Below are 72,089 nucleotides of genomic sequence, written 5' to 3' on the forward strand. Positions count from 1 at the left end.
GATTAATTATTCAACTCATCCTCATATTTTTCCTCTACATAAATAAGCTTCATGCCCTCTCTTTGGATAACATATTCTATCAATCTTTTGAGTTTCTTTTATATTTTTAAAACTTTTTTATCAAGTTGTAGTCATTTTTTGGCAATACAAAAACTAAATAAGTCGACGCTAAATCTGTGGCGAACTTCCCGCTGGACAACAAAGAAAGGAAAGAAGGGGGCGACAATATTAGAATAGAGAGATGGACATGAAATATCTTTATAGAGATTTCGTTGTTGGTTAGTTTAAATATTGATATGAGTTGCTTCTTTATGTTTCACTTTCATTTCAAAGGTGATTAACTAATATACAAGTTATGATTCAAAGTAACTTTTGTAAGTTTGTAGTCTTGATGTGTGAGAATTATGATTATGAGACTTTGCACTTTGTGGTGTGGATATATAAACGGTATTCTCAATTTGGTCGGATGAATTAGCTTCCTCGGATATTGCAGTTAAATGACTTTATTCATAATCTACCTTCTGAAGCAGGTACAACACCATTGAGTGGGTTAAGGAAAGATTCCAAGATACCAGAGATGAAATTCCGAGAATGAGGAAGGTGATGTGGCACCTCTCTTTGGCCAAGAAACGTAATTCTTTTTAATTTTTAAAAAGGCCTTTTTTTCCTTATTCCTCTAATTAGAAATGTCTAATACCAATCTCATGAGATTTTAGTTACAAATTCTTCATTTAAGTCTCTTGAGTTTCCTGTCTTTATTATGATCTTTAAAAGAAAATACAAGCTTTTAAATACTTACAATTTTTTTTACTTCTCTTCCATTCTTTATTATGATCTTTAAAAAAAAATACAAGCTTTTAAATACTTACAAATTTTTTACTTCTCTTCCGTTCATACAAATAATATTTATCAATTCATCAAATGTCTATCAATTATTTTTCTGCAACATTCTGTAATGAGATATGATGAAATGATCCCACAAATTCAAGGTTCTTGCAGGAATTCAAAGAAATCACGATTTTTTCCCATTCTTTCCAACTACTGATTTTCACACTCTCTTGATGTTAAATAAGGTGACTTCTATATCTTTCTTTTTTGTAGCTACTTCTTATTCTTCAAAAGGGTAATAATACCCAAAAGATTAGACGCTTTAAAATCATCCCTAAAGCAACTTTAATCGTCTTCCCTCAAACATTCAGGCATAAGAAATAGCCAACAATTCTCGATGTCTCTCAATTCTAAAGTTAAGATTTTGAATTGATGTCCTTTTATTGATTTCTCCTAAATTACATTGATCTATTCTGAAGATTTAATATAATTCGATTAATTTGCAGACGTTCCTATGAGAAATACTTATGATATTAGAATTCATGTCCTATCGAGCATCTTATTCCTTTTCCAAAATGGTTTATTTTGTAGCTTTGTAAGATTAATCCACTAAAAATTACTTCTGTGAAGTTTTCCTTACCGAATATTCCTTTTTAGAAGTATTAGTTCATCCTAGACGAATTTGTATTGCAATAAATTTGCAAAATTTAGTTTGCTTTGAAATGATTACTTTAACAAACGAAGAGAGTTTGAAAATTGTTTTTCTATAAAATTCATTTCTTTATTTAATATTTTTATGAATCTTTATTTATTTTTTCTTATCATATATATTGCATTAAAATTTTAATATTGTTACATTCAATATTTTTTTATCACATAATATTTTCTCATTTTATGTGAACTCCTCTTATTATGACGTGTTCTACTCCACTAAAATAATGTCGAATCTTTATTTATGATTTTCTCATTCAAACCTTTATTGAGTTAGATTGATTTTTCATACTTAACCTATAATATTTTTCACAATTTTTTTCTGTCAAATAATTTTATACATAATTTTATGATTTGAATCATATTTTTCAAAAATTATGACCGTGCGAAGCGCGGACAAGTATACTAGTTAAGTATATATAAACTTAGAGTTAATTAATCTTGATTCATTCCATTAATCCGAGTTCTAGCTTTGCACATCACACACAATATCTTGATCAAAACACAAAAGTTAACATAAGAGGGGAATAAAATGCATTTAAGGGTGTGGCCAACAGTCAACGAAGTAGGTGAAAATCTTGGAGATTATAGTTTAAATTTCAGCAGAGATAAAAAATGTGAAGTGATGTCTACCAAAACCTTGACGATCAACAGAGTTATTCAGGGACGAATCTAGATAATTGTATGGGGGTTCACGGAACACCCATACATTCATGCGGATCCGGTATTTATAGTGAAAAATTCAGTAAATATATAAGAACACAACATGGGAACCCATTAACAAAGTGTGTTGTTGGTGTAAGTGCAGAGAAAGGACCCTTTAAGCTTTCTTTCTTCTTGGTTTGGGGTTCGAATCCCTTTGGTCTCCATATATAGTAGGCCTTTGTTTTTGGCTCTTTTTATTTTTTAATTTGAGATAGATGGGAAACCCCAAACTTCAAATCTTGGATCCACCTTTGGAGTTATTCAATATTTGTATGTAAAAGAGCAGATATCCAGTAAAATAGTCGATGTGCCCAAAAGTTAGCTTAGACTGGTTATGGTGTGAAGGAGGGATAAATTGGATTATATTCTATGTTATTCGAACTCTTAAAGAATAATGCCGTGCTCATATCAGATTCTCCAAAAATTAATATTGTATATGGATGATCGGGCAGGCGTGCATCCATATTTTTAAAAAGTTTGAGCAACGTAACTTGTATTAATACATATGTGGTTATACTACGTCCATGGATATATCTGTAGCATTAATGGGGCATTGACAAAATAGCCACTATATACATTAGCCAGATATGATTCACTTATCAAGTAAAAATGTGACTGAGATTAGTGATATTGCTAACATATGTAAATTAGCTAACATATGTAAATTAGACTTCCTTTATGATTTGCATGGTTGAAAGTTGAAACATTAATGGAATTGGGAAGCGTGGCCACTTGATAGACAAATGATAAGGAAACCCCATATTCACGATTAGATTCCATATTGTTGGACATAAATTTTTATGTCAGACAAAATGAAATTTCAAACCTGACCAATATTATGCAGTTATATTATTCATGAAATAAATAAAACAGCTACTAGTAGATATGAATATTGGTCCTCTTTTCTTTAAAATATTTTTTTTTGCTTCATCTCTGAGTCTTCTGATTTTATCCCCACATTTTAGACTCAAACTTCTGGATTTTGTTCACACATACATCAGATCCTATGGTCCTCCATGTAAGCCTGTGCACAAATCGGTTCAACCCGAATTTTCGAACCGATTCGAAACAATTCGGATAATTCAATTTGGATAATACAATTCGATTTCGATTTACAAATGCAATTGTAAAATATTACGGTTTAACGGTTCGGATACGATTGGCTTCAATTATCAACCGAACCGACCCGAGCAAACCGAATATATATATGCCACTAATGACTAATATGACTAATACTCTAATAGTCTAACCATATATACGCTAAATACTTAATAGTGAAGTAATATTTATTTAAATTCAAAAGTGGTGCAAATGAATGTCTGCATGCACACCTTGCACTGGATATTCATGGCCTTCTTGTTGGCCTTAAGCTGACTTCCCTTTTGGTCTTTCATCTTTTCAGCGTTCTTCTCACGAGCCATCTTTTCCTTTTGGCCATTGCCTCCACCCATGACTTTGTTTGTTCTTTGATCTTAGCCTGTACAAATTAGAGTTTTTTTTTCGGTTTTTTTGAGGATGCAAACTAAGTTATTATGCTTGTTTGCTTGCAAGTTGCAAGATGCTAGATTATTAATTTGGTATATATAATGTGGTGTTGGCGGATTTGTATGTTTGCACAAGTTGTCAAGCTCTTGTTTTGCTATTTATATTCTATTATGCTTGCAAGGTTATGATTTTTTCTTGGTTAATGTCTTGGTTATAGGGCTGCAAATTTAGGATCTCGTTATTTTTGGTTATGTTTACTCTAAAACTAAAATGAAAATAGTTGCTTGTTTAAATTTCGAACAAACCGAACAAATCGATTTGTGTAACCGAACCGAAATAATAAAAAACGAATCAAATTGAACCTAGAATGTATCGAGTTTGGTTGAGAATTTTAGAAAGTCGAAATTCGAAATTTCAACTCGATGATGGCCAAAATCTAACTGAACCGATTCGTGCATAGGCCTACGCCATGTACTTAAATCCCTGTTATTTTTTCTATAAATCACATTTATTAGACTAAAAAGCTAGTAATTTCTTTGACTTGGCCTAGATCAATTTAGCCAGAGGTTAATAGCGAGTCTGTGTCCGTATTTTACTCTTATACACACACTAATTAAATTTGTACTCTTCATTGGAAATGATTAGTGAATATATATAGTGATACTGCATCCACCTATTCGGTGACCTTCTGAGTTACTATTTTTGAAATTTCATGCAGGGTTAGTCTTATAATATGTGCGCTTATATAAAATATTCACACTTTAACATTTTGACCAGCTAATTCTAGTCTTTATGATGCAGGAAGGACCGTAGGGGAATTGTTTATGTATTGAGTTTTAAGCATCGTTGATATAAAATTAAATTTTATACTATGATCAGGCAATCCAAAGGATATCGACATGTAGTCCTCTTAGAAATGCAGAATTTGTAATTTTGAAAATAAAACAAGTCACATGTTACAACATGTAAAAGTGTTGATTATATACAAAGTATTTACAATATCGACTGGCAGTACATATATCTTAAACTCGTATATATTCATACTTTGTTTGGCATTTTAAGTAAGCTCTAATCGACCCCGATGGTAAACAAACTTAATAAGACTAAATTAGCTTTACTATTATTAAACCTTGTAAATTTCCAACTATGAGCTAGCTGTTAGTCTCGTACTAATAATTAACTCCCCTTTGTTATTGCATTGAATTTCTTTCTTCATGCAGTTGATTTCCTCGTTTTTATTTTCAAAATATATATATCTATTCATGACGTGCGTTAGCCGTTCTAGAAAAAATAAAGTAGAATGAATTCTGAAGATTGAGAATATTTAATGTGGTATTATTTTCATTAGCAATTTTACTTTTTTTAGGATGGGGCATGGGAATTGGGATGATATAGTGAAATAGCAACTTGCTGGATCTTAATAAAGTAAAAGGTGCCAACGATGCACGCTGTCGTAAATCATTTCCAAAAGCTAAAGTTTATGAGCTTAATGTAAAGTTTGTTACTATATACGTATCCAGTGAATTTCTTAATAAATATGCAAAGTTTGGACATAAATTACTGGATTATATCGAATTGTACTATCCGTATGATCTTTTAATTTAGTTTACTTTAGTTTATTTCTCCCCCGTTAACCTTTTTCTTTCTCTCACAAATTAGAGTTCCCATAGTAGGGAAAAGGGGAAAGTAAAAATAGAAGGAAATGAAGAAAAGGAAAAGGAAAATTCTCGCATCATTCCATGGAGTAAATTTTTTATTACGTTTACGTAAGTAATTATCAAAACATATAAATAGACAAACTAAAAGAAGGAATAACAAGAAAAGCACAGATTTAAATTAAATCTTCTAATCTGGGAAAAAAGATTTGATCAAGGAATAACCTCAAACTTGCATGCATCATGGCCTGTCAATATAGAAAATGATTATCAGTAATCAAATCATTCGCAACATTTTATAGTGAGAAACGGTCCGAATTTGGTCAACATTGCTCAATTTTCTCCTCAGTTAGATTTTTGATTTATTTATACGCTTGTCATCAACAAAGTATCCCATATTCGTCCTTATCATTAATGGGGCTGTAGCGTGAAATGGGTGGACTCTACATGTTCAATTTTCTAAAGAAAAGATGTTCATATTTGGTCCTCGACTTTTGACTATAATTTTAAAATGGTTGGAATTTCCTTAAGGCTCAAGGAATTTCCTTAAGGCTCAAGCCGTTACCCTTTTATAGTCTTAACTTTGAGGCATATCATCTTAGAGCATTCAGTGTATATTATTCAAAATATGGTAAAAGACTTAATCATACTATGTGTTTAAACCAAATTAAATATTTTAACATTATTATTAATTAAAATTAAAGTGAGAGTACACATCACCTAATCATGATTAAGTGATTAAATATATGTACGAAAGACGCACATCTTGCATTCACGGGTTAGCTAGATAAATTTTTACCCCAAAATATAGCAGGTAGATTTCTTGGAAACTTACTTGGATCATGGGCAGTTAAAACAGCAGCAGAATTGAAGTAGCAACTAGCCCCTTTTTGTTTCAAGTTTTGGTAGTAACTATTGAATGCATAAGAGGCATGTTCCCTCGCAGTATTTGGGAGGTAGCATGGCTGGTTTTCTTGTATTTTAGTGCAGTCTGCCCCATTTTGACATGCCCAGTTGAGGGCTTGCACCAGCTCATCATCTGGTGTCTGCTCATCTGCTATGCACCAGTCATGAAACTGTCCCTCTACATAGACCAAAAGGACAAAATTTCATTAGCCAAGACTTTAACATTTAATCAGAGGCCTTGGGTTGAAGCCTAGGGAATGGAGAAATTCCTGGTAAGGACGCTCTCAAACTGCCTTTATACGGACTGATAAATTGGACCAGTAGATTTCGGATACGAGACCAGATGATTAAACGAAAAAAAGATAGGGACTTTATTTAAATGAGCTTTTGCAAAACGTAACGGATCCTAATGAAAGAGGATGGTTGTGATAGTTGAACGATGAGTAAATTAGTCTAACTATGATGAATCCTCTATACACTAAAGGGGGACGGCCCGATCAAAGCAGAAACAAAGGATCATATAGTCAAGTAGTCTAACTATGTGAATCCTTTATACCTTTGAGGGGCCCGGCCCGAATAAAATGAATGCAAAAGTTTCATATTGTCAATTAGTCCAGCTATAATGAATCCTCTATACACTGAAGAGGGCAGCTTGAATAAAGCATAGACAAAGGATTCATATAGTCAATTAGTCCACCTATGATCAATCATCCACACACTGAAGGGGCTGCCCCCCACCCACACCCACAAAAAAAAAAAAAAAAAAAAACGAATACACGATTCATATATAGTCCAGTTTTGATGAATATCCTATATACGTTGAAAGAACCGGCCAATAAAGCGAATCGAAAGATTGAGATAAATAACTCTAACTCACATTCCAATTAAGACGAAGTTGATTATTGATATTAAAGTGTGATTTGTTTCATTCTTGGGTGGAACTAGCTAGGCTATTAGATCCCATTGCCAAATCTTGGTAGGTAAAACAGGTCAGTAGATCTAAAAATTTGCAGCCAATTTATATTCAATTCTTGGCTAGATGTAGTCATTAACAAGTCAAGATAGAAAGCAAAATTCCTAGTTAAACAATTACATATTTCAAAATGGAAAGAAGAAAGACCAAATACTTACCAGATTTTAAGGGAACAATTGAGAAGAAGAGTAAAGCAACTAGAATCTTTATCAAATTAAATGACATTGACCTGCACATCAATGATCTCTTATGTAAATTTCTGTTGCATCTGGAACTTGACATGCTTATTACAATTTATGAAGTTTGAAGCTTCTTGTAAAGGGTATGATGGTGAAACTACCACATGCAAACTTTGAATCCTTTGATTGTGCGAATTATTCAAATCGTTCTATAGTGACTTAAAATGTATGCAATCATTATTCAAATTGTCTAGTTTGCCCTCATATTTATTATATACAGTACCATATTTCTGATATCAACACATGCTATAGGATTTGTATATTTAGTATATAAAGGGTCATAGTTGTCAATGGACTAAAAGATTGGGATTGTAGCATATAATCTTTACAGCATCAAGATCACCGACACGAGAGGAAAACATAAAGCGATAAAAGTGGAAAATTCCCCTCTCTTCCAGTTGTCTATTGACTATTGTAATGGGTTGATTCTCCTTAAGCATTTAACAGATTAATTACAATCATAAGTACAGTAGATATAGCACGTAAATGTATTGAAATTGCTTAATACTTTAATATCAAACATCGCCAGCCATGACGAGAAAACACCTCACAAGTTATAAGACGTATGGATTTAAATATTAAGATCAAGACATCTTAGCCTGAATACATATCGCAATATTGAGATATTATATTGAGAATTACTATTAAAGAATTAAGTTCATTTGTTTTCTCAACATCTGAATATATGAAATACATGAAAATTCAAAAAATAATACTAATACTAGGAAAAATGGTGGGTAATGGTGATGGTGGCTAATTGTGAGTGATTGTGGGTGCTGACCGGTGATGATATATAGTTGGTAGTAATTGTGGCTGATGATGATGGTTGTCGGTGAGCTAGTGGTGGTGATGTCTGATAGTAATTATATATTACAGGTGATGATAGTTGGTGGTTACAGATCATAATGGTGGATGATGGTGATAGATAGTGATTGTAGCGACTAATAGCGGTGTGTGACGCTATATAAATGTAGTTGATAGTGGTGGTTCTAGTAATGATAGTTGATGGTGATGATTGTAAATTGATGACTAGTGGCGGTGACTAACTGTGGGGATTGACAATAATGGTAGTCATAGTCACGTGGATGGTGGTAGTTGATAGCGGGTGCAAATGCAGCAAGTACCGATGGAAGCCGATGGAGTACAACAACAACATACCCAGTGAATATATAGTTGGTAGTGATTGTGGTTGATGATGATGGTTGTCGGTAAGCTAGTGGTGGTGATGTCTGATAGTAGTTATATATTACAGGTGATGATAGTTGGTGGTTACAGATCATAATGGTGGACGATGGTGATAGATAGTGATTGTAGCGACTAATAGCGGTGTGTGACGCTATATAAATGTAGTTGATAGTGGTGGTTCTAGTAATGATAGTTGATGGTGATGATTGTAAATTGATGACTAGTGGCGGTGACTAACTGTGGGGATTGACAATAATGGTAGTTATAGTCATGTGGATGGTGGTAGTTGATAGCGGGTGCAAATGCAGCAAATACCGGTGGAAGCCGATGGAGTACAACAACATACCCAGTGAAATTCACAATGTGGGGTTTGGAGAGGGTAAAGTGTACGCAGACCTTGCCCCTACCTCAGAAGATAGGGAGGTTGTTTCCGAAAGACCCTCGGCTCAAGAGAAAGCATGATGAGAAAAGATCATATAAGCACAAGCAGTTCAAAGCAATATGAAAATGAAACTAACGAAAGCGAAAAAGCCATGATAAAGCAGTCTGGAAAAAAAAAGTAGCTTCCACAGATAAATAAGATAATCGAAGTGCAAGAAACAACATATAGTAGCAAGAATCAAAGGACAATAAACTACAAGTCAAACTGTGACTACTAGTACGAAGGGATACGCGGGACTACCTACTAGCCTACTACCCTAATCTAAGTCCTCCATAACCTTTTTTTTAAGGTCATGTCCTTGGTAGGTTGGAAATGCGCCATGTCCCATCTATGCACCTCTCCCCAATACTTCTTCGGCCTAACTCTACCTCTTTTAAAACCGACCATAGCCAACCTCTCACATCTCCGCACTGGGGCATCTGTCCATAGCCTTATGGAGGCGGATGGAGTAGTGGTGGTAAAATGTATTATTTGCAGAAATCATTGAAAGAATATTATTTTAATAATAGTAAGACTTTGCTGTGAATTTTAATTATAAAGATATATTCACACTCATTAAATGGTTATTAAAAAAATACGCATCTAAAATTAAAATCTAAATAATTAAGTACAGATTTAAGAACTAAAATCTGAACGATTTTAATGCAGAGAAAATTAAAAAAAGCACTATTATTTGGACGCTTCTAAAACCCATAGCTATAGTTTAACTAATTATGACTCGCATCTACTAATTTCTTGCCGTAGGGTGTATTTCGTTGTATTCAATTAAATTGTATTCAATTCGGTAATATTCAATCAAAGCTACTTTTTACACTTCATTCAAACAACAAATATTCAACAAAAAAAAGGCAAAAATTCCCTTCAAAATACAGTAATATAGGAGAAAATATAAAAAAATACACTGTATTTACACTAAAAAATGGAGAATACAGTCAAACCCGGCCAGATCTCCGGCAAAAATATAAAACACCAAAAAATTGAGAATACATTCAAATCTGACAAGATTTGAGAAATACAACTATAAAATCCGGCGAATATTGCAAGCCCAAAATGAGGCTTTTAGACATTTTTTTGCACGGATTGCCTTGCGTTTGGGGTGGTCTTTAAATTTTGCCCCTCAAATTTGTGATCTTTAAATTTTGCCCTTCATATTTGTGGTCTTTAAATTTTGCCTTTTTGCTTGGAAAGATGAGCGAATACATGAGTTCGGTTCGAACCCCGCTCGCATAAAATAAAAAATAATTTCAAGGCAGATCGGGGGAGTGTATGCCTAGATCCAAAGATACAATCTTTAAGAAAAAGTTAAAGTTATGCGGATCCCAAGATAACTAAAATCGTCCTCAAGTACGCCTCGTGAGGCATGTTACTTTTTGGCTAAACATAACTACAAGTCGGAGGGGCATACAAAATTTAAACTTTGCCTTATAAGGCAAACTTTTTTTTTTTTTTTGGTTGAAAGTCTATTCTATTCCATCCAAAAAACTTGTACAGCACAAAGTTGAAGCTGACCTTCAACTGTACATGGTAAAATTCCTACTCACTAACTTGTATAAGTCAAACTAGGAGCAACTATTACATTAAAAAAACAACGACGTTTCAATCAACTACACTTAGCTAGGGGATAGCGATTCATAGCAAGCAAAGAAATCTTTGCCATTTAGAGTTGTTCTGCCTTGGATGTGAATATGTTGTGCAATCTCTCTTGCAGAGTCTATCGGAAGAACCGAGTGTTTTGAAATACGAGTAGGTTCCTTCTCTCTCAAACCAATGCCACTAGCATACCAAAAATGCAAAGAAGTAATGGAGCATGCGATTTGTGTCTAGCAATTGAGATCCATTTGATTTCATCTTGCACCCTATTCTTCTAGTGTGTGCCCATACCAATAATCGTACCACAAATTTTTGTGATGGAGCATTCAAAATAAAGATGGGAAAATATTGTTGGAATGCCTACACAGAAGATCTGTAACGTGCACTTGAATGCCAAATTTACGAAGTTTCATCAACAACAAGTTCTTCATCTACCTTGTATTGCACCAAAGTGTGACTTTGTATCTCAAGGACATTTGGTTGCAGCATAATACTTTTCCATGTAACTTTGGTATATATACTTGAAAAAATACATATATATGCTTCAAGGCAAAAGTTTGCGTAAGGCATAAGTATGCCCCATCGGCATAAGTTTGGTAAATCCTTGTAAGTTTTTGCGGGTAAGCATACTTTAATGGGGCAAACTTTTATCCGGATCCGCATAAACTTGTGAAGGGAATTATCAAAGTTATGGGAACCGCATATTTATGTAAGTCCGCATAAGGCATAAGTATCTTGATCCATGTTAACTAATTTCCGTTGTACGCTGTATGTTGGTATACAGCGAAATTTAAACTTTGCCTTGCTAATTTTTTTTTTAAATTTTGATGTAATAGGGTTGAACTCAAAACTGCACAATTTAATTGCTAAGAAAATTTAAAACATTTCAAATATGAAAGCTTGAAATTTAAAACCACTTCAAAAGAAGGGCAATTCTGCGAATTGGATACATTGGATCCATGAATCTGGGCCGTCAAAATTTAGCAAGCCCAAAACTAAAATATATCTCTTCAGAAAAATCCCCTGCCCTTCTTGTTCGTTTCGTTTTTGGTTCCTCCACCCTCCATTGATAAAGATTTCAACTTTCTTTGTAAACATCACTTTTTGGAGTTTTGGGTATTTATTTAAATCTTCCAATTATTAAATTTATCCAAAAACCATACTAAACAGTCATGTAATGGCAGAAAAATCAAAGCTTTCTTCAAATCTGAAACAAATATATATATGAATGGCATCAAGAATCTTGAGATTTCTTGATTCTTGTCAAAATTTAGCTCATTTATATCAAATCCAATCACATTTGATAATAACAGGTCTTTTACAAGTGCAAAACCCTTCATTTTCTTCAAGATTCTTGAAGTTATGTACTCAACATTGTGATATTGAATATACTGCATTGGTATTTAGATGTATTCATTTCCCTGATACATTTACAGTTAATACTGTTATTAAAGCTTATGCTTGTAGTTCTAAGCCAGATAATGCTGTTGTTTTTTATTTCCAAAGCCTTAAAAATGGCTTCTTTCCTAATAGTTTTACTTTTCCACCACTTATGAGTGCTTGTGCTAAAATGGGTCGGGTCGGTTCGGGTCAGAAATGTCATGGACAAGTTGTGAAAAATGGGGTTGATGGAATTTTGCATGTGCAGAATTCTTTAGTGCATTTTTATAGTTGTTGTGGGGTTATTGGTCTAGCTAGGAAGGTGTTTGATGAAATGCCGATGAGGGATGTTGTGTCTTGGAATAGCATTGTGAATGGATATGTTAAAATGGGTGAATTAGTCGTTGCGCAGGAGTTGTTTGATGCGATGCCGTATAGGAATTTAGTTGGGTGGAATGTCATGATGAATGGGTATTTGAATTCGAATAATCCCGGGAAGTGCTTAAAGCTGTTTCGAGAAATGGCACAGAGGGGATTGAATGGGAATGATGCAACGATAGTCATTGCGCTTGCTGCTTGTGCTCGGTCAGCTCGAATGAAAGAAGGAAAATCTGTTCACGGGTGTGTTATTAAGGCATCTAAAGATTTGAATTTGATTACTAGTACGACTTTAATCCATATGTATAGTAGATGCGGAAGAGCAGAAATTGCTCGTTTAGTTTTTGATCGGGTATCGGTCAAGAACATTGTCTGCTGGAATGCAATGATTTTGGGGTATTGCATTCATGGAAACGCGAAAGATGGGCTTAATATGTATTCAGACTTGCTGAGTAGTAAGTCAGAAGGTCCAGATGAAATCACATTTGTTGGTGTCTTGTGCGCTTGTGCCCGTGAAGGAATGTTAGCAGAAGCAAGAACACACTTTAGTGACATGAGTGATGTGTTTGGTATAAAGCCCAGTTTTGCACATTATTGGTGCATGGCTAATATTTTGGCAAATGTTGGCCTAATGCAAGAAGCAATAGAAACACTGAAGAACATACCAGTGGAGAGCAATTTGCCACTGGAATCCTCATTGTGGTCTGAATTACTTGGCTCAGCCCGCTTTAGAGGGGATGTACTTTTAGGGGAACAAATTGCGCATAAGTTGATTGATCAAGATCCCAAGAATTTTTGGCATTATTTATTGCTGGTCAACATTTATGCTGCAGCTGGTCGATGGGATGCAGTAACTCAGACAAAGGAGAGGATGAAGAAGAGAGGAATAGAAAGAACACCAGGTTGCAGTTTAAAAGACGTGAAGGAAATTGTTCACAACATGTCAGCGACATTAATTGCAGGTATCTTTTTGTTAGCTGGTGTCTTCTATTTACCTGTGGAATAGCCTTTGCTTTTAAGAAAAAACCTAATTACATGCATGACCCTATATATTCTCATACGATGTATGTTCGCAAAGTTTGTGTCCTACTTTCTGTGAATATATTGGCTGGGAACTAAAAATGATACTGAAGAAATAATTATATACTTTACGGGAAGATCATCATTGATAAACTTACTTGTTTGGGTTACTTCTTTATTTTGGTAAACTAAGTTTTATTCTTCATTTAAGACGTTATCGTTTATTTAGGTGCAATATGTAGATATTAGTGGTTAATGGGTGTGTCTTTATTGCACAGGTATTCAAAACCTTGTTCTTTGTGGTACACATTCCAAAGTCGCCAGTGTTTCTAACTTTCTATGAATAGGCTCATATGTAAGTGGCTTCATATATGATGTGAAATTTCCATGCTATTAAGTTGTTATAGCTGTGAGTGGTAAATGATTGATTTGAATTTATCTTTTACTCAATTTATTAGGGAAGTCTTCTTCTCTATGCTCAATTAAATAGAAGAAATTGGTTGAAGTACAAGTAAATGAAGAGCAACTTACTTGCAGTGTGAGTTGCTGTACTCAAGTAAGAGCAAATAGACTGTTTTGTGGCTAATTTAACGGAAAAGGGTCAGATTTTCCCTTGGTACTCTTCGTTTTTTATGCCGCTTCTGTCTCGACACGGGACGGCTGCGGGAGCGGGTGTAACAACTAGAATTCTCAACACAAATAGATATATAATCACTTATAGCCAAATTACAACGGCAACACTCAAACTACTGAATTATAATAGAAAATACTGAAATAACAAGTAACTAAGGATAGAGATAAGAATGGGGATGAGAAGTTAGATCCTAAGAAAGGGGATGAGAGGAATAGACAGTTTCTTCATAATACGCATAACCGTATATCTCCTGCCATGCCCTATTTATCAACCTGGATCCCAAACATAGCCACTTAATTCGGTGTTGGGCTGCTCTACTAATACTGGCCCAGGCCCATTCATAACAATACCTCCGGCCCGAAAAAGAACCTTGTCCTCAAGGTTCGAGAAGTAGAGCCTTACATCAGTAGCATCATTGTGTAAAGTTGGCAGCAGAACATATTCAAAGAACCGTCTCACATGCTTTGAATCCGTGATAGACCTTGCAGGACTCTGGTGTCCAAAGCATCCCTTCAACAATAGACCAAAATGCAATGCCATAAAAGTAGTCTCATAGCTTGCTTCTGATAGAACCATAAGATCTATACTTGCTTCTTTAAAGAATTCTAAATCCATCATCTTGTGGATTCTGTCCGAGGTGAACATTCCCAACAAAAATATTAGCATATCGGGAAATACTGAAAAGAAATCCTCAGTCCCATCCCACCACATATCAGAACTAAAGAGTTTGGATGAAAAAAGCATTTGCTGGAAATTGACAAACTTATTATATGGGCCCTTTTCCCCTGCAAATTTTCCAACTGAAAAAGTATGTCCATTGGCTTCACCTAATCTTGATGCAATGATCCAGAGAGTAAGTTCTTTAGGAAACTTCTTGCTTGCCTTGTTAAATACCTTCTTATCATTCATAAACATGTATACCTGCGCAAGAACAAAATATTGTTCTTCACACAATGGATAATATTTCCCTGCCTTTTGAATCACAAGTCAATCATCTTGCACAAAGGCCAACTCAACTACAGCTTGCAAAAGCCCCAGGTAATCTAGAATATGCTCCATAGCTTTCCTAAACTCATAACCTTTGTTTGATTGATCGTCCCTTAGCTTTGCTAGAACACAAGTTGTTGTGTTACCAAACCGAAGTAACCAATCCTTGTTCACTCAGGTAGCTCCCAATTTCCAGTAAGTTATTGCCAATGTCCTTCCATCGAGGACCTTTGTAGAGAGTTCCATTGTTGTCCTAAAAGCATCAGCAATTAGGTGCATATGGTGAGCACTAAAATCATGTTCTAAAGCCTGAGTAACGATATAAGACACTTCAAGTGGGGAACTGCCAATCCACAATATTCAAAATACGCAGAGGCAGCACTGAAGAGGGCTCGCCAAACTGTCTTGACGTTTGCCACTAAAACCTCATATGTAACATCAATAAATCCAGCTAAAACCAGTGTGTATTCTGATATGTGCAAGCGAAAATAAGAAAGCCTTGAAACTTCAACTTCAGAATCATCACTAGCACTATTAAATACTTTCAGTAATATTTCACTAAACTCCCAACCAATAAATTCAATTTCGTCAATGGTTTCACTGGTCTTGTAGAAGAGCAAATAAGAGAGTTAGGATGGAAAAAACAAAGTCCTAGGCTATCCATAAATTTAGGTCCCAATGCAAAGACATCAAGTAAGATATGCCATTCATTTTCATGTGCCAAATTCACACACTGAAAAGAGAAAACAAACAGTCCCATGCTTGTTTCTTTCTTATTGTGGTTATTCCTTTCCCAGTGATTATAAAAGAGATTAAAGATACGAGAAATAGTCACTGCTAATGCAAAATCAGATAGCAAAATGGAAGAATGCATACACCATTGCTGTCCGGGATCCCACACTTGAGTCATTGGGTTAGAAGTCACATACTCTGGATGACCTTTTAGAGTTGAGGTCGTAGAATTTATCCGTGTAGCCGGGATAATGGGGTGTCCAAGACGACACAACTCAGTTTCACGCTCAGTTATAGTTTGATTTAAAAGACACTGGAGACCTGGAATCTGAGACTTGATAACAGACTCTAAATGTTTTGACAAAACTTTCCCAAGATGTGCTGAGTCTATCACATGAGCAAGTTGCTGTAAGATTGGGCAAAAAGCCTCTGGAATCAACTCCCTTTCGGCATTTTTAGCTTCCTTGAATAGGCCGGTAGTGGCCGCAATCTCTGAGCCTTCAACTTGCACTTTCACATCGCTTTGGGTCTCAGATTTCCCATCCTCAGGAGCAGATTTCATCAGTCTTAATGGCAGCAACTTAGTTTCACATAGACAGGAACTAACGTCGAATACTTGGTCTTCGGCAATCACTGAAATTTCCTGATCGTCGGTAACAACGGATGATTCCTCTACCAACTCCGCTACCTCGACTGAATTTTCATGTCCTACTTTATGGGTTTCCATGTCGTCAAGAATGTCAATGGCATTATTATCTCCATTAGAACCGTTGGCCGAAGAAGCTACGTGGATAGATTGCTCTGGTAACTTGTCAAACAGCATGCTCTTCACTGAAGTGCCATCTATTAGACCTTTGTTCTTCTCAGAAATTTCCGCAAGCCCAACCATAATTTTAGTGAGTGCATCCTTACGAATAATTGCAGTTCTTTGAGAAGATGTATCAGACATTTGGTGGGCAGAACCATAACCCCAAGTAGAGACAAGAACGGTTATGAAATCGCAGAAGCAATTTCTCTGTGAAATGCTTCCTATCATAAAATCAGCGGCGGATTCGGCAAAAAAATACAGTGTATATATGGGGTAGATTTTCTGTGTTTATGTTCATATATTAACTTTTGAACACCCTAAACAAATGCAAAAGGTTAGCTCAAAATTGTCTCTAGTGTTCTAGGTTTGATTCCGATTGACAATATTATTTTTAATATTTAGCTTTAGTTATTTTTTCGAACCCCCTGAGTGAAAATCCTGAATCCATCACTGCATAAAATTGGTCATTTCGATAGAGCCACCGGAACCATGCTAAAGCATCGCCATCCAAGTAAAATGATGCGAGAGACAACTTACAGGCATCAGCGATGGAGTAGAACTGAAAGTACCTTTCATTGTGTAAGATGCATGCTTCTGGGTTACAACCACTGAAACGGGGTAGTTCTATTGCAACAACTTTCGGAGAGATCACCGGAATGTCAATAGATGATAGGCAAGAGTTAGTCATGGAATTCGAATCGATGAAAGCACCAATGTAACAACCAGAATTCTCAACACAGATATATATAATCACTTATAGCCAAATTACAATGGCAACACTCAAACTACTGAATTATAATAGAAAATACTGATATAACAAGTAGCTAAGGATAGAGATAAGAATGAGGATGAGTAGTTAGATTCTGAGAAAGGGGATGAGAGGAACAACCAGTTTCATCATAATACGCATAACTGTATTTCTCCTGCCATGCCCTATTTATCAACCTGGATCCCAAACATAGCCACTTAATTCGTTGTTGGGCTGCTCTACTAATACTGGCCCAAGCCCATTCATAACAACGAGATACGTCTCGGATACGGTCAACCAACTTCAGATACTTTGACCGGATTCCATGGACAAATTTAGGGGGAAAATTGAGATTTTGATTTCTCAAAATGAAAGGTAAAACAGATTTAAGACATAGGAAGTGGCATACCGTCAACATTATAGTCCTTTTGTCTTATATTCGTTGCTTCATGTTTCAGGCCAAACAGAGAGAAACCAAGAATTCAAGGGATCTTTTTCTTTGTAACTCTATTTTTATTATTTTGAATTATTTTTATTATTTTGAATTTTCTTAGCCGAATCCCCGCACCCGTATCCATATCTGGATCCGCACCCCCGAATCTTAAAACTTATATTTTGCCGAGTCCGCCACTCAGATCCGTACCCATATCGGATACCCGCACCCGAGTCTGAGAAACTTAGGCTATACTTTTTCAATGTATTTGCCCTTGCCATCCAATTTTAGGTCGTATTTGTCCCTGTACTCTAAAAAAGGGGCCATATTTATCCCTACTCTGATAAATCCTCATGTCCCACCTTAATTTTCCTATGTGGCACCGACGTGGCTTTTTTTTAAAATCAAATCTACTCACATTGTGAAGCTATAATGATGTTAAAAATGGGTACCCATCTCAAAGTTCCAGATGAATTGCAAAAGCAGAACACAAGAATAAAAATCAACTAATCTCACATGTAAAATCGTCCAAACTATCACTCAAGTTGATCCATGAAGGTGAAAACAAAGAGCTTTCTGCTCAACAGCTCAAGTGCTGCAGTGATTTTAAGCTGTTAACCATTTGTTTACTTTTAAAGATAAAGTTTGCTTGAGATTTAGGAGTATCATATTCTTTTGCTCAGGTAATGCTGTATCTTTTTAGCTGCTAACTATTTGTGTACTCTTAAAGATGAAGTTTGCTTGGGAATTTAGAAGTGTCAATTCTTTTACTTAAAAGATGATAATTTATGTTTTTCTTATGATTCTTTAAAAAAGAATATAAAGCGTACCATGTGTTAAAACAATTTAGCTACATACTTTTGTGCTAAATTTATGTAAAGCTTTCCACTTGTGCACCGGAAAATGCTAAGTCTAACAAAAGGAGTTAAAGTTTTATCTCCATTGTAGATCATAAGTTCGTGCTCAAGGCTGACCTTGATGATTGCCTATAATCACAATCTGCCCTAAGTGGTCTCTGATTTCCTACATTTAAAAAAAAAAAAAAAAACTGTCTCTGACATTGTTCTTACAAGCAGTCTATTGGCTGTCAATAAATGGAACACTGGGTCTTTTAAATAAACAGAACTGAGATTAGTTCATCATTATTGTGTTGTGTTCTGCTTTTGCAATTCATCTGCTTTCCGGTACCTACTTTGAATGTAAGATTAGCTTAGACCTTAAACAGATACCCACTTAATCGTTTATTGTTAAGTTACTCATTTAACGGAGTAGGATAAATATGACCTTTTTTTTAGAGTACAAGGGCAAATATGTTGAAAAAGTATAGCGAAGGGCAAATACAGCTTACTTGTGAGAGTACAAGGGCAAATCTGACCCTTTTCCGTTAATTTAACTAGTAACACCTACTCTTATTTCAATTTTGAGTTTGAGTAGACTTGGGACAAGGACTTCCATATTACATATAGTATGATATCATAGTTACCTTTCTCTTTGTTAGAGTCATTTTTTAAACTGGAGGTAATCAACAGAGCTAGGTATAAGCAGGCCTTTAACCATTTTAGCTTCGGGAATTTGACAAGCTAGCAAATGTTGTGTTGAATGGTACATCGAAGAACAAGTTATATAGTCCAGTCTTGCCTCCCTTTTTAAGCACACTAATCCTGTAAAAGATTAATGCTCGACTATTTCTCTAAGTTAATTTACCCCACAATCAATCTTGGAAATTCTGTGCCAAACTTTAAATGGGTACTCCCTATCTTAGAATTCAAATTCTATGAGCATAACTAGATATCTTACTGCTATTTTCTTTGTTTGATATCCAGCTTCTTTTTGAAACTTTGGGCGCTAATGAAGAACTTCGAAATGCGTGAGATGCAGCAGCTTCAATGGAAGCTTTTGAGAAAAGCTAAACATCATGGTAAAGACTAGATAAGTACCTACATGCATATTTGTCAAAGTATTTGTACTTATCCGTATCCCGAATCTTAAAATTTAGATCATGAAGGATCCAACCTCTAGATCCGCACCCGTATCGGACACCCACACCCGAGTTCGATCAACTTAGATAAATTGTATACCTTTGAAACGATCAAAATTAAATTTTATACCTTTGAGATCTCAGGATCTTGCTTATTATTCTTTTCGTCTCAGGGAGGCTGACTTTCTTACACACTTAATGTCTAGTGCTGTGTCCTTGTCCGAGAATGACTCAAAGTACATATATGCGGCGCTCCTGGTATGCTTTACTGGTATACCCCAACTCCCTTGTTCATCCGTTGATGTTTTTCTGTTATAACAAATTTTAAACTGCGCCAGACATATGGAGCTCAAGGTACTTCACTGGACAACCCCAACTCCCTTTTTTATCTGTTGATAAATTTTTCCTGTTATAACAATTTTCAGTTACAAAATTCTTATTAAAAACAATACTAAACTGCAAAAATGCTTATATTCAACTAAAAATTGTGATTTATGATCTCAAATTTTGACTTTTGTTTGGACTGTTAATGGATGTGCAATTCCTAATCTTGAACGTCCTCGTTACCGTATTTTACTTAGATAAAGATTTTTGATTCACAAATGATGCATGTGTGTTTTGTTATGACATGCAGATATGGAAGACGGAAATGATCGAGCTCTGCACCCCGCCTAAGGAACAAGAGTTGGCGTGTTTGGGTATAATACTAAATTGAGCATTATACACACATATATATTTTTCCTTCCGCTGAATTGAGGAGTAGTTGGGCTTTTAAGTAGCTTTGTCTGAACAAGAGTCTAGAGTTTTTCAATGAATCGTCATTCTGGTGCAGTTTTGCTTCCAAGCAGATTGCAGGTGGATATTTGAGCGGATTTTACTTGGGCCAGGATCCCTTGTGCTAGGTATCTTATTGGTGTATGACGTGCTGTTCGACACTGAAACAGTAGTTGATGGGAGAAAGAAAAAAAAGGGTCACACAACATCTCGAGGACTTTGATTTCAAAATGGATTTTGGAATAAGGAATGACTTGAAGATGGAAAAAATGAGGAGTCACATCCAACTTTGGCTCACTACAAGAAACATTAATACTTTACCCTACCGGAGGCAGGGGTATAAACTGATTGTGAAGATGATATGAAGAAAGGGCAGAACCATTAAACTTAATACTTTACTGTTGATGCTGGAAGAAAAAAACTTGCACCTAAATCAAGGACAGCGATATGGCTATTCTTGGTCCAGAGATGATAGATGATGTTACTGACTTACTGGTGGACGGAAGCTTTTATAGTGGCAGTCGCCTAGCTCTCTTTTTTGACAGATGATAAATGATGTAACTAGTCATAATTTCTTTAGTTAAGCATTCAGTTTATGTGGTCACTGACAACTATATAAGTAAATCATGTACAAAATCTGTCATTGCATGGTGTGCTTACTCGGTATATTTTGACATCTCTGAAATGGTTTGCGATTCTCATATAGTTGCATTTCATCGTGCAGTCGATTGGTATTAGCCTGTGAGGTCACTGGTCCTCCTGGTAATATTGAGCAGGACAATTCCAATGAAAATAAAGAGCGAACGATTACTGATTTCTTTTTAGTTTTTTCCCCCCTTCAACTTCTTGTAATTTAGGAATGACAATCACATGACAATAATGATACAAATGCATGTCTAGCAGTGGTGTATCCCTTTAGTAGTCTAAACTCTAAAAGGTACAATTGCCTATTCATCTATAAATGGTGTGTGGATGAACAAGTAAGTTTAATGGAGGAATGGCTAGCTTCTTGTAGTTGTATGCCATTATAATAGAAAACTACACTGCTTCGTAGCAATTAGTATAAGACTAACAAGCACTAATAAGTAAAAGAGAAGATGGCGTTAAGTTAACCACTTCTTTCTTAGCAATGAAGTGGATTGTCTGAGAAACTGAAATAAGCAAGCTGACAGTTTTGGCGATAAATTTTGAAACTTAAAAGAAATAGATAAACTAATACTATAATAAGAGTAAGAAGTTGTAACATGGCAACTGAAAAAAGAACAAAAGTTCCTTGATCATACATAAACAAACTAAATAAGTGATTTTGGAGAGATCAAGCTTCTGTAAAAGCAAATCCACCCTGAATGGCATGAAATAATCTAAGTCATCCTCTGGATGTCCTAAGTGAATGCCCCCCACCACACTGCAAATATGGGCACCGGAATAGCACTTCACCATCCGCAAACCGATATTTCAGTATGGCTTTACAAATTCGTGGATCATCTATAGTTAACAATGAATTCCAAGATTCCTCGACACCATCGCTTTTCAATACCCATAACTTTAAAGTGCGCTTCCTCTGATGAGGAAAAGTAGAATAAACCAGAAAGCATTCCGTCCAATTCGCAAACGCTACAAATGTGGTATTTGCTCTGGCAATGGTATCTCTCCGTACACTTCATTTGAAATATTAAATGAGACCAGAGAATGAGTTCTTGAAACCTCAAAATAACCAATCCAATGAAATGCATTATTTACAAATGCCAAAGTGGAATCCATACCACACATTTGACTGCAACTTCCAGTATGATGTTTATCAATATTTCTCCAGGAACCACTTCTCAACGCGAAAATTTCACCAGGTTCTTTTCTACCATCTACGAGATAGCGAATTTTTAGGATCTTATAGTCACCACTGGTGGATTCATAACCCAGTCCCAAATTATAACCATGCAGTGGAAATTGTGGATCAGGAAGTACTACTGATCCTCTTCTGGAAGCGTTCCACAACATAAGTATGGAGCGTATATCATTACTATTTTCAGTAACACAGATAATAACCAAGCCACTGCAAGAACAATAGACTGCACAACGCCGTGGTTTAGAGGCTGAAGGGCAATCAAGTTTTTGTACATTCTCAACCAGTTGAACCAACGATAAAGAACAACAATACATGGATGATATACCATCCTTAGGGCAGCGTTGGTGAATAATAAGTTTTTTTGAATCTCGATCACTCTTGGCATGATTGAGATGCTTCATCGTAAAGTAAGGATCAGAGGTTAGTGCCTTCCAATATTTTGAAACACATTTAAATTGAAGAAGAGACCGCATGGGTAACCTACCGAGGATCTCCATAAGTATTTCTTCTTGGAAGTGAATTTCCTGATCAACAACATCCATTAGCTTTCTATTATTATTTGACCGCTTCTTAACTTTCTTCCCTTCAATTAGAAATTTGTGGTTAGGCCCATTCATGAAGACACGGTTATATTATGTAAAAATCTTGAATATTAAATTATATAACCACGTTTGGTTAGCCACAATAATCATAACTTAATTCGGGCGTGGCTAGAAAGTTAACCACGGTATTATCGAGCACGATAACTTTATGTTGTCTATTTAGCCACAATTGATCATTACTAAGTCATTTTAAAGGGCGTGTATATAAGAGAGAAACGCGATAGATAATTTGAGACGGAGCAAGTAATATTTTCCAGCATTTTTCTGGTACCCATACATAATTAAGAGAACAACGAGATACAGTTACTTGATCCACACAATTCGTTTGAATTATCTTTTGTGCAAATTTCAATAGTACAATGCTAGGGAACAAATTTGATCCCTGACGTTATGAGAAACAATGCACTCTCTTCAATTTCCCACATTCATGAAGAATAAGCAGTACATCAGAGCAATTACAACAAGCTATAGCAGGTAAAATAGACTAGGCCGGGTTAACCACTTTTTTCTTAGCAATGAAATGGCTCATATTGATTCTCTATGAACATGAAATAAGCAAGCTGACAGCTTTGGCAAATAAAGTTTGAAATTTACGAATTGGAGTGCAATAGATAAGTAGAACTAATAAGAGTACGAGGCTACATGAAAACTGAAGAAAAAGAAGAAAAAAACGAGAAGTGTCTAGATCATAGATAAGAAACTAATAAATAAGTGATTTTGGAGAGATCAAGCTTTTGTAAAAGCGATTCCATTCTGAATGCCACCTCGAGGCCATAATACAAAAAGATGTCCTACATGCATTCCCACGACATTGAAAATGAATGCACCAGAATAGCACTTCACCTATGTTTAGGTTGGACATTATAAATCTAGGGATTTTCTAGAATAAACAATGCATTCCAAGATTCCTTGCCCCCATAGTCTTTCAATACCCACAGCTTAAAAGTTTCCTTTCCCCAACAAGTAGAAGTAGAATGAACACAAAAGCATTCCAATATTGGAACACCAACAGAGATGTTTCCCCTCAAGCATAATATTTGTTCTGGCAACGGTATCTCTCCATACTCTTCATTTGAGATGGTAAATGAAACCGTAGAACAATTTCCAAAAATTCCGATCCAATGAAAAGCCTCATGTACAAATGCCAAAGAATCCATACCAAACAACACATTGGATTTGCCATGAGGATGTTTATCAGTATTTCTCCAGGAGCCACTTTTTAACGGGAGAATTTCACTAGGTACTTCACGACCATCTATGTCAGTGCGAACTTTAAGGCTCTTATAGTCACCAGTAGTTGAGTCATAACCCAATCCCAAATAAGAATCTCCCTTCAGTGGAAATTTTGGTTAGGAACTACTATTGATTCTCTTTGTCGAGGGGTTCCATAGCAAAAGAATGGAGTGTTTATCATTAATATTTTCAATAACATGGATAATAATCAAGCCATCGAAACAACAATGGAGTGCATAATGCCATGGTTTAGAGCTTAAAGGGTAATTAAGTTCTTGTACATCCTCAACCAGTTGAATTGACAATAAAGGACAACAATACATGGAATATATACCATCCTTAGGGCAATACTAGCTAATAAGAAAATTTTAGGAATTTTGGTTATTCTAGGCATGACTGAGAAGCTTCTTCTTAAAGTAAGGATCAGAGATTAATGCCTTCCAATATTTTGAAACACTTTTGAATTGAAGAAGGGGCCGCAAGGGTAACCAGCTGAGGAAATCCATAAGTATTTTCTCTTGGAAGTGAATTGTCTGATCAACAACATCCATCAGCTTTGTATTATTTCACGGCTTCACAACTCTTTCCCTTGCAATTAATTACAACTGTACAACCGTCTAATGTTTTAACAAATGTTAACCGCGGTATTATCAAGCATGGTAACCTTATGTTAGCCTCGGTTAACTATCTTTTTGGCCACAATTGATCATTACTAGAAAAATATTTTCCAGCATTTTCATGGTATTTATACATAATGAAGAGGCAAAGGACTTCACCTATTACCCACTCTTATGACGTAAATGTATCTTGAAAAAAAACAATGAGACTAGATAGAGATATAGTTTACCACCCAGTATATTCCCACGAGTGGTCTGCTATCAATTTTTTGTCCGTTCCAACGAAAAAGTGGACTCTTCACATCATATGGCTGGCATTAGAACAACAACACACCCAGTATATTCCCACAAGTGGAGTCTGGGGAGGGTGGGTATACACAGACATTACCCCTACCTTTGTGCAGGGGAGGTTGTTTCCACATAGACCCCAGAAAATCGTTGTGAAAAATGGTTTGAAAGAAATGCAATAGTAAAAGCTATGATAAAAGAATTGAAGAAGGAAAAGTAGTGACAGTACAAATAATTAAAGATAACCAAACTAAAACAAAACGTAGTAATAGAATCGGAGCATAAGTTACAATAACAACAACATACCCAGTGTAATCCCACAAACGGTCCGAGAGACTTCAGCAAGATCGTACCTTACCTCTACCTTTAAGGGTGAGGTGGTTCCCAATAGACCCAATCGGAGGATAAGTTAATGCTACTATAATAGTAATACCACCAGTAAGGGAATAGATAAATGCTCCAGATTGCCATCATATGGCATTGTACTCCAAAAATATTCAAAAACACTCTCCAGATCTTCCAGGTAAGCAGTATGTTTCTCCAGGAAAAAAAAAAAAAAAAATCTTTAGTAAATACATCTTGAAACTTAAAAACTGGTAAGCAATAGATAAACTAATAAGAATACAAGGTTACAACATGATAACTTAAAAAATGAAAAAGAAAAAGTGCATCGATCATACCTAAGAAACTAATAAGTAAGTGATTTCGGAGAGATCAAGCTTTCTGTAAAAGCGTATCCATTCTGAAAGGTCTCAAGTTGAGGCCATGATACAAATGGTCCACTGGGTGTCCTAAAGGCCCACCCAGGACTTCCAACAAACATGCAGAGGAAGAGCACTTCACCATTCGCAAACCTATATTTCGGTAGGGCCGTAGAAATCGAAGGATCTTCTATAGCAAACAATGGAACCCAAGATTCCTTGACAAAGATACTCTTTCAATGCCCATAACTTAAAAGTATACTTCCCCTGATGATGAGTGGTAGAATGAATACAAAGCATTCCTTCCAACACTGAAACGCTCAAAACGGGTGGCCCTCAAGCTTAACATTTCTCCGGTGGCAAGGGTATCTCTCCGTACACTTCATTTGAAATACTAAATGAAACCACCACAAAATACCTTTCTCTTGAAAGACCGATCCAATGAAATGCCGCATGTACAAATGCCAAAAACTGCATAGCAAACAACAAATTGATAAAGCCACGAGGATTTTTATCAATTCTTCTCCAGGAGCCACCTTTCAACGCGAGAATTTCACTAGGTAAGGATCTACGCAAGTCCTGGCGCATATGAAGGATCTTATACTCACCACTGGTGGAGTCATAACCCATTCCAAAACAAGAACGGTCACCCACTGGAAATTCTTGAGCGGGAAGTACTACTAATTCTCTTGTGGAGGGGTTCCACAACAAAAGATTGAAATTATCCCGAACCTCGATAACAAAGAAGCCATCGCAACAACAAAGGATGTTGAAGCTGGTTGGTTTAGGGTAGAAAGGGCAATCAAGTTTTTGCACATCCTCAACCAGTGGAAGAGACGACAAAGGACAACAATGTACGGAAAATAGGCCATCCTTAGATATTTTGGTAATAAGAAGCTTTGGGAAATCTCGGGCTTGATTGAGATGCTTCATCTTAAAGTAAGGATCAGAGATTAATGCCTCCCAAAATTTGGAAACACATTTGAATCGAAGTAGAGACTGCACGGGTAACCTGCTGAGGATCTCCATAATTATTTCCTCTTTCAAGTGTATTGCCCTGGCCTAGATAGAACAAGAAAGATAATTGTGTTAAAAGTATTAAGACATTGAATTGTTTTTTGATTATTACTACTAATAAATTTGAATACTGAAATTACTCTAGAAGAAATTGAATGAGACTAAATTATTATTTATTATAAGTTAGTAACACAACTTACCCTCCGCTCAACCAAATTTGATTTGGAGATGTGATTAAGCTTTTGATTGCAAACAATAATTTGATTAGCCTTTTTTGTTTTCTTCTTCTTCTGTATCTTTGGCGCACAACTACTACTATTTGCTAACTTCTTCTTCATCTTTTGCGATTAGTTAATTAATTAATTGATTGCAAAGAGGTTTCTCTGTATGTGGCTGCTAGCTTATAATCTAATCGTGACTGATAGGCCGGTTCGGGTCGGATTCTCCTATCCTTATCCTCAACATAATCCGGGCTAGGACGGGTCCAGGTAATTTAGTGGGTCAGCTTAGGGTGTCAAATGGGCGGGTTGGGCTGAAATTGGCCCAATCAAATGAGTTGGAAAGGATAAATTGTCAGTTAATATTAACCCAAAAGTTACGGCAGCTGAAATGGCTAAAAGTGTTACCGTCACGACTCGCCCAACTTGACCCAAATATTTTTGAAGGGTCTATTTTCTAGAAAAATACATTTTCGTGAAAAATATTTTCTAGAAATACGTTTTTCGCAAAAAATATTTTCGCGGATTCTTCGAAAATATTTTCGATGATAAATATTTTTGAGCAAAACATTTTTTGTGAAAAATATATCCCTTCATATCAAACACACTACAAACTTATAAGATAGCTGATACAAAAAAAAAGTGTATACATAAAAAAATAAATAAAGTAAACTCAAGCAATACACCCAAATTTAAGTAAATCTTAAAAAACGGGCTAAGATTGAGCCTAAATTAGAATCACTTTAAAATGAGATATATTGGACAAAATCACCAATGTAAAATTATCTTGAGTCCAACCCATAAAATTTTGGGCGGTTGGGCGAATCACCTAATAAATTTGACACCCTAGTCGTCAATTGTCACCCTAATCGAAATTAGATCTTTTTTGCTTATAACAATGAAATATTTATTAAATATCAATGTTGTGTAACAACGATCCGCTATAGTAGCCAAAAACAATTTCGAACCCAAGAATGCTGTTATAGAGAGTTTTAACTGTAGAAGCAATTGAAAGTTTGTATTTTATGTATGCATTTCGTAGCAAGATATATTCGTGCAAAGCACAAACATAGAGACTAGTATTATAAATTTGAATATTTTCAAGTGAAATTACTCAAGTAAGCAACAGAGGAGGAATGTAGTCCGTAATAACTAAAACTGGTGTCAGAATGAAAGGCACAAATTTCACAATGTTTTGTAGCTTTTTGTGCATGGTTCAAGTAAGTGGGTTCTAAAACAATTTGAACATGAGAATACACCTAGAAATTGAATCTAAGTCCAACCAAAAACGACTAGACTAAATTGTACCTGATCAACCAATCCAGTAATTTGTCGGACACAAAATTCCAGTAATTTTAGATCACAAAATCATACTACAATGAAAAACCAACGAAGCAGTCATTTTTCTTTTTTCTTTTTTGAATATATATATCTTCATTGAAAAATGGTTATCTTTAATGTTGTTTATCATCACCAATCATATAGGTCCAACAAACAATTAAAAAAACTCAATTGTTAGTAAGCAACTTGATCCATAAATAAGAACTAACCCGATCAATATCCATCTGGTCTGTATATTTTGTATTGCTAATAATTTGATTGCAAACATTAGCGTTTTTTGTATTTGCAACGGATTTCGCTTTGAAAAGATTGGATTCTCTATTTGCCAATAGCTTTCTGTCATGGCCATTGGACTTCTTCTTCTTCTCTATTTTCATCTTTCTGTAATTGCAATGTTAGGGTTTCTATTCCTATTTGAAAAAAAATCCTTTTCTGTGTGCTTCAATTTGAATGCTAGGGCTTTTTATAGTGCAGAGGGAATGCCCGGAGAGTGGGCCGGTTCGCCTATAATATCTCTGGCACGGTTAGAACTCCGAGCATAAAAAAAAAAAAAAAAAGATGTAGCCAGAGTTTGAAAGATAGATACCTATTTGGAGAAAGTCTATCTTATAAAAAAAAATTGCTTTGCCGTACTTTTGCTCGAATAGACATATTTTTGCTACCAAAATTCTGCCTTGCGAAATCAAAATTCTATCTTGTGATTTTGTTTAAAATTTTTGACTGAGAGGGGTTCGAACAGTTATGGCCGATTTACAAAGGACTTTCATCTAAATATGAAAGTGACACAAATCAAGACTATTTTCTTCTCATTTTAAGTAGCATTATTTTCAGTTGATTTAATGGTTATTATTATCAATAGAAAAATTCAAGGTTCTGTGGGAATGAAGATGCATTAAATTCGTTCTTTTTCAAATTTTCTACTATATGTGAAGAAAATTATGGGATACTAAAGTCAAAGGTATATATGTATGAATCTTCCAAAGGAAATAAGAAAAATAAATAGGCCAAGTTATAAATACTAACTTATCATCTTTCTAATTTAGCACTTCCCCGTCTAAAAATGAAAAACGCTACTATTAATTACGTAATGAATATAGTTTTATGTACAACTAAAATCTTTTAATTATGGCACTTTATGTAATTGTGAAATAAAAAAGATAATATATCAAAATTCAGAATAATATTTTTTGATACATTGACCTTCATACTTCGAACTGGTAATAGTATTTGGAATAATCACTTAAAAGATGTGATGGGATGAATTAGGGGTGTCAAATTTGGTAAAAAGGTGATGGCCGATCAACCAAATAAAATTTTATGGGTTGAAATTTCAAGATATTTTCATATTGGGCTGATTTTAGCCCAACCCAACATAGTCCATTTTAAAGTGATCTCCAAATTAGCCCAATTCTAGCCCATTTTTACGATTTATCTCCAACTTAGCCCAATACTAGCCCATTTTTAAGATTTACTTAAATTTGAATTTATTGCTTGAGATTTACTTTTTTTTTTTTTTTATGTACACATTTTTCTTGTATCATGTATCTTATAAGTTTGTGGTATGTTTAATATGAAGGGAAATATTTTTCACGAAACATGTTTTCCTCGAAAATATTTACCACGGAAAATGTTTTCCTCAAAAATATTTTTCACGAAAAATCCGCAAAAATATTTTTCACGAAAAATCCGCGAAAATATTTTTTGGGAAAAATCTTTTTCTAGAAAATAGACCCTTCAAAAAAATGGGTCAAGTTGGGTGGGTCATGACCCAGCCCATTTTTAGCTCATTTCAGCCCAAGTAGCTTTTGGGCCAATGTTAGCCCAACCCATTTACTACCTCAGCCCATTTTGATTGGGCCAATTTCAGCCCAACCCACCCATTTGACACCCCTAGGATGAATGAAATTCCTTCATATTTAACCAGAGATTTTGGATCCAAAACCTAAAAATAAAAAATAAAAACTGATAGAGAGTGGTTTCCCTTAAATGAGCCTTCTATAGCAGCGCGGATTCAAATTGGGTGGACAATGATTTTTTAGTCTGCCATTTAATTAAGTTTCCATAAAAAGTTTTAGCTATGAATCCATTCTTAAATGTATTCTTTTAAAATCTGTGGCTAATACGTTGCTAATAGAAATGATGATGGATTTTTAGTACTTACTCTGTAGCAATGGATTTTATTCGTTGCTAATTTCTGTTTTTTTGGTTAGTTGTATATGAAAAAAATTTATTCAAAAAAAAAGCATGTCAAGTTTCCTGCCCCTCCTATTTGAAGGTTATGGGTTCAGGTCACCCAAAAGCAAAATGGGAAGCTCCTAGGGGAGGGGTAAATTAAAAAAAAAAATCTCAATATATGTCAAACACCGACTCATTTAATTCCGAGACTTCTTTCTAGATGCATACTTTCCATACTGCCAAGGAAGGAATTAAACGCGAGCATTGCATTAGTAATTGTTTTCTTTTTTCAATCTTAGTAAGCCAGTGAGAATGTTCATCTTAGCGCAGGGATCCTGGTAGTGGTCACCACAAACATGATCATAGCTAGCTATGTGAAGAATTTATTTTCTAATCCATCATTAGAATTATTTATACAACTTATGATGGAATATGGTTTTAGTAGCCAAAATCTAACTCCATTTGCAATTGACATTTTACTTATTACCCTTCTAATTCATGCCCTTTTTACTGGGGTATCATATTTGTGTCCTTTATATATATATATATATGACTTATATGGTGGATATGTTCTCTTAAGATTCAGATACTTAGATACTTCACTATAGTATCTTTTTTTTTAGTATGTTAGATAATCTGATTCCACATGTTAAAACTTAGATACTTTGCTCTCCTAGGTGAATACTGAAAGATCTGATTCTATAGGTTAGACACTGTGTTCCGCCAGGTGAATGCTTAAGAGTCTGGCTCATTTTGTGTGCAAAACAAAATTAAATTTGGATTCTATTATCCTAGAAGATTATTCAACCTCTACTGAACCCTAGATTTTTTGTTGGGCAATTTTCATACTCACACAACATCTAAATACAAAGCATGCTAATGCATGTTAGGAGTGAAAAAATATTGTTAATATCTCAAAAAAAAAATTGTGGGAAAATCAATTAATCAAACGTTACTTTGTAAAGCAGTAACACACCCTTGCTTCAAGCAATTATCCATTAGTGAATAGCCTTGAAATGGCTTTGTCAGTTACAAAAGTTAGTCTTCAATTGTAACAAACAATCTATATATATTATAAAGCTAGGCATAAACAAGGTAATGTGGCACCTCTCTATGGCCTAGAAACACATTTATCTTTTTTCTCCTTTTTTTTGGCCTATTTCTCATTATTTTTTGGTTTATCTTAATTTAAAAAGTCTAAAGTGCCTAAATATTTACTCAATTAATTAGGGGATGGTAGTTACTCAAAGAATGAAAGAAGAAAACTAAAGACGTTAGTTTTCAAGCCTTCACATAATTTTTTATTAAATTTTTAGTTACAAATGCTTCATTATAAGTTTTAAATGACACTAAGGCCCCGTTTGTCCATAGATATCAAAAAAAAAAATTCACTTTTTTTTTGAAATTTTGGAGTTGGAGTTGTGTTTGGCCATAGTTTTTGAAATTGTAGTTTTTGGTGAAATGTAGTTGTAAAAAGTGAAAAAAGTGAAATTTTTTGAAAAATAAGTTTTTTGTGTTTGGCTATTCCGCAATACAACTTCAAGTTGTATTCGGAATTCTCATGGCCAAACGCTGATTCGGAAAAAAGTGAAATTTTTTTTTTGAATAAAGTGAATAATGCCAAACGGGGGCTAAATTCTACATACATAATGGCTTGAGTCTCTTGAGTTTTCTATAACTTTTTTCCCTTCTCCTTTAATCATTTTCCCTATTGCCGGCTCTTCTATAATTTAGAGATGGAATTGGACTATTTGAGAAGACTGTAATTTAAGTATTTAGTGAAAGAATCCGTTACTTTGCTCCGTTTCTTTTCTCTTTATGATGGAAAGGTAGAATTTAAGAGTATAATTTAGTGTACAATATAGTGGTAGAATTCGTTCATTTCCACTTGAGTTACAAAGGCAGAATACAAAGTTCAAGTGTGAAAATCAGTAAACAACCAAAAGAAGACTTTCTCTTATTTCAAGGGACTATCATTCAGGAAGAAATGAATGGTCAAATATGGAGCCTCTTACAGAAAGGATTTCTGGCATTTTAATAATGATTTGGTCAGTTTTCTCTCAAGACAAGTGATTATATATAGTTTTTTGTACTTTGACTGATAGATTAATAGTAGGGTTCGTCTACTTGGAAGGTGATAATTTTATCGCACTGCTTTTTGTGATTTTCTAACTAAATAGGTTAAAGAACATATATGCAGATTCTTCTCTTATATTTGTTTTTTCCGGATTCCAGTGGAATTAAGTTCAAGTACTGGCAGACTATATAGGCAGCAACAAGATTAAAGTACTGGCAGACTATATATATAGACATAATTTGAGTTCATCCATCTAGGAACATGCATTTGCAGAGCTTATACACATGAAATTTCTTTTTCCTGATTTTTTTATCCCAAGAAAGTGGATTTTAATTATATATCAAATTCATGTCACGTTAGGAAGATATGTGATTCATATAATCGAATTGATCAGCCACAGATTTCATTTCTTATATTTTACCTCATTAGATTCTTCTCTTATTTTTTTTTTTTTTGGACTAAGGAAGTAGATGTTATTTGGTCGATAAAAGAAATGAAGAGCAAATTTAAGCTTTATACTTTCGGAGTTACTCATTTCAACTCATAATTTTAGTTTGAACCAGACTCTATCACTTACAATGAGGTTGAAGGTCACATGAAAGTATTACAGATATTGAATTGATTGGCTCTTCGGAACATGAGATCGATAGTTAGTAAGGACTCATTGGAGATTATGCCTCACCATTTCTTTTTTATTCTGCTCAAAGGATCGTTTATCTAGCTTGTCAATGCTTGAACAAATGGTTCTGAACTTCTCTTGTGGCACCCCGCATATAGCTAACATACCATCAAGCGGCTTTCTGTGATTGCTTTACCTGATAAAGAGAGAAGCTTTACATCTTTACTAATGCCATACACCACAAATAGGACATATGATTCCCTGAGATTGCATGAGAAAAGATACCAGAAGGTTCTGGATTGTAAGAAACATAAAGAGAATCTATATAAAGGAACTCCAGAAGTTTTGAGGATAGTAGCAATAGAGTGCAGAAGATCAAACTTAACTGTATTCTACTTTTTGGTTTTTGGTGTAAATAGATTTAAACAGAAGATACCTTTTTTTTTTATAAGGTAAAAGTATTATTGAAAGAAAGGTACTAAGAAGGTACACCAAATTACATCAGAAACAGACAGGCCTGCAAGAGTAACAGATTACAAATTTCCAAGAGAACCCAAAAAGTCCATATACTGATCCATGTTCTCTAAAATGCTCTTCTTACACCATACAAACAGATTGAGCAGACAAAGGTTCTTAATTCTAGAAATATGATTCTTTTTATTCTCAAAGCAAGCAGTGTTCCTTTCTCTCCAAATAGTCAAGAAAATACACAAGGGAATGGTCCTCCAAAGTTGCTTCTGGCTAACATGTCCCAAAAAAAATCAAAACAGTAATATTTTCTAATCCATATAGTAACTTTTTAGGCTATAACTCCCAAGGTATGTTTACATGCCGACTTTTTAACCAAGAAAGAGTAGTAAAAATAGATTCAAATCAACACTTTAACACAGTATTTAAATGAGCGATTAAGTTATTCAACAACTACATGTTCATCAAATTTTGTTATACTTCAAAGAATTAGTAACTTTTCCTTCAAAGAAAAAACGTAACTTTTTCCCTAATTAAAACAGAGTAACCTGTTTTTAAATCAAAACAGTTACTTATTAATCAAAATAATAACCTTTTTTTTGAAAAAAAAAAAAAAATCAAAACTGCAACTTTTTCTCTACCTCCAAGGCTATTCAAAACTGATTATAGCAAAGCAGTTCCTACGTATTATAAAGTTCTCATTAACCTTCCCTAAAAAAAATATGCAAATGACCATAAGTTCGAGTGAAAAAATTGTGGTGATCGCATGTATACGGGCACAAATAACAAACAAAGAACACAAACCCTTTTTTACTTTAATTCTTGCTTATTAACTCAAATTAGCAGACCTAAGTCTTGCCTTAATCTCAAGAAAAAAAAGAGAGTAAAGTGAGTCACGTAATGGCTTCGCACATAGGCAGAACTGAATTAGTTTTAAAGATGCAAGTGTGTTAGTGCAAGGAAGATCAGTACCTGTTTTAAATGTGACATAGGATGAATATTAACTTACGGATCAAACTAGCCGTGCATACAAGAGAAAACAACAGGCTGAAAGAGTAAATTCAGGCCAAGTTTCATGACCCAACAAAATGATCTTTTACTAACACATATTTTTACTCATCGTCCTTAAGCTCAAACAAAGTTAATAGAGAGATTCCTCTTGAATAGTCGACTTTTAGCCTTCTCAACACGAGATTTAGCTCTCTCAAGTGGAGACCCACAATCAGCCTTTATGTTGTGCTCACTGTCTATTACTCTTTATGTTATGTTCACTGTCTATTTTAACTCTATCATGTTATTGATAATTCTTAGACTTTATGTTATGTTCACCGTCTATTTTAAATCTATCATGTTATTGATAATGCTTAGACTTGAGTATATTTAATATTTATATATATCTTATCATGTTGGCAGACTACCTACCCAACGAGTAACATTTTATATTAAATTGAACACATTATTGTGTCCTCGTGAAAGCAATTGGCGCCCAACAACTTGCATACGTTACCTTCTTATTTATAGAGTAACAGGAATAACCACTATGTTCTCCAAATTTTGAATCCTTTACCAATTTTATCACACATAAATTGATGAGGGATGTCCCCGCCATTGTCTGAATTTGTTGCTTCATCAATTCTGGCATCCATATGCGGTGTCAAAAACTCTATTTCTCCTTACGTAGAATAGCTAGCCTATCGAGATGATTTAAACATATAGAGATCGATATCTTTTGCTGTGTGTCCATTTTAACTTGTAATAATTGAAAGAAAATGCGATTTTTGTATGTAAAAGGGGGAAAGGTCGATTTTTGTATAAAAATGGGTGAAAAGCAGGGCTGGGCATAAATTACTGAAACCCGAATTACGGAATCCAACAAGCAATTTTGGTAATTCCGAGTCCGGGTTTCGTACGAGATATTAATACCGTTTGGTATTCGGTATTTTCCGAATGACAATTTATTTATTGAATAAAGGTCCACTCCTCGTTAAAACCCATATATATACCACTAACATGCCCATCAACTTTTTCTGTCTTAAACATTTAATATTAGCTTGGATGCAGTAATGCCAACAGTAAATTTGCCAGTGCGTAAACTCTAAAAAGAACTCAATAGCTGAGCTTCTTTCATCATATAATTTAGGTTGTTTTGTAGATTCATTTTTGGAAAAAGTAATCAGCTTTTTATAGTATGTTTATGTAGCATAAAAAAATTATGAATAAAGTTGAATTTGATCATTGAAACCTGATTGTATATTTGTATTGTTTCAAATTGCAAAAGTCCGATTGCATATATTGACCGAAAAGCCCTCTAGAGATCTTCCTCTCTCACAGAAGTACTCTCTCAAATCGAAAAACCGTCACCTTTGATTTTCATAGAAATCTTAGTGTTTTAGCCAAGAAATCTCGATAAACATTACTTGTAAGGGTCCTATTTTATTGGTTCTTGGGTTTATTAAGTGTGGATGGGTTCAAGTTCATGGATTAATTAGCCATTATATTTGTCTTCTTCAAATACTCAACTCAATTTTTTTTCTTCTCAACTGTATCACTTGCAAAAATTTGTTGTTTTAATCAGCTCTTAGACGCATTTACCTACCCTTTTCCATTGCGCCGTCTTTTTTGGATAGTAACTTCAATGCCCACCTATTTTTTCCTTCTATCTTAAACTTTAGTCCTTATGAAGAGAATTGAGAGAGAAACCTCCAAATATAACTAAGAACTTTAGCAATTAGACAAGAAGGTCAAGAAAAATTTTGAGTTGAACTTGGGGTGTGTTTTAGTGGAGGAACATTTAAATAAAGAAGAAAGGTTCTTTTTAGCTTTTGGAATTAAAAATAAAGAGAAATGTAAAAAAAAATGGGGTTTTTTTTTTTTTTGTCGTTTTGGCTGCTTAAGTGGCATGTTTTTACAATCTCACACGCGTAGAAGAGACTAAGACCACTTGCTATGCCATGTGGCAGCTCGGGAGTGTTTTAAACTCATTTAGCCAAGTTTGCGGGTGTTTTTAATACTAGGCATAATTCGAGGACTAAAGTAAAAATCGGAAGAGGATCCCCTCCAAGAGGGCTTTGTGTCCATTTGTCAAGTGCCCTAATCTACTTACACCTGTACACAATTAAATCTAAGGGTCAAAATATGCTTAATTAAAATACCTCCTAAATCATGGTTAAACAAGAGTTCTGTATTTTATTGGCACCATATTCGTAGGCCAAAGTATTGGATCAGTTAGCTTTTTCCTTTTTATGTGCAAACAATTCTCTTTTTCTTTTTTTTTTTAAGTTAATTTCATGGTTTTTTGTTAATTTCATTGTTCAAGTCAAATCTCCGGAAAATGATAAATTTATACCTCCTAATCCCAACCTCGTTCAAATTTAATATTCTCGCCATCTCAAAATGCTTGTCACGTTTTGTCTTTCGAGAGTCAAAGTACATGAAATTTAACTAACATTTTAAGATGTATATTTTCATCATATTGATATGAAAAAAATTATTAACTTACAATACTTTCGTATTTTTTTAATATATAAATTTTAATTTTAATATTTTAAATTAATCTAATACAATAGTTAAACTAAGAGTACAAAAAAAAAAAAAATCCAATCTTTTTCCGAAAGAAATACCCACAACAAGATTTTCACCGTTTCATCTTGCCATACTTCTTAGTTTAACATTAATTATGATTTAGGAGATATATTAGTTAAGCATATTTTGACCCTTAGATTTAATTGTGTACAGTGTAAGTAGATTAGGATCGCACTTGACAAACTAGACACAAAGCCTCCTCTTCCGTAAAAATCCGCTCATAAATCTTATCATAACTATATCATGTAAACAATATTCAGATACCAGTTTGGTAATGTATGGCATCATCTTAGCCCCATTACAAAAATCATTAGTATAAGTTTCGAAAAATACTGTCAAAACCAAATTCATATGTTGGGAGGTTTTCAAGAACGAATTACATAACAGTAATCCAGAAATATAAGGCATATCAAGTCTAACCAACACGTAATCAAGTAACCCTCTGTTTGATCCATTTCCACGTAATAGTAATATTTATTCATAATCAAGCCTAAAGTCATTTTTTCCTTCATAATTAATGACTGATAATTATAATGACAATTCATTCCTCTGCCATTTGATATTCAATTGTATTTTTTTTCCCCTATATATATATATAACCTCTTATTGTTCTTGTGTTGTTCTTTTTTTATTGCATTAATAATATTTCATGTATGTTCTTATGTGTTAAAATTCTCATTCAGTAAATTAATTAGTTTTCGATATCTTCTTATTATTCTTATTCGTAACTCATCGATTTTTGAAATATATTATTTCGGAAAAATAAGAAGATCAATGATGGACATATGAAAAGAAAACTAGAAAATCACTACAGGAAGATTTGAGGCCAAGGACAATTTTTTTTTTTTTTTTGTTAAACTTGACTTTGCAAAATAAGTTATTTGATGATCTCTTTTGCATCACATGCAATGTATCTAATTTTCTCATAATCTGGATTGTTAGATGACTTGATTTTATTCATACTTACGGTTTGTTTGGTCTTTAAAAAAAAAAAAAAAAAATGACTTGATATCCTCTTTGTTCGTTTTTTTTTTTTTCACTGCATAACTAATTCTTTGTTTTGTTTAGTAGGTGATTATTAAATATGTGATAAACTATCAAAGGATTGTCTACATAAATTAATTGATAATTTTTTTTATTGCCATTATTTTTGCACGCTAAAAGATTTTAGCATTAACAGATTATGCCAGAAAAATTAAGTTGTATTTCTAAATATACAACTAAAATTGAATTGAGTGTTTTTTATTTGTACAGTTAATATAGCTATAAAATGAAATCTACAAAATTTTAGTTTTAATTTTACCTTTTTTAGTGCTCTTTAAAACTTATACAAAAAATACATAAATTTCATTGATAATGTATTAAAAATGTATACTATGTAGAAGTAGATACTGCAAATAACACAACTGTATTATTAGCTAATAGTCTAACACAAAAAAAATGTTGGCAATTTTTTTTCCATAAAAGAATTATAGTATCCAATTTCATTAGTGGGAACTAACAATCGTTTCAAATTTCAGTAATATATGAACTATTTGCTTTCATTAGTAAAGTCCACCAAATGGTTGTTTCCATTTTATTTGAAATTTCAGAAGTTTTTATATGAAAGAGTTCAAGTTTAAAGTGTAATAAAAATACTTCAGCCAACATGTTAACAAGTAATCGGGCCAAATCTACATTTTCGTCATTTTATATATTAATATTAACACCTCTACAAGTTCAATAATTTGTATATATTCATACATAAATGAGTGAAAATCCTTTTTTAGTGTATATCTTAAAACTGTATTACATTATTTATCAATGATTAAGCAAAATCAGGCTTAGGTTTGCAATACCCTTTTTTTACGTTATCTTTTTTTTCCCTCTCTTCTTCATTACTGTGCTGGCAAATGCTCCTACCGAAATGCACAGTATTTGACCTAATCAAATTCAATTGATCTTCGATCCAAGCATTTCTAAAATCAGCTGACAATTGCAGAGGATTATCTCTAACATAATCCAATATTGCAGAGGATTATCTCTAACATAAACCAATCCCTACTTGGTCACCAGATCAACAAAGTCTCGAGCCAAATCCTTTGGGTTAAATATCTCACTCAAAACACAAGGAATTTCTTGACAAGGAACTCGAAGGTAAGAAGTCATAGCTAATAAATAGAGAAGATGTTGGAGATATTGATTGTAAAAACTCTCACATAAACCTAATAATGACATGACTTGGTCATTACGTTTGGAGGAGATGTTGGGCCATGGGGCTGTATTTGGACTTTCTTTTGGGTCTCACGTTTTGACCTGTTCTTGTTCATTTTTTTGTGCGGATTGCCCTTCAAAGCACCCCAAATTTAAAATCTTTAGTTTTTGCCCCTCGCCTAAAAATCCACGGGTTTCGAGTTCGAATCCCCATTCAGACCAAAAAAAAAAAAATCGCAAGGCAGAGTTTAGAATTTGCAGGCAAATTATGCCAGATGGCTTGCAAAACTATGTCTGAGGCCTAACTTTGGCTTGCAAAACTCTGTCTGCAGGTTGAGTTTTGCATTCAAAATTCTTCCTGAGGCCTAACTTTTTCCCGAATAGGCCTAACTTTTGTTACAAAACTCTACCTTGCGATTTTTTTTTTAACTAAGCAAGGTTCGAACCCCAAACCTTATGATATTAGGCAAAAGGAATTAAAGATCAACCCAAAATAAGGGCATTCCTGCTAATTGGCCCTATGCGAACAACATAACTTAAGAAGTTGAGTTAGGCTCAACTCTACCCTTTTGATAGGCCTAGTTGAGATCTCAGTTCCATGTATTGAGGCCCAACCCGACCCCCTAAGGGTGAGCCTCATTAAACAAGACTTTTGATATGTATATGTTATTTTTTCCTCTCTTTTGCCATGGTAATTTAATATTCGCATCATTAAACCATTAATATTAAATTACTCCAACTATCTATATTTGGGTTCATTTCAATTTGTTAACTTTTTTCTAAAAAGCAATTTAAAGGATATATAGGAATAGACCAAAATCTCAATGCTTAATTATTATATATAGAAGACAGAAAAGTTTCAAAAATTATAGCAAATGAAAAAATAATTTGACTCTTCAATTATAAAAAAAAAGTTGAATGTTGTTGATGTACAGAGGCACGAACGTATAAGACAATAATAATGTTTCACGATGTATGTGTCAAAATCCATAATATTCACTATCAAATTCATATAGCACTTTGAAAATCTAAAAAATATAAATGCACTTAATAAAATTCATTATTTCAAAGCATTGTCAACCTTATCTAATATATGTTATACTTGTTAAATTCTTCATAAAGTTCTCTAAAAGAACGTGAAACATTGTAGTAGCTCTATATCAATTGTCCATCTTTACAAAATTGAGCCATTAAATGTACAGTTGTGTATATATTAAATCTACGCAAGAAAGGCATTTGAGAACATTTTAGTAGATTAATTGAATACTTCATTACAAAAGTGTAATATTACCAAAAAATTTACCTTTTGAGTATTTTCTCTTAATATACGATTAATATAACTTTTCTTCTTTAGTAAATAAATGCAAGAAATTTAAGAAATAAAGATGGATTAATGAAGAAAATATTGAAGTTGGTAGAACTCTTCGTGATCACTATGGAGGTTTGAAACAATTCAACCAAGCATTGGAGGCTATTGAGGATGAAAATAAGGTTGATTTCCTCAAAGATACTTTTGAAGATGTTAAGGCAATTGGAGTTCCAATCAAAGAGGTATTCCATCAAGTTGCAGTTGGAGAGCCATCTTAGGTGATCCATCAACCTGCACTTTCATAGATTGAAGATTTGACTCTCATTCAATATGTTTACTTTGTTTGAGTTTTTATGCTTGATCGATGGTTAGAGTTGTAATATTGCTTACTTTGTGTGTTTTGGTTAAATTGAAATGTATCATAATTTATTCATTTCGAAGAAACTAGTTTTGTAATCGAATTGCATTTTTAACAATGCAGATCAGTGGATTGTTGTGTATGATTTTTTTCGGTAAAGAGGGATCTTATTAACTAGAGTATATGTAGAAACCAAAACAACCAGTATAGTAAACAACCTAACAGATTGAAATGTAATAGTGCTTACTGTGTGTGTTTGGTTAAATTGAAATGTATCATAATTTATTAATTTCGAAGAAACTAGTTTTGTAATCGACTTGCATTCCTATCAATGCAAATCAGTGGATTGTTTTGTATGATTTTTTTTTAGAGAGGATCTTATTTACTAGAGTGTTTTCTTTAGAAACCAAAACAACCAGTATAGTAAACATCCTAACAACTTGAAATGTAATAATGCTTACTATGTGTGTTTGGTTAAATTGAAATGTATCATAATTTATTTATTTAGAAGTAACTAGTTTTGTAATTGAATTGCATTTTTGACAATGCAAATCAATGGATTGTTTTGTATGTGTTTTTTTTTCCCGCAAAGTGGGATATTGTTAACTAAAGTGTTATCTGTAGAAACCAAAACAACCAAAATAGTAAACAACCTAACAAACTGACAAACACCAATAAACTTGAAGGGATTGTAATCTATCTACCCTAGTCGTCTAGCTAATTTGGGATGCTTACTTCCTCTACATTCTATCAGGATCTGTTATTTTTTTTTTATATTGGTTACTATTTGTCAAATGTTGTAATTTAATTGTTGTCTAATGTTTCAAATTAGGTCATGGCTCCGTATGACATTTGTAGTATTTTGGGTCCATTTGATTTTTGTAATGCTAAGACATATACATTACACAAATTTATTAGCGAAGACAACCTCCAAGTTGGTCGTTCTCTTTGTGATCATTTCGGAGGACTGATAGCATTTAAGAATGCTTCAGAAGCTGTAGAGGATCAAGGAAAGACAGAGTTTATTAAAAAAAAATTATGAAGAAATTTTATCTCGGAAAGGGCCTGGCCAAGCTGAAGAGCTAGACAAAGGCAAAATCTCGAAGAGCCGACGAAAGCTAATCCATGCTAAGCGACCAGTTCACGTTCGATGAGCCCGTCCTGCTTCGACGAGCTCGGTCCACATTGTCGATGCGCCGGTCCATCTTTGTTAAGTGACACACTTGGAAGATTTTACCTTTCTGCCAGAGGCAGAAAACGTGTTGAAGGAACTGGAGGCGGAAGCTATTCGGACCAAGGGTTCAAAAGATGCCATACGCTAGGTTAGCGGCCAAGTCATCCGAGTCGAGTTAAAGATTTGTTAAGAAAAGTACTTTTACGGTGTTAGTCTTGGTCTTGCAGTTGATGAGCTTTGGTGGTGTTGTGAAACAGTGAACTGGCGATGATGATTGAACTATTGTGAAACTGCTGGCATTTGTTGAAGAGCAAGGCAAAATGGCTATCTTGATGATGGAGCTGTTGAAGAGCATGCTTGGTCTTGAAGAAGCGAGGAAGAATGTCATATGTTGATGATGGGCTATTTGTAAAAACAGGCTGGCGACGGAACCGTTGAAGAGCGTCCCTGCCATCACGGAACCGTTGAAGAGCCTTCGTGGTGCCGCATAGCAAGTTTGCTTCTTCTGATGATGGAAAGTGAGTGCTGATGATGGGAAGTTTCTGTTTTCTGTGTTGATACTGTTTTGCTATTAGCTATTGTTTTTGACTAAATTAACCAGTTTACTAGTTTCTAGTTTTTGTTATGATTTGTGGTGTTACTGTGTTGCTGATGGCTGTTTCAGACAATTGTTTTAATTTCTGTGATGTTTTGGTGAGTCACTGTTTTGGATATTTTGTTTGTTTTTTCCAAAGGAGATTTTCACGTCGTGATTTTTTTTAACTAGATAGTAGATTAATTATGTTATCCCGATGCACTTTTTATAATGCCAGCTGATTTCTTTGTGATCCAAATTAGGCATGTTAGACAAAGCAAACTGTGTACGGTGAGAACTTAGGAAAAGTTCTCTCTGGTTCAATGAAGGTCCGTTAATATTGGTTCGTGAAAGCGAACGTTGGGCAATGTCCGAGTCACTAAGTCCGTGATACGTCACCCGAGGTGTATGCGAAGGGATAAGATCAAAATCAACGGAAGGTTATCTTCCCCTGATTCATCGCCGAGGATCAAACCACTAACAGACGTGTCCGACAAAATCGGAACCACTTCTATCCACATGATGGTTCGTGTATCCTAGTTTGAGTAAGATACTTATACTATTTAAACACATGTATCAACTCCATTAGAGGGCATCAGAATCTTCTTGAAGAAACATCAGTTGCTAATAAGAAACACTTTCCCGTTTAAACTTATTGTTCTGAGAATCTTTTTCGTTTAAGTTCGTTCTTTGTATTTCACTATTCGTTCCAAACCGTTCGAGGAAGGACTTAACCAATCAGACCCATTCTGTATACTATTATGAAATCACTATATTTCTTATATATCAAATCTAATTTTTCTTGAAATATACTTGGTGCCGTTTTTAGTCTCATAGGTAAAACTTTCCATTCATAATGTCCTTGGGGTGCACTAAAGGCGGTACATTCTTTATAAGCTTCTTCTAGTTCTATTTGGAAAAATCCTGATTTGCAATCAAACTTAGAATATAAGTATGTTACTATCTTTTATTTTTTTCGAATGTAAGCTCTTTTCTTGGCAAGGGTCAACTATAGCCTATGACGTTCCTATTAAGTGGTTTGTAATTTATGACGAGCCTGGGTTTACCACTTTTTTTTTAACTCCAATTTCATACTAGAAAACTTGCACAATTATATGGACTACTACTTTCTCTAATCAAGTCATACTTTAAAAGTTCTTCCAATTTTATTTTATAGTCTTTTTCATCTTTTACACCGTAAAGCATTAGTTTTTATTTTTATTGGTTCTCTATCTTTTAACTTGATTTTTATCTTTTTATTATATCGCCTTCGTTCTCTAATACTAAGGGATTCTCTTCGTTACATTTCTCTATTATTTCTAGTGTCTTGTCTTTTATCTGTTCTATTTTATCACTATCTATTACCTGATTTTACGTTTTTCATATTGGTATTAACCACCATGTTTGTTGCGCGTATCATAAATATGGATATAAGCTTATTGTATTCGAGGTATTGAAACCTTATTTCTACATGGAGTTGTTAGAATTATCTTCTAGCTTCAGTTATAAACAATAGATACTTATCAAGAAAACTCATTCCTATTACCATATCGCATCCTATCTGTAGTTGATATAAATAATCTTTTGAGATACCACAAATTTTCAACGCCTGATGGTTCAGGTATGAAACTAAAAAAATATGTGATACTTGAGGTGTGTTTTTAACCATTATCTCAACTAGTAATTGATGACATTTTTGTTCAGTTTCGCATTGGTTAAGGGCATTTTTTACCTTTTTCCATTGTTTTAGTAACAATTTAGAAAAATTAAAATAGGTACATAAGGAATAGTTTTTAAAAGAAATTAAGTTACATTTATTTGTACAACATTTTATTTTTAGATATAATTATTCTAAGGTCTATGCGAACAACATAACTTAGGAAGTCGAGTTAGGCTCGACTCGACCCCTTTGACAGGCCTAGTTGAGACCCTAGTTCTATGTATTGAGGCCCAACCCGACCCCCTAAGGTGAGCCTCATTAAGCAATACTTTTGATGTGTATATGTTATTTTTTCTTCTCTCTTTTTGTCATGGTAATTACTATTCACATCCTTAAACCATTGATATTATCATTCAATAGGCTCAGAACTTGTTGAATGAATTGAGTGCTAATATTATCAAAGGCTCAGCCGCAACCATCCATTATGAGTTGGCGGCTAATGAACTAAAAAAGAATGCTAATGAGCTGTTGAGAAATAAACTCAAGGCTGGGCAAGGGAAATCTGCCAAGATTGTTGCTGTTGTTTCCATGCCTGCTGTTGTTGTTGCCAAGCCTGCTGAATCCAAGTCTGGTGCTGAAAGCCAAGTCCTCAATGTTAGAGAGTGCAGGTTGGACCACCTCAGATGGTTCTCCAACTGCAACTTGCTGGAATATCTCTTTGATTAGAACTCCAATTCCCTTAACATCTTCATAAGTATCTTTGACAAAATCAGCCAAATTTTCTTCATCAATAGACTCCAAGACTTGCTTGAATTGTTTCAAACCTCCATAGTGATCAAGAAGAGTTCTACCAACTTCCAGATTATTTTCATTGATACATTTTGCTCTTGGACACGTCTCAGACTTACAAATTTTGACTTGATCCAAAAGATCACATATGTGACACTGAGCCATGACCTATTTTTTAAACATCAACAACAACAAAATTTCGATTAAATTACAAAATTAAACAAACAATCCAAGTCTGGTGCTGCCAAGTCCGCTGTCGATGAAGGAAAGTCTGTTGTTGATGAAGCCAAGTCTGCTATTGCGGGAGTCTGCTGTTTAAGCAAACTGAGCTGACTTTGTTCTCTCATGTTGGCATTATATTCTCTCTTATGTGTCTTCTCATGTCATTATAACTCTCGTAGTGCTTAAATCCAAGTCTGCTGTTTAAGCAAACTGAGCTGACTTTTTTCTCTCATGTTTGCATTATATTCTATCCCTTATGTATCTTCTCATGTCATTATAACTCTGATAGTGCTTAAATTCAAGTCTGCTGTTTAAGCAAACTGAGTTGACTTTGTTCTCTAATGTTGACATTATATTCTCTCTTATGTCTGCTAATGTTATTATAATTCTGTTAGTGGTTAAATAGAATGAAGTTGTGTTTTTATTTTTGTAAAACCGATTTATCTGATTATGTTATAAGAGAGCTTGGACATTTAGAAGAAGTTAATAATAAACAATATTCAGATACCAGTTTGGTAATGTATGGCATCTTCTTAGCCACATTACAAAAATCATTAGTATAAACTTAAAAAAATACTGTCAAAACCAAATTCATATGTTGGGAGGTTTTCAAAAACGATTTATATAACAGTAATCCAGAAATATAAGGCGTATCAAGTCTAACCAACACGTTAGTTGCTACTAAATCCTTCAAGATCCTCCTAAATTAAACTTTTCTTTATGTACAGTATACTCATGTGAACATTTAAAGAGCTACTGTTGTATTAATTATTTTTATTTCTAAAAGTAACTCTTTTTCTTTTTTGAATGTGCCTGCATGCACATCTCGTCTTGAGGTAATAGGCCAATAAATAAAAGCTTCATTTGTACTAGTTGCATTTCTTATGGAGGTTTAATTAGTTCTATCATCTAAGTTTCCTCCTTTGTGCTAATTTTATAATTATTAATATCAAATTAGGGGCCCGTGCGGGGAGATGAAAATGTAGGTGGATGACTTTAACAAAAAGCAAAAAACTTTTTTTAAAAAAAGGCTTAATGCATATGCAGCCCCCTAAACTTGTCCCTTTTTTTCATTTTAGCATCTCAACTAAGTGTTGTTCCTATTGAACCCCTAAACTCGTCCTCAAGTGTGTCTATCAAACCCTTTAAATATGATTTTTATTAGAAGCAAAAAATAAATTCTATCAAACCCTTTAAATATGATTTTTATTAGAAGCAAAAAATAAATTATGGTAATGAAGGTAAAGTAATATTTTAGACGTGTGGTAAGCTATTTTTTAAGTCATGGATGTGTCGATTTCTCATTGTTCATTTTTTCATCACAAATTTAATTAAGAACTTTTTTGTCTTTGCCTCTCAATCATTGCTAATATTAGCTAAAAAATGGCATAATTAAATTAGAATATATATTAGCATGTTAGTACATCAAGATAGAATACTATATAAGTCGATTGTGTTTGAGACACACTTATGACGATCTGCGTTCAATAGAATATACTTAATTGATGCGCCAAAATGAAAAAAAAAAAAAAAAAAAAAAAAAAAGACACATCACACACACATGCTAAACAGTATAGCATTCTAGATGTTCCATCATACATGAAATACTTATCATGAAGCTAATATTATTATAATTTGTTTACCAACTGTTCAACATTAATAGGCTACCGCCTTTGTCCATTTTTAAGCTAGCATTTGTGAAACTTGAAAAACAAAGTTTTCGAAGTTGCATACAATTTATTTAGAAAAAATTTGAAGTTTTGTGAGTGAAGAAAAATTCCACACAATAACTGGTCCAAATCAACTTTTGAAACTTGAAATTTTTCTTTAACATTTTTTCAAAAACTGATCAAATATCATGGAGCCTGTTTGGATTGGCTCATTTTATGTGTTTTTCCGCTAAAATAACTTAATAGTACTTTTGTAGTGTTTGAGTAAAATGAAAAATACTTTTAAGCACTTATTTTTAAATTAAAATAATAAATATAAGTCAAAAGCTATAAGCCTGTCCAAACCGTCTCTAATTAATGCCCTGCACCATTCAATTCCCTGCACCATTCAATTCGTATAATGCATTTCAAGAAAAGATTTACATAAAGACCAAGGTAACTCTCCATATTCACGTGAGTATAAATTTAACAATCTTCAAATTTCAAATTTATTCAACTATTAAAACTAGTTGAATAAAATTATTTTTTGTCCCTTCACAAGGTAGGAGTAAGATAAGATCGGTGTACATACTATCCTTTTCAGATTTCATTTGTGAGATTACACTGCGTATGTTAATGTTGTTATATTAAAATTATAAATTATTTCTTACTTTGAAATTAACTCTTTAATTAAGTAGTAGTCTAATTTGTGCTTCACTAATATCAATTGAAAATGGTGCTTTAATATGACATAGCATGCCAACAAGGAGAAAATGAGACTTTTTATAGTATTTTTTTTTTTTGTTTATTTTTTTGTTTTTACGCAGAGAGTGGTTAAGAACTTTATTTTTACTTAGTGTAGTACCTAGTAATTTATATTAAGAACTTTATTTTTACTTAGTGTATTACCTAGTAATTTATCATTTTTATGTTATTAACCTGCTTTTTATAGACGATTAGTTACCTGTAATATAAATGACTTGATAGTTTGAAAATTATGTTACCGCATGTATCATTGATTGAGCTAAGTGGACAGAAGAGATATTGAATCCCCTTTATTAAAATTTTTTATTGCGTAAGTACGGTAAAAATGATATGTTAATTATGTATGTAATAAAGTTATTGAAATCCCTTGATATAAGGAAAAGCCGACTGAAGTGACAAAGGGGGTTAAAAGTTTCCGCTCAAAGGTTCAAATCTCATTGTGACATACCTTTTACTTTTTTATCAGTTTTTGAATCTCTTTTATTTAAATTTCCGACTCTTCATTGCTGTCAACCTATATCTAATATAAAGTGATAAACGAAGGATGCGCGACCTTTTTTACCCACCATTCCTATTTATCATTTTTCTCCTTTTTTTTGGCTTTTTTCATCATTTTTTCCTATTTTTCTCTTTCTTATTCATTCATTTTATGTGCTACATTAATTACACATTACTCTTCCTTTTCCTTAACCATGTATAAAGAAACTGAAGACAATGAAGTTTATTGCTGGTTTATTAACTTAATAATTGCTTCTTCTTGACATCAAGATATAATATTATTGCCGTTTACAAGGAATTTGGAGAGTCAAGAACTCCAAAAGGCTAAAAGCACCGGGAAAGGCAAAGAATGGTACCCTTTCCCCTACAATAAATTTACATTAATGCGTGTAAATATTTTAATTACCTGAAATCCAAGCAATAATAAGTTAGCAGTAAAATTTTATCCCCAAGAACTTACGTTTTCCACCATTTTCACATTCCCCAATTATCAGTTTTAACTTCCCCTTACCATCTAGCTATAAATATATGTATTTGTGCGTTTTTTGTGCTGTGAAAATTTGAATTGTTCTCTCTAAATGTCTTCCCAGTTTAAGATGATTTTAGGAGATGCTTTCACCTTGAGTTGGTGGATTAGAAAGTACTTTGGGCCGGTAATTGTTGTAATTGAGAAATTGTACTACAGACTTGAAAAGCGTTGGTGAGTTTTAAAGATTGGCAAGATAGTTTGTTTCCGAATTACCTGAATATTTGATTAGATATATTGTCTTCTTTTTGGACTTAAGTCTTGTAAGTTTCTTCAAATCTCTCTTTCCTATGTGACTATTGACTTTGTTCTGAAATTAACTTTCTTTTTATACATGTGTGAATATTTTCTTCAACTTCTTTTTTTCAATTATTCTGACCATATATTTTATAACTACTCTTCACATCATTAGGAAATTCTTTTTTGCAGGTATATATGTTTACAATTCTTTCAACCTTGAAAATTAAATCAAGCGTTGCTAACCCAACAATAATAGCATAGGTGAGTGATTTTTTTCCGGTGCAAACGATAATCTCTCTTATTTACCTTATTTCATTTAAATGTAGCTTCACGTAATTTTGAAATTCTCATTTATTTCGTTTGACGTTTGAATATAGCAACATATATTGTATAATTATCTGACATTACACTAGATCAAACCAAAATTGATGAGCAAAATAAAGATTATATATTGTATATTTATCTGATATTTTGCTCATATTACACTAGATCAAACCAAAGTTGATGAGCCAAAAAAAAAATTATATATTGTATATTTATTTGAGATTTTGCTCGATCAAAACAAAGTTGCTGCAACACCGAGAAAAATGAGTAATTTATTAATGATAGAAGTATAAAGTGAGAAACAGTGAACTAAATTATCTTTTCGAATTCAATTTTTTTGCAATATTATGAAATTATGTCGGATGGTTATATATAAGTATGATATTCTACCATTTGAAAAATTCCATGGTTTGTTTATTATGATTTTATAAATATTGTTAAGACTTTATTCATAATTTTGTTTCACTCCCTATATACATTTTCAATATGTAATTTTTTTTACCTATAGTACTATTTATATTTTCTATGTATTTAGAGAATTTCTCTATCAACAAAGAATTTTACATATAAAGTTGGAATTGATTATATATTTTCTCGATAAATTCAAAGTGTGTGTGTGAATGTATGTGTGTGTGTGTATATATATATATATATATATATATATATATATATATATAGATCGAAGAGGGATTGTTAAGACGGAAATTTCGAACTTCAATTATATCTTTCCCGCTCATTCATCTTAACATCACTAGAAATAATTAAAAATAACTCTTCACAAAAAGAATAAAACAAATAGAGAAATACAACATTGATCAAAGACAAATTTTTAAAAAATTTCTTATATATAAAGTGACGGACTCGGCTCCCCTCCAGTGGGGATCTCCTCCATTTCATCCAGTACACCCTTAAATGAGCAACACCTGTCCACTTTTTCAATCAATGGTCCAAATTTAATTTCCTTAACTGATTATCTAACTAGAGTTAAAAAAAATTCTGCAAAGCAACGCAAATCAAAGGTGCATATCACTGACTCCATTCTCTGAAATTTCATATTTCAATTGCACCCAATGGATCTTGTTCTTCTTTTTTTCGAATGATATAAAGAAAAGATGTGTTATTGCTTAATTGTGCAAGAAACAGAGTGAAAGTCTTCTGTTAAATCAACAACAACGATTGACCCAAAATAAAAATAAAAAGGAAGTCAATCCTTCAAATTGGGGTTGTGTGAAAAGAACCAAAGCATGTAATTTGGAGGTGAAAATCCCACAAAAAAACTATGAAATTTTCGTTTTCCTCTCTGTTTCGCCATTTTCTTCCATTATCAAACAACCAACAACAACAACTAAATTTAATTGCAACAAGGTAGAACTCATAAATTAGTACTCATCTTCTTTTCTGAGAAAGAAATGATAAAAGCAACAATTGGAGAGATTAGGAGAGAGAATATTTTATCATGGTTAAAACAACTTTGGTTAATCAAATAGATCTGATCCGTTAGATTATTTAAGAGACATGTGGCGAAATTTTAAGGCTGTACTTGGGGAAATGGAGGGATGAAGTACTGGAGGTGAGCCAAACCGTAAAGTGACTTTATTGGTGGCAAAACCCCCCATATATTGCGCTTCCTTTCTTCCCAAATGGAAAACCATGTGTATGTTTGTACTTGTAAAAGAGAAAAGAGGGGGCAAAAGAAGAAGAAAAAATATGTTAGATAATGCACATATAGAGGGTGTCTGGATTGACTTTTTAAAAATAGCTTATCAGCCAAAAACTAAAAGTCATAAATTGGGAATATCCAATTTTTAGCTTTTGGCTTATTTTGGTACACTTTTTACTTAAAAGTAAATATGTAAAAACATTTTATTTTTCTCAAACACCATAAAAAATAGAAAAGAGTTTAAAAGCCAATAAACACTTAAAATAACTCAATCCAAACACCTTCATAGTTGTCTATCTCAACACACTTTTCAGAACACTTTCTTCAAGGCCAAAAGGCTCCAAGAAAATAGTGTTAATAATGGAGCCATTTCTAACATGATAATTGAACAGGAAAATGTTGGTTTGGTTTTGTATTAAATCGAGGAGCGCTAGATATAGGAGAATGTTTGGGGTAGATATTTATTTTTTTAAGAAAAAGATTATGTCATAGTTCAATCAAAGAATCATGACCTCCTAAGATTATTCCCACTTCTATATGATTGTCCTCTTTTGGTTTCTTTTTCTCTCATCCTCCTATCCAAACGCTACCTTCCAACCTAACAACAACGAGAAAGAGTTTCATAAAGAAAAAAAAATAATACATGTACATTTTTTCATAATGGAGCGGAGTGTTTGATTAGACGCGGAATTCGAAAAAAGCTTTTTTTTTTTTTTTTTTGTATATAACTTGTGAAGCGGAGTCATGGAGAATGATTTAAATCGCCTCACAGTAACCATAGTGCTACGCAATCAACTATCACGCGTAATCAACTATTGATGCTTGTATCATGGTAAGTACGCTTACATCGACACCTTTGGAGTGTGGCCCTTCTCTGTATACGTATCATGTACGAATGAATGCAGGATGTTTTGTGCATCAGACTATTTTTTTAAAGTCAAACTAAAAATTTTAAAACTAAATTGTTTTCATCTATAGATTTTTTTTTTTTTTTGAACCAGATTAAAAGAAAATAGTGTCATATATAAAATGGAAGCAGTAACCTCTTCTTTCTCTCAAAGAAAAAGGGAAAAACCAATCCTAAAACCCCTAAACAATAGCAATAGCATGAATTGTAACGCCCCTAAATAATAGCAATAGCACGAATTCTAAATTATGACAACGAACACTCCCATAGATCATGGACTAATCTTGATAAATTTCTCATCAAAGGACTATTTACTACATCTACATCATCGTCGAGACGTGGCTGGTGGGGTGTGGGGGAGGGGGGGGGGGCATAAAGGTTTGATGAGCACACAAATTAAAGGGCACTAAAAGAGGGCACCATCTTCTCCTAAAGCTAAAAGAGGGGCCTTTGGGGGGACAATGTACACAGAGCATCAACACAACCTATTAATATTCCTCCAAACAAACAATTCCATGTGCTACTTTCTATCTGTTTTTTTGGAGTTTTCTTTTTACTCTTTTCCTCTTTAGCTCCCACTTTGGCCTCTCATAAGAAAAACTATTACTCCTTGGATTGGATTCACATCTTTTTCCTTTTGGACTTTGTGCTTTCTTTGATGATTCTTCTTTTAATTTCTTCATTTAAATCATATACTAGGCTCTAAAACAACTCGTAAAAAGACCAAAATATCCCTACCCACTTTCCAAATAAATACCCATGCAAGCTTAAAACTTCATCCCACGTACAAAATATATCCCATCTTACCATATTTTTTGAGTCTAGCACAAATATAATCTTGATTTTCATTAACAATCAACAATGGCCGTTTGTTCCTCTATTGCTTTGTTGCAAGAAAGGTTTAAACAATTGGAAAGAGTGAAAGAGATGAGGCAAGAGAAAGAGCTCTTGAAAATGCTATCACATAGTTATGATCAATACCATCATACTACTACTATGCAAAAGCATAGCATTGATCATGATCATCATCACCAGCCAGTACTCAATAATAACAAATTATTATCCCCACAAATTCCCGAATCATCTTCCCAACTTTCTCTCTCCCTGTGGCCAGAAATTCATTCACGAACTTTGGACAAGTCGCGGGTCTGTAATACTACTAGCTTGATGAAGATCAAATTTGATGGTTCACATTCAGATGTTGATACTTCTCTTCATCTTTGAACCAAAAAAAGATGGAGTGAGAGAGAGAGAGTTTTGTATATGGCAGCTGATAAAGTGTACGCGATCATCTTATCTAAAAGCTTGATTATAAGTTGTTAGAGAAGATGCTTTTTTTTTTTTTTAATTAAAGAAAAAGGGGGAATTGTATGCTTCTATATGTATATCTTGGAAAAGTTGTCAAGTGCTATATATTTCTCTTAGGAGGTATATGTATGAATGGGTTCTGAAATCATATACATGTCTGGCGTCAAGTCTTTTAATAATAGCAAATTTATGACCTAATAATTAGTATAATAAGGTCCATGCATCACCATGGAAAAATCTTTCCCCACTATTTGATTTTTCTTTTTACTCTCTCCATTCCAATTTATGTAAAGTTAAATTATTTTTAAATATAGAAAGTTAACATTTTATTTTAAAACAGATTAAAAAGAAAAGTGCTTAAAAAGGCGGACATGAACATAGAAATTAAGCAAAAGGATATATATTTGATATAGCTAAATATGATCATGAATGAGCATCAAATATATATGTAAATACCTATATATAAATCGATATGGTGAAAGCCAACTCGTGCTTATATAACTAGTCAAATCATGAGACGCATAACATATTTAACTCATGCTATCTTAATTATATCACCTTTTACTACAGGTTGAAATTTATTATCAGGCAATTTTTAAAAAATTTAGCCCAACCACGGTGGATAGGCACTATTATCATGCAATTAGTAATGCATGAAACTAGAAAATGGTATAAATCATTTCTAACAATTTGTTGCTAGTATTCAATTAGTAAATATTCATCATATGAACTGGTAATAATAGAAAGAAAAGGAGATTTTTATATGAAAAATTAAGGGGGAAAAGTGCTAATATATATGAAAATGATTATAGGTGCTTAATTTCAAGGTATATTTCAAGTGAAAACTCTCCTCATAAATATTCAATTCTCTCCAACTTTTTTTTTTTTTTTCTAAGTGAAATTTCTGCAAAAGAGGGCTACATGGACAAGTTCCATTTTGTCTTTAAAATTCAAATACTATTTTTTTCAACTTCAACTTATTTATGGCCCAAACTCTGTATACTTTAAAACCAAATGTAATCAAACATAAGAATGTTTTTGAAGTTTTCTTTTTCCAACCAAACCATAAGAGTCTTGGTGCTTTTTTTTTTTTTTTTTTTTGAGGGGGTGTTCTTCTGTGTAATATGTATACTATATGCATCTTAAATCATCAATGCTTTCAGAATATAAAGGGGAAAAAAAAGGGATAACTACATGACATAACAAACATATAGTGGGTATTGACATTTAGTAGCTATATATAGTTTAACTTAATTACTTCTCATAGCAAACATTTGTATATTAATGACACTTAGTAACTATATATATATACACACAAAGTAGAATACCCATCACACTATTCACTTCCAACCCAACCCTCCCATCTCTCTCTCTCCCCTCTCCCCCATCGTTCCGCCGCCGTGGCCGGTACCATGGGAGAAGTCGCCGAGCTTTTTCCCGAACCACAAAGAACAAAACCACAAACATTCTTCTCACCACAAGAATAACACCAACCATAGCCATTCTTCTCCTCTTCACTGCCAACAGCAACAACAGCAGCCATCGCCGGAGAAGTCAACGGAGCTTACTTCTCCGGCGAACCACATCAACAACACCAACCGGAGCTTACTTTCCTTTCGAGTGAAGATTTTTCGTATCCGAAGGTGACATGGACGGATAAAAGAAGGTGAACGAGAAGAATGTGTACACGTATCCGATCGACTTTTGACCGGAAGTTTTTTTCCAGATCAGTGTATACATACAATGTATACGTATTTTTTGAAAGTTTTTTTTTTTCAGATTTGTGTATACATACACGGTATATAATATTTTTCGCGTTTTTCAAAAAAGATCTTTTTGTATACAAATGAATAGAGTGAATTAACGCCTGTATACAGATGAATGCAATCAATTTTATTTTTTGTATTCAATATTTTGAGTGTCTTCGTTTTTTTTTTTTTTGTGTACATATGTTGTATACAATGTTTTTCGCTTGTTTTTGTTAATTTTTTTGGTGTATCTATGTTGTATATGCCTGTATTTATTGTATACATACCGAAAAATATGGTGTTTGTTAATTTTTGGCAAATTTTAACTCGTATACATGTAATACACACCGTATTCATGTATACAACAGTATTCATGTATATCGTCCGTATTCATGTATACAGCGAAAAAACAAAATTTGTATACACACGCTTATTGCTAATTGTTGCTACCAAATGTAATTGGTGAAACATATGCTATGTGGCTTGAGTTAAGCCCAGAACATTGTCATTTATGTAGTTTCCCCAAAAAAAAAACATGTTATGTGTACTGATAATTTGATTTACATTTTGTTGTTTAACTGGCCCAAAACAGGTTAGCCCAAGATATGATCCTTGTTTGGCCCAACAAAATTTGAACGTATTACCAGGTAATAAGCATTTGCACCAAACATTTGAACGTATCTCGATTAGATGACCTAAAATGACAAGTTTTTTAGGTCATTAGGTGTCGGATACCTGATGGAGTGATGGTTACACAAGAAAAAGAAAGAGAAATTCATGATAGGAGAACTTCCCCATTTAATCGCTCCTACACAATGTGAATTTCGATTAGCTAGTCGGGTCATACCGAAAACAAAAAGATAAATTATTTGTAAGTGCGCTTGCCCCTATAAAATGACCCCTACAAGCTACACAACGTGAATCCCGATTAGTCGGGTCACACCGGAAAAAAGATAATTTCTTTGTAAGTGCACTTGGCCCTATAATTAATGATATCTACACAACGCGAATCCCGATTAGTAGGGCTAGTGAGCATTAGATGCAATTTAGTTATGGCTCATAAAGCAATTAACCAATATTATATTTGAACAGTTCAAAAAAATTTCACGTAAAGTATAATTTGAGAATATTACATCTTAAAGGCCTCCCCACTAGAGACGGATCCAAGATTTAAAATTTGTGGCTTCTCGTCCATCTCAAATTAAAAAGTAAAAAGAGTGAAAACAAAGGCATACATGGTGACCAAAGGGACTAAAACCCTTGACCAAGAGCAGCAAAGCTTAAAGGGTTCCTTCTTTGCCACTAGATCAATGTCACACTTTGTTAATGAATTATCAAGTTGGATTTTTATTTATTTATTGGATTTTTCAATACAAATAGTAAATCACGCGAATATACCAAAGTTCCCAGAAATCCCCCATAAAATGATCTACATCCGCCCCTGCTCCCGACCGAGAAGTAAATGGTCTTCTACACGTTTAAAAAGTAAAACAGACTTTTTATAAGATGTCACGCTAATATGGAACAAAAATATCTTATAAGAGTGGGTTGTTCATTAGCGCACATCCAAACATGACCATCTCATCATATCATGTTTTAGTTTCAAATGTAAGCAAATTTGAATAACATTTCTTAATTTTTTGTTTGATTCGCTATTCAGTATTTGATATTCATATTGCAGCTCTGACTAATTTGGATTGTTCATTTAAGGGAGAAACACTCTCTATTTTCTCCATATTCAAGACTCAAGCTCGAAATATTTGATTATTAAGAGTATCATGTTCATCCCATCACACCCTTAGTGGTCCTAATTCAACTAACAAATATTTGATAAATTCTATCCTTTAATGTTGAAACCAGACATATCACACCAAGTTGTGCTTCATTTTTATATTCATTATTATTCTCGTAGGGTCTTGAAAAGTAAAAAGGAGAAAAAAGAACGACTCAAAATTACTAAAGAAAAAAAGGAGGATTGTTCTGCACGTCCACAAAAGGAGGAAAAAATAAATAAAGGTGAAAGTAGAAAAAAGAACGACTCAAAACTACAACAGAAAAAAGGAGGAGTGTTCTGCACGTCCACAAAAGGAAGAAAAATAAATAAAGGTGAAAGTGATGGCACTTGAGATGATAATTACGTGCTTATATTAATTAAATTCACTATTATAGGTTAATGATAAGATGGTAGTAATAGTCAAAAGAGTTCGGAACCAAAATGACCCAAAAAAAAAATATTTTGAACCAAAATATCCTAACCAAAAAAAAAAAATATTACAAAACTACCTTTAGCGCAGTAAAATACTGCGCTAAAGCACTTAACCGTAACGGGCGTTACAGTGCTTTGCGCAGATTTTCTTTTCTAAAGGAATTTTTTCTCACCCATAAGGCCGCAGTAAAAATACGCGCTATAGGACACCACCATTTTCCAAAAACGACCTCTTATTACATTTTCACTCCTTTTTACGTAGTTTAGCCGTATATTAATCATGCTGAGACTCGGAACTTCAATATTTTATATAGAACCCTACTTATATTTGTACAATTAATAAGATAGGCTCAATACATCGTTAATATTTTATTGTCATTTTAGTGGTTGAAAAGTGCTCGAAGTCCTTTTTTGTTTGAAGACTTGTAGTCATTAGCTTTACGTTATTTATCTTTTAGGGTTTCGTCTTATTTTTAAATTAATGCTTAACTTTATTTCGAATGTATCACTTTTTTTTATTATCAATTTAGGATGTGAAACTATAAACAATAATAAAGACTAAGATAATATTTATAAATATGCAAAAATATATAATATTTACGATAAATTGTACAACACTAATGTATATACACTATCGAGGATGGGTCCGACATGTAGTATGCGGGAGACTATCCCTAGCCCTGGAAGGCTCATACCATCCCCACCGCCCTCGCCATCGTCTCCATCGCCCTTTTTCCTCTTAATAACCGAGCGCTCCAAGTCATGATCATCTCCTCTTCCCCTGGCCCGTGCGCCTTGATTAAAATGTGCCTCTTCTTGGGATCTGGTCCCGCTAGCACGGGCAAAACCTCATCATGACCTGGGTCTGGAAACTCAGACTCTTTCTCGTCGAGAGTCGCCACCGCAGGCGCCGAAGGATGAACCTGAAAAGTATATAAATATTAGTACCATCTCTTATTTATATTTAATACATTAACGTTTGTTGAATAATCAAACCTGTGTGTCAACGGGTGCCTGAGTAAGCTCCTGAGATGGGTCCGGTGGTGAATACGAGGCGCTCTCCTGGACGAGATGTCGTTCGAAGTCCAAGTAAAGGTTATAAAAATTAAATAAATATTTACCTTATATTGAATAAAATTAATTTTAAGTAAAAAACTTACACGCGCCTCGGTAGTCTCATGAAAAGGAACCTCTGCCTCGGCAGGCTGATGAGAATGCTCCTGAATGGGTCCCTCCTGTGAACCCACTGGCGCCGAATCCTAAAATATGAAGAAAAAAAAATACGAAATAATAAGTAACATACATATTTAAAATAAGTACTTTAAATAATCAAATATATATATATATATATATATATATATATATATTATATATTGACCTTATATTGAATAAAATAAATTTTAATAAAAAGCTTACCTGTGGCTCGACAATCACATGGGAAGACACCGCTGGCTCGGCAGACCCATGAGAAAACGCTTGAGTGGGTGGCTCTGATGGACCCGCTGACGCCGAATCCTAAAATATAAAATATTACTAAACAATGAGTAACATATAAAGACACCGCTGGCTCGGCAGACCCATGAGAAAACGCTTGAGTGGGTGGCTCTGATGGACCCGCTGGCGCCGAATCCTAAAATATAAAATATTACTAAACAATGAGTAACATATATATTTAAAATAAATAATTTAAATGAACAAATAAGTATTTTAAATACTAACCGGGATCAAAAACTCATCGAAGTCAAGAATTCTGGCTCCCTCTAAATTCTCACAGGCCGCTCATCAGCTAATGAAGCGTGTAACGCCGCCTAATCAACGTTATCACGCTCCTCCATGTATGCATTCTGGCTCGACTGTGATGAAGACCTAGGTATCTCAGCAAGTAAGAGTGCCGGCATAAACGTAGGTGAGTCCCCAGGTGAGCTGCCACCGGCCTAGAAGGCTGCGGATGGACTAGACCGGGAACGCCCTCTGGAATGAGATCGGCCTCATTTGCCTCATCTACCTCATCTACCAGATGGTGTCCTCCACCACCAGGTCCTCTAGCAGCAGCACTGCGTCCTCTACGCGCACGACGTCCTTCGGCAGCACGACATCCTCTGCCAGCACGACCTCCTCTTCTGGGAGCACCCGATCCTCCTCTCGGCGGCCACGATACTCGGCCTCGAACGGGCTCCTCCTCCCTCGCCCTAATCTCTTACACTGATACCTTCCTCGGATATCCATACCATCTCGACCAAAGCCCCGCAAGCCCGAGGGTAAGGCATATGCTCTAACCCCTAAGATGCGTAAACGATGTACGGCCACATTGCATTTGTGTTCGACAGGTAAAAAAAAAAAAAAAAGTTATTTTAAAACGTAACAATTAATGCAATTAAATAAATCTAAATACGATAAACTTACCAGTATGCCTCGCATCGCCCGCGAGCGCGGCATCCTACATCCCTAAGGACGCAAAGCTGGGTTGCCGATCAATCGGCGTGTGATCTGATGATACCAGCGCATGTAATCCTTAATAGGAGTCAAATGACCGACCACCGCTAAAGTGCCCAACCTGTTCTCCCAACGGCGAGTCGACATCCATGAAAACGAAAAATCATCTTCAGCTGGCCGTCGTCCGTGGTAGTGTCGGAGCTCATGACGGACGTCAGGGGGTATACTCTATGTATGCCCAAACTATCGTAAGACACGCTCGGGCATGTGGTCCTCTACGATGTCCAAGTGTATCAATGGACACCGCGACCTCCAAACCCCCTGACCTGCCTTGCAAAAGGCCAACAAACCATCTAATATAGCAGTGTACGGGGTCCATATAGACAGCTGCATAACATATAAATACAAATCTGACAACACCAATAGACGCTCGGCATAGGCATCTGTAAAGATACGCCAAAACAGCACCGCCCCAGCTGTAGTCTCCCAAGCGGTCCAGATGCTCCAAAAAACCCAAATAACGTAAACTGATAAAGGCACCCAATGAGTTCGGGAACAAGATGCCCCCGAATATAATAAGCAGGTACAAACGGGCATGATGATCAACATCGTCTCGCGGGTGTCATCCACAACCGGATGCGGCACCCTCCCCGAATAAGTGCGAGTGCACTAATGCAACCCGACTGTCCCGAAATCTGGCCCTCGGCATCAGGCACGAAGTGGGTGGGCCTAGTCAATTCTGTCGCCCACGTCTGACCAGCAGGAGGCTCGTACTGAGTGTATAGTGGCTCTCCATCTACCCGCAATCCAAAGAGGACCTCCACATCCTGAAGTGTAATTGTGGCCTCACCAGTGCGAAGATGGAAGGTATGTGTCTCTGGCCTCCACCGCTCAACCATGGCCGTGATGAGTGCCCAATCATGTTGTACCCAACCAACGGACACGCAACGGTAGATGTTGCCCCGAAACAATATCTCCAAGACGCGAGGGTATGGGGGGTGCTCGCGTAAAAGAGTCCACGCTCTCTGCAACCTACGGGGACGGAGCCTAGTAGATATCCCTATAGTACCGACCCATAATAACTCTGACCTATGATTGCCTTGCAAAGACAATACCGGATGCGATATCGGCGGGCCGGGTGGTGGGCCCCTGGTGATCATTGGGCCCCGGGTGATCATCAGGCCCCAGGGGAACATCGGGCCCAGGGGGAATATTCAGATCCACGAAAGAGTCCGATCTATACAAACTAAATTAGTCATTATTCTTGAAATGAAAGATAAATTATATTAACTAATTAATAATTTGTAGGGAATATGCGAATTATGTAGTATTATATCTTGTGAATAATTAACATGGGATATGCAGTAAATTTAATATGTGATAGTAAGAACACATATGTGATGGCAAAGACTTTTAAGTTAATTACTTTTGAATTATGTGATGGCAAAGACTTTTAAGTTAATTAGTTTGGGAATCGAAATTCAGCAGTAATATTTGTTTAGGAACTACTATTTTGAATATGTGATATATTTTTAGTTGACCAAATAGCCAACACAACTACGATAAAATTAGACTAAAAGAGTATATTCGTCAACCACATATTTTCCTCCAAACTTTACATTTTTTTCGTTAACTTATGTATTTATGAAAAGAAGAACTTTAACTATTCTTTTTTACATAATCTTTTTTTATTTAACATATATATTCATGCTTTTAAAATAATATAGATTAACAATTCATAATCATTTACAACTTGTTTGGATGGTTATTACCTATTGTATTATATTATGTTGTTAGTTTAAATACAATGTTTGCTTTGATTGTTATTTTAATTTTATTGTTATGTAACGACGAAAGGTCCTATTTTATGTAATTACTGATTTGGTCCTATACAATACAACACAATACGATACATTATGATACGATACATAACAATCATCCAAACAAAGTGTTAACAAAATAATAATTCATTACCAATCAACTTCTTTCAATTCATAAACAATATTTAACAACTAATAAATTCATAATCAATATTTAACAAATAATCAATTAACAAAATAATAATTCATTAACAATTCATAAATAATTAACAACTCATAAACATATAACAAACTAACAATTCATAAGCATTTAATAAATTAACAATTCATAAACATTTAACAAATAATGAATTAAACAAAAAAAATAAAAAATTCGGAACAGTGGCAAAAGCCACTGCCCAGTCCGAACAAGAACAAAAACAAAAATGATTTTTTTTTTTTTTTTTTAAAAAGAGCAAGGATTAAATGTTAAGCATGCTTAGAATATAATGTATATAACAAAATAATAACAAAAGTTCATAGTAGAAATCTTTAATCGAAGATTTTTTGTAGAGTTATTTTAATCGAGTTGTACGCCGCTTTTTCCCAAAATTCGAACTTAGATCTTCCCTTGACTTGAATATACCGAGAATCTAAACTTTCCCGACGAAATTTAATAGAAAATGACGTTTTTGGATGTGGGGACCACCTCGGTTTCGCCTCCAATGGCGTTTTTCAACTTTTTTTTTTTGCCACTGGAGGGACCAGTGGTGGAACCCGACGGGTTTAATGTTGAGTCGTATAACGTAGTATTTTACTGCGCTATAGGTGAGAGAAAAATTCCTATAGCGCAGTAAAATACTGCGCTAAAGCACTTAACGGAGCTATTACGGTTAAGTGTTTTAGAGCAGTATTTTACTACGCTAAAAGTAATTTTGTACCATTTTTCTTTTGTTAGGGAATAACCTATATATACGTATGAAAGGGGTATATTTATAAAATATAACGATACTTTTCAGTTTACAAAATATAGCAATAGATTTCTTACAAAACATATACGAAAATTTTGTGTATGAAATGTGTATATCGCGCTCAAAGCTTAAAATTTTCACTCAGAATTTTGTGTATAAAAACTTATGAAATATGTATATCTTGTTCAAGACTTAAAATTTCGCTCAAAATTTTATGTATGAAATATGTATAACTTGCTCAAAGCTTAGAATTCTCACATTTTTCGTGTATGAAAACTGTATAAAAATGGTATGAAATATTATATAACTGTATAAATTTTGTATAAAGTTCATGTTAAGTTTTGAAAATTTAATACAACTACAACAATATTTTGTACCACTTTCATACAAATTTAACACAGTTTTGTATCTCGCTCCGAAATTCGGATAATACAAACGGAAAATGAGCATCTTCATAAAAGTATTGTAGATACATAAACCAATCAATGTCAAGACAGCATCTTGAAAGAAAGATAATTCCAAAGAGTAGCTAATATAAAGTATTTACATGGTTGCTTAGACTTATTTACATAGTACAGTTAACGGTTCGCCTGCATCTTCAGAAGGATCCGAACGTATTCTCACCAATGTAGGTCATGTACAGGAAGCCATCCTCATTCTTGTGTTCCTCATAAATGGCGGACATCATGGCAGCGGTAACAATGAGGAAGAACAATTGGGAATTATTCGAAACATAGTAACAGATACTCCCTCCGTGGTTTTTTCCCCCCCAGATCTGAGCAGATTGTGATAGAGATGGGAAAGGAAGGGTCGGTTGTTTTTTCCAGGTCTGGGCAAATTAGAGAAGGAAAAGGGAAGGATGGGCTTTTAATTTTTTCAGATCCGTTATGTTTTGTAACTAAGTTGATATGTTTTGTAAATACAGAAAAATATTTTTGTATTTTGTAATATAGGGCCTTAAGTAGTATTATTAGGTCATTTTCCCATATTTTAATTCAAAATGATTTTTTTTTTGGGCATTTTGGTTCCGACCTCTAGTCAAAAGATGGTGATTTGGTCATCATTATACCTGACGTGGATGATAAATTTAGATGGGTCCTGGCGCTTTCTTTTTCTTTTGTACTATAAATCCATAATAAAGTAATCTAACGAAAACATTTTTCTTTACCTGAAAAATTGCAATGTTTAGATAGGTAAATTTTATTTTTATGCATATATATTACATGTTAAATTTTCTTAAACTTTTCGTGTGATTATTTTTTTATATCTTGACCCCCACCCCAAATGAGAACACTGGCTCTAGTGACACAGACAAAATGTTTGCTAAGAGAATTCAGAAAATTAACGAAACTATTGTGAGCGAGCTTTGTGAATATTTGCACCTCTTTTACATTGAACTAAGATTTTACTTTGTGTTAAGGGGGTTTAGCTTTAATATAGACGCATAAAACAAAAATATGATTCTATATACACACTAATGTTCCGACGAGAATCCCTTGACTTCATGGAGATCCGCCCCTGACTGGCTCCCTACTATAGCCAGACTATCCGAGTTCTTGATTTATTATATTGGGTCTTATCGTCCACGTTCTAGCTTCCTTAGTGTCGGCGGATATTAAATTGTCCCATATCTATAGGACGTGAATTTTTTAATCTCTTTATATGATTTGACAATAGCTAAATTTTGAGGTCGGGTTAGCACAGAGATCCATTTCTTAATCAAAAAGTCCTCTACATTTTCTACAAGCTAGCAAACAAATCTTTAGAAAGATCAAAAGACGCCTAGCCAATATTGAATCTAAACTAAAAATACCAACATCTGTGACTAAAGTTTAATTTCAGTTAATTGGTATTATATATTTATGTATTTCAGTCAAAGATTATATATTTTCTTTTTTTTAGCAAAGTGTAGAACCATCTTGGGTAAAAAGAAAAATATAAAACAGTAGTCTAGAACCATGCAAATAGACAAGATACTTTTACGTAAGCAGATTTCATGAACGTAGTTTGTGGAATTTTGACAAAAAATTTCAGAAAAATATTTTTTAAAAATATATATAAAGTGAAAGAAAAAGGAAGTTAATGGGAAAGGAGAAGTTTGTCTGCCGGTTGTTCCCTTCGTCTATTTTTCCAACTACACAAATCTAATTTGTATGATTTAATTTTATTCAACTTGGAGACAAACAGAATTAATAGAAAAAGTGAGGAAAAGATAGAGCAAAATCAATTTCTTTTGTATCTTACACTACTTAATAAAGAATTCCCAGTCACTTTCTTTCTTGCACATGGTTTAGGTTTCCTAATTTTTTGTAAAACACTCCATTAGAGTTTTTTTTAAGGAAAATACATTAATTTTAGGCTTAAGAAAATCTTTCTTAATTTTCTGAAGTTTAACATATATGCACTATTACTATAAACTTGTAGAAATTTTATTCCAGTTCAATTATCTTATCTAGTAGCTTGTTGATTTGATCCATTTTTTAGTGTAAAATTCAACAACAACATATCCAAGGTAGTCACACAAGTCGGGTCTGGAGACGAATAGAATTAATAGAAAAAGTGAGGAAAAGATAGAATATAATCAATTTCTTTTGTATCTTACACTAGTTAATGAAGAATTCCTAGTCACTTTTTTTCTTGCACATGGTTTAGCTTTCCTAAATTTTCATAAAACACTCTATTACCTTTTTTTTTAAGGAAAATAAATTTTTGAACTGAAAATCTTTCTTGATTTTTCTAGAGGTTAAGTTATATTCATCATTATTGTAAATATTTATATGCAAGTCTTCTTAAAATATGAGATTTATAATTTTAAAAATAAAATAAGTTATCTGGTACAATAAGTAAAAACTCATGATGTATGTAACTTGAACTCATTTCCGAGGTCTCCAAAATGAGACGTGAGCCATTCATAGCTCCCTTGATCATAGCCTAATCAATATATATAATATAGGTACTGCCTAATCAATATATATAATATAGGTACTAAACTAAAAGGAAAAGGAGAAAAGCAAGATTCTCCTTTTTGTTTTATTCTTTCTTGAACTTACCTTCTTTATCATGATCATCATCAACTAACTAATCACAACTTTGTGCACCGGCTAAACATTTAAGATAAGATAAGAATTCTTTATCTTCAACTCATGTCTTTTTACCTACAAAGTATATACTTTTGGCACTACCCTACAACTAAAGGAGAGTCTCAATTTTACTAATGCTATTTATTCCAGTAAATATTTCTTTATTTTAACAAAATTAAGCAAAGATATTCTTAAAATTTGCAAGAAATTAAATATACAACAGCTGAATGTTAGTATTGGATACTCACTTCATCCCATTTTGTGTGAAGATGCTAATGTTTGGGGAGTCAAACACTTCTTTTTACTAAAATTTTCTCAAACTTATAAATATTTTGAATCAAACTCTTATATTTGTTAAATTAGGACATATGAAGTACTACCTGTTTAGTCTTGGTCATTTTGTGCTGTGTCAACTAATAATAATAATACTACTAACACTACTTGTCCGTTAACTAGCTAGGCTAAAGCTAGCATCGTTTAATCACCCAAAGATTGAGGTGGAATGAGATAGACGAGATCCTTAATCAGTTATCTCGGATTCAAATTTTGTGAAGGGAAAAAATTCTGGATAAGTAATAAGTTCTTCTTTGACAACCTACACGACATGAATACAATTAATCGAGCAGTTTTTCAAACACCGAATAATTTTACGAGATAAGAAGGCTAGGCACAGGTTATAGAATTTTCGACAATGACATGCATGGAAAGACTATGAAAAAACTTATCTTGAAATCAAACTTTAATTTATTCCAATTTGGAAAACCACTCTTCTAGAAATAATTTATCACTTGCAATTATTTATGGTCGGCGTTTTTAGAAACATTCTTCTCCAAGCTAGTTTCGAATTTGTACGGAATATTATATTGTCAACCTTATGTAACTCTCATTATTCAGAATGAATTAGGGAAAAAGAATATTAAACGAAAAAGAAAGTAAGAAAAGTTTTAGAAACTTCCATTTTATTATATATTATCTTAAATCTAGAGATATTAATGAACTGAAAAAACAAATATTATAGGAAGTTGATGTCAATAATCAAAGATATCAGTTTTGGGTTAAGTAAATGAAATTGTCTTTAATAGGAAGTCTTTACTCCTATAGTATAATGAGAAAATTTAATCTGAGTTTAAATTAATCGGACCTAAAATAGATATCAAACGTCGGGTGAGAAATATTTTCTAAACAACGAAAAAACTAGGAATGATCCACAAGCACTTATTTAGTTGGAAAATTATAACTTGAACAAAAATAACTTTTAGTGGGACGTCCTTTATGAAGAGAAAATAAAGTAAAATTTTAAAATTGAAGATTTGAAGCTTTTGTTTTATTCGTCATAAATTATTCTCAGTGTAGAAGCATAATTATTAAGATGAATTAAATATCTCTTAATCTTAGCATAACAACTAAACATGTGCTCTGTGTAAATGTAAATTGTTATATGAACTTCCACATAGTTGACAATTATATCCAATTTACTGCTGATAATTTTTTATCAATGTGTTAGAGGTTTCGATTTGCATTAATTGATCCATAAATACAGTGATGGCTCCACTGACTTGTCCAAAAGAAAAAGCTATTTAACGAATAATTGAATAGTACTCGTTTTTTGTAGAATTAATTAAAACTTGAAAAGCATATGGGAAATATGTTAGTGTAAAGACACCTTCCCGGAACCTACAGTGTCAACCAAACACGGTCTTGTGGGCCCACAATACATTGCCCTTAATACATCTATTATTTACTCAAATTGCCATTTACTAACATAAATCGCATTGCTAGAGTGGGCCGATTGTTCCCTTCGTCTATTTTTCCAACTACACAAATCTAATTTGTATGATTTAATTTTATTCAACTTGGAGACAAACAGAATTAATAGAAAAAGTGAGGGAAAAGATAGAACAAAATCAATTTCTTTTGTATCTTACACTAGTTAATAAAGAATTCCTAGTCACTTTCTTTCTTGCACATGGTTTAGCTTTCCTAATTTTTCATAAAACACTCAAATTAGAATTTTTTTGAAGGAAAACAAATTAATTCTAGGCTTAAGAAAATCTTTCTTAATTTTATGGAGTATAACATATATACACTATTACTAAAAACTTGTAGAACTTTTATCCCAGTTCAATTATCTTATCTAGCCGCTTGTTGATTTGATCCATTTTTTAGTGTAAAATTCAACAACAACATCTCCAAGGTAGTCACACAAGTGGGGTGGCCCAGATTTCATGAACAGTCATTTGCATCTTTACCCCCATCTTAAGAGCAGAAGTTGTTTCCGATACCTCTCTACCAAGGCAAACAAAAGAAAACAGTTCAGAAAAAAGAAATAACTAACTGAAAAAGAAACAATAACTACAACCAAGTAATGTTTGTGTAAAATTGAATGGTAATATATTTTTCTTGTTTATATTAAAGTTCAAGAAATTCAAAAATCATGTAAGAGTAGCTTTTTTTAACCCCGTCGCACCCCCGTAGATGATCAATATTCAATAATGTTTTTGCTTAAACTAATTAACGTCATCACTCGTTGTTTAATTAGCTAGAATGAAAGGAAAAATGTTTGATTTTTAACTACTTCCGATCTGAAGTGTTTAACTTCTATTCACCAATTATAACGTAATTAGGATTTCTCTCCCTATTTTAACTTGTATTCAACTCAGTTTATGATATCAATCCCATGAGTCTCTTATTCATTAAATAATAAATATGTTTGTGAAAAATATATATTTATATTCATTTATTTAGTATAAACATCGAATGTGAATAAATTTTTACATCTAATAAATGAATGTATCTTCAATGTCGTGGAATAAATTATGCATTATTTATTCCAAAGTGACATAGGTAAGATTCAATGAACCATATGTCATCTATGAATGAAAGAGAAAAATATTCTTTCACACTTTTTTTGGTTGATATGAACTCAAATCAAACACCATTCTAATCACCACCAAGGAATGTGATTTGGTGGACGATTCGTCACTCTTAATCAAAATCTCGAATTTAAAAATTTTAAGAATAGAGAAATTTGTGATAATTAGGAGCATTTTCTTTTAAATAAATCCTACACTACACCAATTAAAAAGAGAAAACATCACTATTTTTCTCAAATTAATATTCACAACGTAAAAAATCCAAAAATTGGGTTTGGGGGTGTGGGGAGGGGGGGGGGGGGGAGGATCTAGTTTTGACTTTTTTTTTTTAAACATTAGAATGATTTATAGTTATAAGTGGAAAAAAGATTCAGTCACAAATTTTTTTAACTCTTTTTCAACTAAATATATGATTAATAAAAAAATAACACAGCTTCAACTTCTTCTTTTTTTTTTTTTTTTCAAATATCATTCCACTGTTAAGTCAACTAACTTTGAGTCCGTGTAATTCACCGCGGAGACAATATTTCTACTTAGAAAAAATGTGTAATAAATACGTAAAACTCCCACGTGGTCCCATTAAAATTGATTTTTTTTTTCTTAGTGGCATTTGAAGTAGTTATTCCATAGAAATAAGGGTATTTTATTTATCTAATTTTCAAATATTTTGACTATATAATAAACAAACATGTAGTACCAAACACTCCATTCTTTGTTTCTACTTTCAACAATCAGCTAAAGACATTATACTCTCTGAACAAAACTCTGAATTCATTACAAAATAAAAAAAAATAAAAAAACGTCCTCCAAATTTTCTAAGGTTTGTTCTTCATGTCCCTTTTCTTGTTTTTTCTTTTCTTCCTTTGGTAATTAGTACTACTTTGTTCCTTAATTAATGCAAATTCTTGATTTTGTTTAGTTTATGTTTTAAGGTTAAGGGTTGATCATGAAAGCATGAATTCTTCTGTTTATATGATAACAGTTTATGTACAATTCCCTTGTCTATTTTTTTCACCTTTTTTTTTTAGGTGATAAGTAGTGCTTTTTCTATGTGTTTTGTGTAAAGTTCTGATTTTTATGTTGTTGGCTAAGAGATTATTTGCAATTCCTAGTGATTTTTCTATTTGTTTTGTATAAAGGCTTGTTCTTATACATGTACCTTTTTTGTTTTTGTTTGTTGGTTACCAAGTGGTTTTATTTTTTTTCTTTGGTAATTAGTACTATTAGGTTCCTTAATTAATGCAAATTCTTGACTGTGTTTAGTTTATGGTTTAAGGTTAAGGGTTGATCTTGAAAGCATCTTTAGATGAATTCTTCTGTTTATATGCTAGCAGTTTCTTCTTCTTATTATTATTATTATATTTTTTGGTGTGGGGGAGTGGGGGTTGATGGGGGTTTATAAGTAGTGACTTTTCTATTGTTTACTATAATGTTTTGATTTTTATGTTGTTGGGTAAGAGATTATTTGCAATTCATAATCTTTTTTTTTTTTTTTTTTTTTTTTTTTTTTGGTAGGGGGATGATGGTGGTATAAGTAATGATTTTTCTGTTTGTTTTTGTATAAAGTTTTGATTTTTATGTTGTTAGGTAAGAGGATTTGTCATTTTTTAAGGGGTTCTGTTGTTTTCTAGTTTATCAGACTTTTGGTTGTTTTAGGTTTCCGTGCTTTTATATTCCTTCTGTTTGTTCTGTTTCCATTTTCAAGGTTAAAAGTTTCTGTTTTTCTTTTTTTTCTTTTTTCATTTTCTTAGTTTCCTCAAGTTATCAGAAGATTGATGTATTGTTAAGTTATCACTCTGGTGAACCAATTCCTTATAGTAGTTTGTGATCTGAGTTCCTCTTTGATAACAAATTGGTTAGTTTTTCTATGTCCATTTTTAATATATATATATATATATATATATATATATATATATATATATATATATATATATATTATATATATATATATATATATATATATATATATATATATATATATTTTTTTTTTTTTAATTTTCGATTTAGTTGGTAGTTGGTGGTGGGATACAGAAATTTGTTCTGATGTTCTTGCTAGCTTTCCATTATTACAGTTTGATCATGAGTTTCATGATTTATCTCTTGATTTGAAGTATCTAGTGTATTATCAAAAACGAAATTTGATATTATGCATTAGATTTGTACACAAAAAAGGGCATTTTCTTTTGATGGTGGTGTTCGGGCCAGCCCGGGACACCTCGACTAATTCCATCCAATACCTGCTACCTCCCACTAATACAGGTTCCGGGCAATTCTGCGCACCAAAGGCAGATGAGGAGAAATATTTACATAAAACAGAAAAAAAAGGGCGGGGGGGGGGGGGGGGTGGCTTTCTTTTTCTATTAGGAGTACCTTTTTCTTAGAAATAAGCTAATAGTGGATTGCAAATGAGAGGTATTTACTTTTGTTGATAGGGTTCCAACTCTGGTAAACTTGCTAGTTGCTACTGCAGTTAATATTTTTGTTATTCATTTGGAAGTTAAGGACTCAGTATGAACTCTAGTGCATTTGCTATCTGTCTATTTCATTTTCTAGATGTGAGTTAGTTATATTTAATTTTCACTCTTTTCTTCCCTTAATTAGGAGCTGCAAACCCAACTTCTCTGATGTAGTGCCTCTTTTAGTGTTTTCCTTTTTTCTGCCTAATATGTCTTGTTTCTCTATATGGCTGACAAATGAATTGAACTTGCATAGTTCAAGAGAAACGTGTCTAACTTTTTTCTCTTAATTAATTTAGTTTGTTGCTATATACGTATTTCAATTATGTGTTGGTGAAAAAGAAAGCAACGTTATTAGAGATAAATCCTCTGGAGTTCGGGGATTGTAGAAGCTCCCTGAATCAAGTTTAGAAACCTTATTATCCGAAGAATGGTTTCCTCGATGAATGATATTAGTTTTGTGTCTTGCCCGTTTTTCATCAGCATCGTCGAATTTTGTTTTTGCTCTCTTTGTGCTTTTTTTTTTTTTTTTTCCATAAGTAGATGTGCACTCATTATTAGCATATCCAGCGGTGTAGCCGCATAGAGAGAATGGTGCTCAGTTGAACACCCTTTATTGTAAAATTATAATGTGCATATAGGCAAAAATCATTTTTTATACATATGTATTAAATCTTGAACATCCTTAATGAAATTTCTAGTTTTGCCACACATATCCATTTCTAATTGTTCTATGTTTAGTTTAGGAGCATCATTATTAATCGTCATGTGCTTTGCCCGTTCAAATCTACATTTTTTGTTCTCTAAATAAGCTTCTTTATTCTTTTGTAACAATCTCTTATGATCATGACTATCATTTTGCCAAATTCTAATTCCTCCAGCATACTGATAGTGATTTTCGTTCTTGGCAGGTTCTGTTAGTTATATAGGTTTTGTTGATTCATCATCAGAATAGCAGATCGTTCTCTAGTTCTTCAGAGTTGACAATGTCACAC

The 72,089-nt window shown here is 33.6% G+C and overlaps 6 protein-coding genes across 14 annotated transcripts in view; 2 read left to right on the forward strand and 4 right to left on the reverse strand.

Moving 5' to 3' along the window:
* Positions 1-5,446: 5,446 nt before the first annotated feature.
* LOC132060514 (glucan endo-1,3-beta-glucosidase 4-like) lies at positions 5,447-7,687 on the reverse strand. The gene is made up of 3 exons (XM_059453530.1): positions 7,422-7,687; positions 6,220-6,468; positions 5,447-5,632 (listed from the first exon to the last, which is right to left on the reverse strand). Exons 1-3 carry the CDS (start codon positions 7,543-7,545, stop codon positions 5,598-5,600), a joined length of 408 nt encoding a protein of 135 aa, XP_059309513.1. The 5' UTR covers positions 7,546-7,687; the 3' UTR covers positions 5,447-5,597.
* Positions 7,688-11,741: 4,054 nt separating this feature from the next.
* LOC132058788 (pentatricopeptide repeat-containing protein At3g51320-like) lies at positions 11,742-20,806 on the forward strand. 9 transcript variants are annotated; one of them, XM_059451130.1, is made up of 6 exons: positions 11,742-13,439; positions 13,776-13,852; positions 19,663-19,757; positions 19,991-20,088; positions 20,452-20,515; positions 20,650-20,806. In XM_059451130.1, the coding sequence occupies exons 1-2, from the start codon at positions 11,948-11,950 to the stop codon at positions 13,838-13,840; spliced, it is 1,557 nt and encodes a 518-aa protein (XP_059307113.1). In that variant the 5' UTR covers positions 11,742-11,947; the 3' UTR covers positions 13,841-13,852; positions 19,663-19,757; positions 19,991-20,088; positions 20,452-20,515; positions 20,650-20,806. The 9 variants fall into 9 exon arrangements, with proteins under 9 accessions (XP_059307113.1, XP_059307112.1, XP_059307116.1 ...); XM_059451129.1 differs by having other exon boundaries at positions 20,666-20,806; XM_059451133.1 differs by having other exon boundaries at positions 19,991-20,075.
* A 1,399-nt stretch (positions 20,807-22,205) lies between these two features.
* Positions 22,206-22,976, reverse strand: LOC132060453 (putative F-box protein At3g16210). The gene has a single exon (XM_059453491.1). It carries the CDS (start codon positions 22,974-22,976, stop codon positions 22,206-22,208), a length of 771 nt encoding a protein of 256 aa, XP_059309474.1.
* Positions 22,977-23,905: 929 nt separating this feature from the next.
* Positions 23,906-25,655, reverse strand: LOC132060454 (F-box protein CPR1-like). The gene is made up of 2 exons (XM_059453493.1): positions 25,608-25,655; positions 23,906-24,367 (listed from the first exon to the last, which is right to left on the reverse strand). Exons 1-2 carry the CDS (start codon positions 25,653-25,655, stop codon positions 23,906-23,908), a joined length of 510 nt encoding a protein of 169 aa, XP_059309476.1.
* Positions 25,628-27,055, reverse strand: LOC132060515 (putative F-box protein At1g50870). The gene has a single exon (XM_059453531.1). The coding sequence runs from the start codon at positions 26,902-26,904 to the stop codon at positions 26,218-26,220; it is 687 nt and encodes a 228-aa protein (XP_059309514.1). The 5' UTR covers positions 26,905-27,055; the 3' UTR covers positions 25,628-26,217.
* A 44,491-nt stretch (positions 27,056-71,546) lies between these two features.
* The window catches only part of LOC132058789 (scarecrow-like protein 13), a 2,547-nt gene continuing 2,004 nt past the window's right edge, over positions 71,547-72,089 (forward strand). Inside the window, exon 1 of the mRNA XM_059451135.1 lies at positions 71,547-72,089. This exon is cut by the window's right edge and continues 2,004 nt beyond it. The gene's annotated coding sequence lies outside the window, so the exon portion shown is untranslated.

This window comes from Lycium ferocissimum, chromosome 6, assembly GCF_029784015.1.
Source record: "Lycium ferocissimum isolate CSIRO_LF1 chromosome 6, AGI_CSIRO_Lferr_CH_V1, whole genome shotgun sequence".
In the NCBI taxonomy this organism is placed as follows: Eukaryota; Viridiplantae; Streptophyta; class Magnoliopsida; order Solanales; family Solanaceae; genus Lycium; species Lycium ferocissimum.

What these genes read in the sequence shown, in the direction of transcription:
- LOC132060514 (XM_059453530.1), bottom strand. Translation starts at nt 7,545, where the DNA reads ATGTCAAGTTCCAGATGCAACAGAAATTTACATAAGAGATCATTGATG. An exon ending in AATTGTTCCCTTAAAATCTG is followed by an intron (nt 6,469 to 7,421) that starts GTAAGTATTTGG and finishes TGGTCTATGTAG; the next exon opens with AGGGACAGTTTCATGACTGG. An exon ending in TTTAACTGCCCATGATCCAA is followed by an intron (nt 5,633 to 6,219) that starts GTAAGTTTCCAA and finishes CTATATTGACAG; the next exon opens with GCCATGATGCATGCAAGTTT.
- LOC132058788 (XM_059451125.1), top strand. Translation starts at nt 11,948, where the DNA reads ATGGCATCAAGAATCTTGAGATTTCTTGATTCTTGTCAAAATTTAGCT. An exon ending in GTCAGCGACATTAATTGCAG is followed by an intron (nt 13,440 to 13,775) that starts GTATCTTTTTGT and finishes TTTATTGCACAG; the next exon opens with GTATTCAAAACCTTGTTCTT.
- LOC132060453 (XM_059453491.1), bottom strand. Translation starts at nt 22,976, where the DNA reads ATGGATGTTGTTGATCAGGAAATTCACTTCCAAGAAGAAATACTTATG.
- LOC132060454 (XM_059453493.1), bottom strand. Translation starts at nt 25,655, where the DNA reads ATGCCATATGATGGCAATCTGGAGCATTTATCTATTCCCTTACTGGTG. An exon ending in TATCTATTCCCTTACTGGTG is followed by an intron (nt 24,368 to 25,607) that starts GTATTACTATTA and finishes TTTCCACTGAAG; the next exon opens with GGAGATTCTTATTTGGGATT.
- LOC132060515 (XM_059453531.1), bottom strand. Translation starts at nt 26,904, where the DNA reads ATGGAGATCCTCAGCAGGTTACCCGTGCAGTCTCTACTTCGATTCAAA.